The sequence below is a fragment of the Rhinoderma darwinii genome, chromosome 7 (assembly GCF_050947455.1).
Source record: "Rhinoderma darwinii isolate aRhiDar2 chromosome 7, aRhiDar2.hap1, whole genome shotgun sequence".
Classification (NCBI taxonomy): domain Eukaryota; kingdom Metazoa; phylum Chordata; class Amphibia; order Anura; family Rhinodermatidae; genus Rhinoderma; species Rhinoderma darwinii.
In genome coordinates this window covers 35,734,590-35,806,678 of record NC_134693.1, presented here as the reverse complement: position 1 = coordinate 35,806,678, position 72,089 = coordinate 35,734,590, and the positions used below count along the sequence as shown (strand labels likewise).

Here is a 72,089-nt window from a genome sequence, read left to right as displayed (position 1 = left end):
ACTACTGTCCCGTACTGAAAACATGATTACAGTACGGGACAGTTGTCCTGCAGAGAGGCAGGGACTCCTAGCATCGTACATACCTATGATGCTAGGAGCCCGGCTCCCTGCACTGTGTTCGGTCCGGTACTTGCGGCCGAAATACGTCCGTCAATTACGGACGTAATTAGTGTGTGTGCACATACCCTAAATAGTCACTGTCCAGGGTGCTGAAAGAGTTAACTGATCGGCAGTAACTGTTTCAGTACCCTGGACAGTGACTACCGATCACAGTACCTGTTTAAAAAAAAGACGTTCATACTTACCGGGAACTCCCTGCTTCCTCCAGTCCGGTCTCCTGGCCCTTGCCTTGGTGACGCGTCCCTCTCGACATCCGGCCCGACATTCCTTGATGACGATGCAGCCCATGTGAGCACTGCAGCCAATCACAGGCTGCCGCGGCCTCTGCAGCCAATCACAGGCTGCAGAGGCCTCTGCAGCCAATCACAGGCTGCCGCGTCAGAAAAGGTCGGACTGGAGGAAGAAGAGGGACTCGTCACCACGACAACGACCGGGTACGTATGAAATGTTTTTTATTTTTAATCAGCAGCCTCTTTTCTCTATCAGTGATTGATAGAGATAAGTGGCTGCCGATTTGTATAATGTTTTTGACCGGGTTCGGTCAAAACGGGTTCGGCCGAACCCGGTGAAGTTCGGATTCGCTGCGAACCGAACTTTTCCGGAAGTTCGGACCGAAACCGGGTTCGGTTGTCCCGGTTCGCTCATCTCTAGTTATGACGATTGATTCTAACACCGCTGAGGCATAAATGATTATGTTGTAATCAGTTGTTTTTAACGTTTGTGTCACTGTACATTGCCACTTACACTGTTATATATACACATTCGCACTTTCTGTATCATGTTTGTGTTTTATAATGATACCTTATAACATGCATTATATGAGTTTTTCAACACTGTATACTTGATTGTATTATAATGAGACTAATTATGTTAAGTAGTCTCAACCCTATATTAGTTTCCTGTAGTAGATGTGTCACTAGGCTTGATAAAGATCCTATTGTAGGATTGAAACGTTGCTGTTGTTCTTGGATTGAATAAACCACCACTTTTTTCACATTGGAGTGCTGCAAATCTTCTTTCTTTATATATCAATACACGTCCGAGGATCGGGACGTTTTGCTGGGCACCTGATCGATTGATTCCGTGTGAGTGCTGCTGCTTTCTTGTTTACTATATATATATATATAATATCTTATTATATTAAATTACAGGAGTACCGGATAACTGGCTCTTGGGAGCCACAATAATTGCTATGTGCCTTTCAGACGTCTCAAACATAGAAGCACATAGAGTGACACATTAGCGCAGTGCCCAAGTTATGGTTATAACGCAGTGATAAATGCTCCTCAAACACAATTTATTTATCCAACCAAGTGTATCCTGACTATAGTGGTTGGTGTGGAACCCATGACCTTTAATGCCAGGGGCCCAGATCACTTCAGTTCATCCCTATCCAAAACAAATCTTCATTATAACCTTGAAAGGGTTATCCACTTTGAGGCTGCTTTTATCCACAGAATAGATCATCAGTATACGGTCGGTGGGGGTCCAACACCTGGACGCTAGACTGATCAGCTGTATTAGCTGCTTCCATGTGCCGGAAGCTTTGCATGGTCAGTGCCGGAAGCACCACTGTATAGTAAGTAAATACGAGCAGAGCTGCAGTAACCCAGCACGGCCGCTATACAATGCTTCCGGCACTGACCACTGCATACCTTCCGTCGCACAGAGGCAGTCGGAACAGCTGACTGGTGCGGAGTCCGGGTATCAGACCCCCACTGATTGTATACTGATGACCTATCCTGTAGATACTAGAAAACCCCAAACTAGAAAACCCCTTTAAGATAATCCAGTGTTCTCAGCCCAGCTATTTAGGCAAATATTGCTTCTGATTGTTCCATAAAGAAGTGTTTCCAGTAGGCTATCCCCATAATTAAGCTATAAAGTATCTACACAGGTTATGTCACAGTCAGCTATTCCCTTTTGTAGATCCCATCAAGTAGTGTAAGCCAAATAGCAGTTCCAGCACAATAATGACATTATCACAGATTTGTCTATACCATTGCGTCTGCTACACAGAATGACTTATTGTACCACACATAGCAGTGTCCCCAGAACAGTTACTCCTACAACAATACCTATTCATATATGGCACGTTAACACTGAAGAAAACACATTAAGCAGAATTGATCATATATATATATACATATATATATATATATACACTACCATTCAAAAGTTTGGGGTCACCCAGACAATTTTGTGTTTTCCATGAAAACTCATACTTATATTTATCAAATGAGTTGCAAAATGACTAGAAAATATAGTCAAGACATTGACAAGGTTAGAAATAATGATTTTTATTTGAAATAATAATTTGCTCCTTCAAACTTTGCTTTCGTCAAAGAATGCTCCATTTGCAGCAATTACAGCATTGCAGACCTTTGGCATTCTAGCTGTTAATTTGCTGAGGTAATCGGGAGAAATTTCACCCCATGCTTCCAGAAGCCCCTCCCACAAGTTGGATTGGCTTGATGTGCACTTCTTGCGTACCATACGGTCAAGCTGCTCCCACAACAGCTCTATGGGGTTGAGATCTGGTGACTGCGCTGGCCACTCCATTACAGATAGAATACCAGCTGCCTGCTTCTTCCCTAAATAGTTCTTGCATAATTTGGAGGTGTGCTTTTTGGTCATTGTCCTGTTGTAGGATGAAATTGGCTCCAATCAAGCGCTGTCCACAGGGTATGGCATGGCGTTGCAAGATGGAGGGATAGCCTTCCTTATTCAAAATCCCTTTTACCTTGTACAAATCTCCGACTTTACCAGCACCAAAGCAACCCCAGACCATCACATTACCTCCACCATGCTTGACAGATGGCGTCAGGCACTCTTCCAGCATCTTTTCAGTTGTTCTGCATCTCATAAATGTTCTTCTGTGTGATCCAAACACTTCAAACTTCGATTCGTCTGTCCATAACACTTTTTTCCAATCTTCCTCTGTCCAATGTCTGTGTGCTTTTGCCCATATTAATCTTTCCCTTTTATTAGCCAGTCTCAGATATGGCTTTTTCTTTGCCACTCTGCCCTGAAGGCCAGCATCCCGGAGTCGCCTCTTCACTGTAGACGTTGACACTGGCGTTTTGCGGGTACTATTTAATGAAGCTGCCAGTTGAGGACCTGTGAGGCGTCTATTTCTCAAACTAGAGACTCTAATGTACTTGTCTTGTTGCTCAGTTGTGCAGCGGGGCCTCCCACTTCTCTTTCTACTCTGGTTAGAGCCTGTGTGTGCTGTCCTCTGAAGGGAGTAGTACACACCGTTGTAGGAAATCTTCAGTTTCTTGGCAATTTCTTGCATGGAATAGCCTTCATTTCTAAGAATAGACTGTCGAGTTTCACATGAAAGCTCTCTTTTTCTAGCCATTTTGAGAGTTTAATCGAACCCACAAATGTAATGCTCCAGATTCTCAACTAGCTCAAAGGAAGGTCAGTTTTATAGCTCCTCTAAACAGCAAAACTGTTTACAGCGGTGCTAACATAATTGCACAAGGGTTTTCAAGTGTTTTCTAATCATGCATTAGCCTTCTAACACAGTTAGCAAACACAATGTACCATTAGAACACTGGAGTGATGGTTGCTGGAAATGGGCCTCTATACACCTATGTAGATATTGCATTAAAAAAACAGACGTTTGCAGCTAGAATAGTCATTTAGCACATTAACAATGTATAGAGTGTATTTCTGATTAATTTAATGTTATTTTCATTGAAAAAAAACTGTGCTTTTCTTTCAAAAATAAGGAAATTTCTAAGTGACCCTAAACTTTCGAACGGTAGTGTATATATATATATATATATATATATATATATATATATATATATATATATATATAGCATATGGGACAGTGTTAGGAATTCAGGACTTTTTCATTGAATCCTGTGCCCTTGTTTAGCATGGGGTTAAATTGTCACAAAAGAGGCCTGCAAGCTACATGTGGCTCCTTAGCCACATTGTGGCCATCCTTATGTTCTGAAGTTAAAAAGTCTGAAATAGTATTTACATTTTTATAAGGGAGATCACAGAATATGAAGAATTGGGTAATGTAGTGTGATGCCGCACCTTATGGCCATAGGTTTCCATAATGTAAAAATATCACAGATTCCAGACTCTGGAGTATTCTCATTTACAATAAATGGAAACAGCTGAGTGTCCTGGTAACATGTACCAGACGACATAAATTGAGTATGAGACTGCATGCCTGGTTGACCATGGTTATACTAGTTGAAATCTGTCTCCTCCATCTGGCTTCATACTGCTGGGACTTCATAGAAAATCCTCAAGGTTGCTTTCATTTCCATTTTTAATGCATTAATTTCCACAACTACATTCACCAAGTCCTTTTTGAGACAAACTTATAATGAAATGATTCAATCAATATACCGGCTCATTATAACGGCTTGCACAAGATATCTGGAATGTAACAAAGTGAAGAATAACATCCAATTGCTAACATCAGCTTATATCAGAGAGCCTAAAGTCTAGGTCATTGATTTCAAGAGTGCTATTTATCTCATAAGATCCATTTTTGCTCATACTTTACTGTATATAGGCTGACGTTCTTAAAGAATGACTATTTTTATAATATCAACCCAAATAAACCCAAGTTGTGATCAATAAGGGTCCAGGTGCTGAGACCCGCTCTGACTACTAGGCCCCTACTGGCTGTCCTTTGCTTCACTTAGAGAGTCAAGTATCATTGTCTATGGCCTGTAATTAGCTCCCCAAGGAGCTGAATAATAGTAACAGGAGCTAAAACGACAGCGCAGCAGAGTGGCACATTCCTTTAATCCGAGGGATCGGTATGGGGATCTCAACATCCGCACCCCCATTGATCATAACTTCTGAAATGTCCACATACAATTTACTGGTATAGGGAAGCCCACTAGTGCTAAATAAGTATTATCTTGCATCTGAAATGTTTTTATATAAACTATGCTCAACTATTCCTTGATGTTCTATCATTTCCAGTGATTATATGAACTTTGGTTGTGGGGGGGGGGGGGGGGTTTAATGTTTGATAACATACAATTGTCCATGACAGGATGCATCCAGATTGCATGTAAGCGTCCAATCTATATGGATAAGGGTCCCTAATCAGTTACTGTATTACCCATTGATATTTTCATCACTTTAGGCTACAATTTCTTATTGATCTTACAGATCTTTATAATAACAATCCACATTTTCCATGTTTGTTTCTATATTATTTTCTTTATAGATGTGGTTCTAATATTGGACTTTTTCTTGGCTGGCAGCTCCCTGCAACTCACAGTCAAGTTTCCATAGAGGATACATTTTGAGGCAGATGTACTAATGTGTCTGTAGCTCGACTGTGTCGTAATTTGCGCCAAAATCGGGTGCATCTTGCTGCACTTTGGCGCATTTCTTGTTAAACCAGATGTTTGCGCCTCACTAGACACTTTTTAAAGTGTTCCATAAAAGGGGGTTACTTAATGAAAAATGGGGCGTGGTTCATTCTTTTGATTCTTGCCTGCATCATCTATGCTTTCTAAATGTATTTCCATCTATCTCCTTTTAGGTCCCTTGAATTACCAGCAAATATTGTTAGTTATTCTAGACATTTTCCACTTGGGTCTAACCATACATCAATTCTGTCTTTTCTTCACCTTTAAAAGTTGCTAAGGTGAAAATGTGTATGATATGCAAGACGTAGAATAGTCATTAGTTGATCTGTCTCATCATTATTAGTCATCTTAGCAACCAACTATGGAGGCCACATATAAACTTCTTTGCTGCTGAGATCTAAACAGTAGAGGATGTGTTCTCCTGAATGACCTGAGTGTCCTAGTACAATCCATATTAGTTTGCTGATCCCTATTATATTTATGTATTCACAATCTTTTTCCATCCTACCTACTACTAGCTTACCTTCTTTCACACCACACCATATACTCCATTCTCAAAGACCTAGCTCTTCCTCAATAGTATGTAGCGTGCCACTTGTCATTGTTCTCTATTACTTGATATCTCTGAAAACACTGGTCAATGAGGAGATACAAATCCAGGAAGCATAGCCATTAGCTTTTCTGACTGAAGCTATCCCCCTTCTCTTTGTCCAGGCACCATACAATGAGAAGAGGCGATCTGTTGGTACCGTATAGGAAATGAATAATAAGTGAATGACCACCAGTGGTGGCAGGACAACCTGTCTTGTTTCCCTAGTTAGCAGTTTTATACTGCCCCCACACACACTTTAAGTCCCTAAAGCTTTGTATGTAAAATTGTTTAGCTGATCCATATACAGCATATGCACAGTTGTGTCCGTCCTACAGCAATAATAGGCACTCAGACACAGCATTTACTTGCTGTAGAAAGAAATGTAAAGCCCCCATCATACCTTTAATGATGCCCTAGTTTATCTCTTACCCTTATCTCTTACCCTTCTTTCCAGCCCTGATAATGACATTATCAATTTTTTTTCTTAGCACCAACTTTATGTGCATTGCAGTGCATTGAATATAACCTTGTCAACAGTTCTACTTTAGAACAGTACAGTCATTGAAAAACAAACAAACAAAAGCATTAGCAAAATGATGTGATTAGTACCGGCAGTTCTCTCTCGTTTGACCTTTTTTAATAATAAGAGTAAGTACTAAAACTATCATGCTTTTTGGTTTTTTTGTGTAGACCGAGCCACTTGGTTTACAAGAGAAAGAGAACATATGATGTGAATGTATGAACTAGGATTTTATAATAAAAAATTAAGATTACTTAGAAACATTGCAACCAAGGAAATACAAGCAAAAAGACCAAAAAAAAGTTTCATCAAAATATTCTAAAAGGCATGTAAATATAAAAGTTGTTCCAGTGAATATTAAATGGTAAATTAGCTGTTGGCAGTAACAGCAAATTAACTAATAGCTACTGAATAATAACTGTCAATGCAAAACTCTGGTCAACCACTAGTCAAACCACAGAACAACGCTCCTTCCCCTAAGGCCTTATTCACACAAATGTGTCCGTTTTGCGCACGTAAAAAATGCAGCGTTTTCCTGAAGGAGGTGTTTTATTTTTATCTCATCATTTCTTTAGCAACTGGTGCGTGAAAAACACAGACAGCACACGGATGACGTCCGTGTGCTGTCTGTATTTTTCATGCACCCATTGACTTCAATGGGTGAGTGATGCACAAAATACACACAAGAATAGGACATGCAGTGAGTTTTATGCAGCGGACACACGCTGCGTGAAAAACACTGTCTGAATGGCCCCATCGAATTGCATTGGTCGTGTAACATCCGTTGTTTTAACGCGTGTAACACGGACGTGAAATACGCTCGTGTGAATAAGACCTAAGAACACTCTGTATACTTTCCTCCATGGTCTATGAATTGGTGTACCACATGGTGTAAATTAAAGGTAAATATTTTAATTTAAAGTGAAGGTATACCATTAAACATCTCCCGACGTGTCACTGGGACATGTCGGAAGAAGTCATTGGTAGGGGTCTGTGCCCTTTGACCTTCACCAATTGTTAGGATGAAGGAGTCACACCTCATTCTTCTTTATCTACTAACACAGAGATTGGAATTGCGTATGAAATCTAATGGCAATGATGGGGAGATTCCGACTATGGAAAAATTAAGATCTTAAAATCAGAGGTTGAAGGAGAAGCAGCATGCCCCTTCTTTCTAGTCACAGGCACAGACCTCATATGATTACCTGTTCCGACAGGTCTTAGTGACATGAACAGTGTTCTATTGCTGGCCTGACCCCTCCTGACTGGGCACCACCTGGCTGCCATAAATGTGTCCCATAGCTAGCTAAGGGTCTTTCTGCTCTGATTCTAGGAAGTTGCCCACCCTTTTTGCAAAAAAAAAGTTTTAGTTTAGAAATATTCATAGTTTACCATGTTTCTACTAATGTTTGAGATTTCTCTGCGGATTTGACAAATCGCCAAGAGCCTAAAATTATATTTCATGATGTAGTTCATGGATGATTATAAGATATTTTGGTGTAATCTTCTTATCTACTGTCATTTCTGACCTTTTTTCGGTTTCATTTTTGTCATTGCCAATGGAGCATTAGTTTCTTGGATTTTGTAATGCTTAGTATCTATTCTTCCCTCTATGTCTTATCTCAGACTTTAATAAAACTAAAACATGATAAATTCACACCCATGATTAACAGTTGACAAGATGTTATTTTGTACATCGAACATGAAAACTTAAATAGTAACTTTGCAAATAGTCTTGAAAAATTACTTACATTTTGTACCTACAGTTCCTGTTCAAACAAACCCTATATGGGTTAAAAACAAGCAGTTGGAAGGGTGTTCGACTGCAGGATCAGACTGTATAGGGTTTGTTTGTAGTCTGTAAACATGGAGATACATAGGTCTGCATAGGAGCTGCATACACGCAATGTAGTAGACTTTTTTTATCAAGACTATTTACAATGTTGCTTAATTTTTAAATTATTTTTTTTTAGATGCATTGGAGCAATCAGAAATAGTGTACATTGCTTACAAAGAATAGTAAGCGAGACTGTTTGTTATGGTAGTTTTGTTTCATCATGATAACGAATCTATGCACAAAGCAAGATCAATAAGAAAGATTTGCTTATAGTGAAATAACTTGAGTGACCTGCACACCAGCATCCATGAGAAGATTTAGCATTCCCACTGTTCTATAGCCGTTTCGCGTTCACGCACGATTCACGAGGCCTCATACACATTATATCCACACATTAAAAAGTTTCTCTACCTCAGTAAAATCTAGCATGGTCCTGGGCTGTTCTGTAGTGCAGTGATAAGCTCCTTCTCTCTGGGATCTCAGCAGGTCCTTCACAGAGCTGTCGGCAGTCCTTCTAGTAGTAGGAAGTAAAGAGAAAACATAATCACTGGCAACACAGGGCCCAGGACTGACACCACTGAGGAGGGCTGAGTGCAGCCACACTATGTGCCCTATAATTACAGCAGCCCTACTTGTGGAGTGTATGCCTCGACAGGTCAGAGCTGTTGTGGTGGCATTTGGGGGACCTATACAATATTAGGCAGGTGGTTTTAACCGATTCACTACCGCTGGCTGTATATAGACGTTCGGTGGTCGGTGTCCGCGCCATAGTGTATTTACGGCACTGGTTTTAACAGGCTGATCGGGCAGCTGAATGTTGGGTGCCCTGCAGTCAGTGACTGCCTGGGATCCTGAGGAGAAGATTGAAGCAGCTTTCGCTGCTTCTATCGTCTCAGATTTCTTCTACACATACCTCTATGACTATATTGGTCCCGGGGATCATGTGACTGGTCACATGATCGCCGGGATGACGTTAGTGGCAGGCTGCTGCTGAGTCTAACTAGACCTAGCACAGCCCTATTAGTGACAATAGACACTATAAGAGGGCTGATTTCCCCTGTAACTAGGACCGCTCTGCAGCCCCAGTTACAATGGAAAATCAAAGTGTAAAAGAAAAAATAAAGCCCCCCCCCCCCCAAAGGTCTGTTCTGACCTTTGAAAAACAGATTATAAAAATAAAAAAAATAAATGTAAAATAAAGTGCAAAAAAAATTATAATAAATACACATAAAATACCCACCCAAAAAGCATCCCCCCGCCAATCATTGTCGTAACGCTAGCCTTGACCCAATTACCCTAAAATAGACATGTAATATATCAAAATTGACAGTAGACAATGATGATTACAAATAAAAAGTCTATTTTAGGGTAAAACTATATTATTACCAGAAAAAAAATTAGCTGAAAAGTAAAAAAAAAAGCATATTTTTTTACTAAAATGTTCAAACTTTAAGCCTAGAAATGCTAAAATAGCTAAAAGGATGAATCTGATATAAAATGATTTGCCTACGAAAAAAACATTGCAAAAATCACGTCGCTAGCCCAACAAATAGAAAAGTTAGAGCCACTTAACTAACGCGTGCTAATAATGGCCAAACGGTGTCTGGTCCTGAAGGCTCAAAATAGCCCGGAACTGAACCGGTTAATGTTATTGCTGATCGGTGTAAAAATAAATACATATATACTGTGTGTATATATATATATATATAATTTCTTATTTAACATAAGTAATGTATTTCAGCACATAGTAAAAGCTTTTGTTTTTTTTTTCAAGGTATTCTAAAAGATTCTGCTGATTGTTTGAAATCTGAAAAGGCTTTAATAAAAAGAACAATAGCTCATGATGTTTTCAAGGATTTTGCTAGAACACCAAAGTTCATTCATTTACAGATAAAGAGCTCTACCGAGTATTGAAAACATAATTATTTGACAAATGAGTCTTATAAGCCATATGATATTGTCATACAAATGTACTTTTATTGTACAATACTGCAGATAATAAAACAAAGATGATATGCAATATTGCGTTATAGAAAATATATTACATTGATTATTATTACATTTAAAATTACATTTTTACATGGAATTTTATAGGGAATTGGGCATGTCTGAATTTTAAAGGGTTGTCTAGTTTAGCAACTTTTATATTAGGGATTCTGATGGGCATTGATGTTCAGTACCCCAGGTTCCTAGCCAGATTGCAGAGCTGTAACAAAGAGCGTCTATTGCTGTGGGGGACCCAGCATGTCCTGGCATTACAAAAACAGACGATTGATTTTAATAAGAACTGTGTTATGCTTCATCTCACATGCTCGGTCTACACTCCATTAATTTCTATGGAGTTACAAGAAAAAGCTGTCCTGGAGGTCCCATAGAAATGAATGGAGCAGTGTCTGAGCATGCGCACCAGCAGTCCATTCTCATGGAGCACTTCGGGGGACTTTCAGTTCCCTGTTCTCATCGCTGGGGGTCCCAGCGGTCGGAACCCCTCGGCGATCACATATGTATCCCCTATCCCCTATCCTGTGGATAGGGGATACATGTATTTGTGGGAAAACCCCTTTAAGCTTCAGTAACTGTAAGATAAGCTTTCTTAATGCAGTTAGAAGTTCAGTAAAGTGATCAATGAGTCTGCAGGATAGTGGCATAGGGTATAAAAGAGTATCGGGCAAACCAATTTGTGCCATGACACAGCGGCCAGTCGCTATCAGCACCACTAGCGCTCGTCTATGCAGTTTTCCAGCAAGGCTCAGTGCCTGATGAAGGTCGCTTAGACCGAAATGTCGCACTCTGCCACTGGCATTAAAAACAAAAACAAAATAAAAATACCTTTGTTTCAAAATTGGTGTGCCGGATACTCTTTTATACTCATATTTGGGTTGGGCCCCTATCCGTGCAAAACCCCATCCTTCCACGTATCTGGTGCTGTCTGAACCTATACACAAAGGGAACTTATAGGGAACATGCTAATTTGACGGACCTTTTACTTACTCTGATAGGGATATACTAATGGGAATAACTACACCCATTAAACAGCCTCCCAAAGTGACAAATAGGAAGCGGGTGTAGAAAAGAAAACATTTCCTAGTTCTGTGGAGTTACGAGTGTATCACATGATCCCACTTGGCCTGTCTACTCCGAAAAGGATAATGTGATGCAGCTGTGGAAACTATTTTTTAAGAATCACATGACCCATTCCTCAAAGTGGCTCCAACAGTGGAGAATATGAGCTTTATATTGCCTTGTAGGATTATTATAACATTGTACCCATTTGAGAGTAAAACATTTTTGAATAGAATGCTCTAAAATCATCTGTAAAGTGCCCGTGAAGGTGGAGCTACACTTTAATGTTGGAATTAAAAGACAATGGAATCAAATAGTTAAAAATGACCCAATATAGACCAACCATCTGAAAATAAAGATGTCTGCAGTAAGCGAGGACTTTCAGTTCTCCACCTGTCAATAATTAATAGATTATTTACACTTGCACATTCCTATTTCCTGGCTTTTAAGAATTCATTTACACTCTGATCCTCTGTTCAGCAGCAAATTTAACATCATGCTGACCTCCTATTCTTCCTGGCAATATACGCCTCCTTTACACAGGAGAAGCAGCATTTAATATGTTCACCTATTAAAGCAACAAGCGTCCGCTACAGGAAACATGACAAATGTCAATGTTTTCTCTAATAAAGTGGCAGAAAAACAGCTTGTAAGAGGCCAGAAATCAATTAGAGACAATTTCATAAAGCTTTGCATTGTGAGAAATAAAAATTAAAGGATATTTTAACTGCACGTCTTTATTACATGGCAATACAATATAAGCAATTATATACACACACACACACACACACACACACACACACACACACATATATATATATATATATATATATATATATATATATATATATATATATATATATGTATGTATACACATTTGCATAATTTCTATGGGACAGAAATGTTGGGCTTGCAGGGGATATGAAACTTTGGTTGAAATTGTGAGGTTCTCTGTGCTCATTTTAATTATTATAATAGTGTTTTTTTTATTTTGAGCCCCACTGTGGACAGCGAGTGATGACAACCTCTGCACAGCACTGCATAATGTGTTGGTGCTTTATAAATAATAAAGAATTTCATGGCTCAGAATTACGGGTGGATTGTATAGGGGGATGCTTTGCAATAAAATATTTGAGAGAGAGGGTCCCATATGATGTTTTTGCACAGGAGCCCTGTAGACTGTGGGCAACGCTGCCGTGGGATTGTATCCATTCCGTTGCTGGTTGTCCTCTTTGTTTGTTCCCTTTTATATCTTCTCAGCAGTCCACAGTTTTCTCCAAAGTCTTCACAAATACTTTGTCTACAAAATTCTAAGCAGACAATACTTTTCTTGTAGCACTATAAGCTTCACAAACATGAAGTGCCACAGAAAATCTTATGAATGTTTTTGCAAAACTGGGCGGGCATTTAGAGTCACATTGAGCGCAACTCATTTGCTCAGGATTTCTGAAACTTTTCTAACTAGGATTGTATTTGCTGATGAATATTTATATCCTCATGACTTGTGACAATGTTGTATTGTTTGCTTGTTTTTTATGCAAATGTTGTTTTATGAAAAATCTGAAATTAACCCGAACTTAAATAAACAACATTCGTTCCGCACTGGCAATGTTTTTCCCTACAACAGATTCATCAACAGGATGTGCTCCCTGTGGCACGCTGCACTGGGGGATGAGGGCTGCTGGCGCACCACATGTATGGCCAGTAATCATAAATCTCCCCCATAATGTTCAAATAAAAAATCTGTAACAATGTATATAGCACATAAAGGACTCCACTGAGCCGGCAATCAATTGCCAATTCTATGGATAGGGGCTCATGTGCCATATGTAACTCAGCTGAAGATGCCTTTGTGCATTAATGACATATGGCACGCCATGGTATTATTCGATCAAAGTACCAGAATCACCCCCACATCATTCCAGAGAGAGTCCGTCACATTGATTTGGTGAGTGCTAATCATTTGCTCCACATTGCTGACTGACACCCACCTAAGAATTATTTCACTGGCACAATGGGGGGACAACGTTTGCAGAAACGTCCGAAGAGAGTCAAAAGACGCAAAAGTTTTGCCATTTCCACCACTGTTCTAAAAAGTAGGCGGGATTTAGCAGTAGGGCGTGTCCGGACGCATTTACTGTAATTTATGCCAGAAACTGGTAAAATTTGACAGATGTATTAAAAGACGTATATCTGTTAAAAAAAAAATTGCATCTTACTCCAGCTTGTTTCCTTATAGATTGGTCTATGAAACACCAGTCTTATAAGGGTTTTCCACGACCAGACAACAGATGACCTCGGATAAGTCATCAGTATATGATCGGTGCGGGTCTGACACCCGGACCCCACACTGTTTAGTCGCTCCGACTGCACTGGGCACCGGATGTTTTGAACGGTATGCAGTAGTTGGAGCTAGAAGGTGATGGCTCCGTACACTGCATAGCAGCCATTCTGCAGACCTGCAGTTCTGCTCCTATTCACTTGAATAGGAGCAGAGCTGCAGTATTGCAGCTCGGCCGCTATTCCATGACTGGAGCCATCTCCTTCTGGCTCCAACTACTGCATACCGTTCAAAACATCCGGCGCCCAGTGGCAGCCGGGGCGGCTGACCGGTGCGGGGCGCGTGTTGTCGGACCTGCACCAATTATATACTGATGACCTATCCTGTGGATAGGTCATCCGTTGTCCGGTTGTGGAAAACAACTTTAAGACTGGTGTTTCAAAGACAAGTCTAAAAGGAAACAAGCTGGAGCAGGATGTGGGAAAAAGAAATTCACAAACAAAATGTGCTTCTGTTGGGAAATAACCACCCATACATATTAAAAGTTGTTTTTTTTTCTCTAAAAATAAGTAATTCCACACGTCCTGACCTTCAGAGAATATTTTGTATCAGCAGAAAAGTAATAAGCACTGCCTATTGTTCAAATGTCACTTTGGCAAATAACATAGAAACATTTTATTTCTTTCTAAAGAAATATTGTGTGGATGCTTCAAAGATGTTTTAGATATCATAGATATTATTACTCCTGTACAGAGCAAAGATAATACTCAATTCCGCTAAATAAATGAGATGATTGATAAACAGCTTCATACACCAAGCAGAAGGAAATTAATGTCTGGAACAAGGGCATTTTAGCCATATTCTTTATAGTATTCTATACCCTATGTTTTAGTAAACATTTTAACAAAATATATGTTTGAGAATGTCTTATTAAAGATGTTAGATAGATAGATAGACAGACAGACAGATAGATCGATAGCACACAAAAATGGCGACAGCACACTGCGAACACTAATGTCACCTAAACCGCTAAATATAAATAAAAATTACTGCTCAATCTACTTACAATAGGGAGGTTCTTAGTGCACGTTTTTTATCAAAAAGTGTTTGCCCACCTGCCACGACAAGGCGTCCTCCATAGGTTGGGACCTACTCTGCAATTTTAATTAGTTTTATGCTGGTTCCTACCATCCCCAGATATGTGTAGGCTTAGTCCCAGTTCTGGGTGTATGTGCAGAGTAGGTCCCCATCTTTTAGACTTGTCTTTGAAACACCAGTCTTAAAGTTGTTTTCCACAACCGGACAACGGATGACCTATCCACAGGATAGGTCATCAGTATATAATTGGTGCAGGTCCGACAACACGCGCCCCGCACCGGTCAGCCGCCCCGGCTGCCACTGGGCGCCGGATGTTTTGAACGGTATGCAGTAGTTGGAGCCAGAAGGAGATGGCTCCAGTCATGGAATAGCGGCCGAGCTGCAATACTGCAGCTCTGCTCCTATTCAAGTGAATAGGAGCAGAACTGCAGGTCTGCAGAATGGCTGCTATGCAGTGTACGGAGCCATCTCCTTCTAGCTCCAACTACTGCATACCGTTCAAAACATCCGGTGCCCAGTGCAGTTTTATTTATTTACAGTGAAGGAAATAAGTATTTGATCCCTTGCTGATTTTGTAAGTTTGACCACTGTCAAACACATGAACAGTCTAGAATTTTTAGGCTAGGTTAATTTTACCAGTGAGAGATAGATTATATAAAAAAAACAACAGAAAATCACATTGTCAAAATTATATATATTTATTTGCATTGTGCACAGAGAAATAAGTATTTGATCCCATACCAACCATTAAGAGTTCAGCCTCCTCCAGACCAGTTACACGCTCCAAATCAACTTGGTGCCTGCATTAAAGACAGCTGTCTTAAACGGTCACCAGTATAAAAGACTCCTGTCCACAGACTCAGTTAATCAGTCTGACTCTAACCTCTACAACATGGGCAAGACCAAAGAGCTTTCTAAGGATGTCAGGGACAAGATCATAGACCTGCACAAGGCTGGAATGGGCTACAAAACCATAAGTAAGACGCTGGGTGAGAAGGAGACAACTGTTGGTGCAATAGTAAGAAAATGGAAGACATACAAAATGACAGTCAATCAACATCGATCTGGGGCTCCATGCAAAATCTCACCTCGTGGGGTATCCTTGATCCTGAGGAAGGTCCGAAAACTACACGGGGGGAACTTGTTAATGATCTCAAGGCAGCTGGGACCACAGTCACCAAGAAAACCATTGGTAACACATTACTCCGTAATGGATTCAAATCCTGCAGTGCCCGCAAGGTCCCCCTGCTCAAGAAGGCACATGTACGGGCCCGTCTGAAGTTTGCAAATGAACATCTGGATGATTCTGAGAGTGATTGGGAGAAGGTGCTGTGGTCAGATGAGACTAAAATTGAGCTCTTTGGCATTAACTCAACTCGCCGTGTTTGGAGGAAGAGAAATGCTGCCTATGACCCAAAGAACACCGTTCCCACTGTCAAGCATGGAGGTGGAAACATTATGTTTTGGGGGTGTTTCTCTGTTAAGGGCACAATACTACTTCACCGCATCAATGGGAGAATGGATGGAGCCATGTACTGTCAAATCCTGAGTGACAACCTCCTTCCCTCCACTAGGACATTAAAAATGGCTCGTGGCTGGGTCTTCCAGCATGACAATGACCCGAAACATACAGCCAAGGCAACAAACGAGTGGCTCAAAAAGAAGCACATTAAGGTCATGGAGTGGCCTAGCCAGTCTCCAGACCTTAATCCCATCGAAAACATATGGAGGGAGCTGAAGATCCAAGTTGCCAAGTGACAGCCTCGAAATCTTAATGATTTACAGATGATCTGCAAAGAGGAGTGGGCCAAAATTCCATCTAACATGTGTGCAAACCTCATCATCAACTACAAAAAACGTCTGACTGCTGTGCTTGCCAACAAGGGTTTTGCCACCAAGTATTAAGTCTTGTTTGCCAAAGGGATCAAATACTTATTTCTCTGTGCACAATGCAAATACATATATATAATTTTGACAATGTGATTTTAATTTTTTTTTTTAAATATAATCTATCTCTCACTGGTAAAATTAACCTAGCCTAAAAATTCTAGACTGTTCATGTCTTTGACAGTGGGCAAACTTAAAAAATCAGCAAGGGATCAAATACTTATTTCCTTCACTGTATATTTAGCGGTTTAGGTGACATTAGTGTTTGGAGTGTGCTGTCGCCATTTTTTTGTGTGCTGTATATTTGCAGTCACAGGCGTTCTTGCACCTGCATACATGTTTTGTTTCATTTTGTTGGAATGTGCTGTTCAAACTTTTGCGTTGTTTGTGTGACCCATAGATAGATAGATATGAGATAGATATGAGATAGATAGATAGATAGATAGATAGATAGATAGATAGATAGATAGATAGATAGATAGATAGATAGATAGATAGATAGATAGATAGATATAGCGGCTTAGGAGGCATTAGTGTTCTGTCACCATTTTCTTGTGTGCTGTATAAATTTGCAGTCACAGGTGTTCTTGCACCTTTATACACGTTTTGTTTAATTTTGTTGGAATGTGCTGTTCAAACTTTTGGGTTGTTCATGTGATTCATAGATGTGGGTGTAACGTCCGCGGTCACTGACCACAAACTCCTCTCATCCTGTCAACGCCTTTCTCTCCAGAGATGCCAGCACACGCGCCAGTCCTGTCATGCAGTGACCACTAGGGTGCGCGCGTGAGCTCAGTCCAGCCTTAAAGAGCCAGAGCGCACACTCGGCAGTCTATTCTTGTTCTTAGAAATGAATGCTATTTCATGCGAGAAATTGCCAAGAAACTGAAGATTTCCTACAACGGTGTGTACTACTCCCTTCAGAGGACAGCACAAACAGGCTCTAACCAGAGTAGAAAGAGAAGTGGGAGGCCCCGCTGCACAACTGAGCAACAAGACAAGTACATTAGAGTCTCTAGTTCTAGAAATAGACGCCTCACAGGTCCTCAACTGGCAGCTTCATTAAATAGTACCCGCAAAACGCCAGTGTCAATGTCTACAGTGAAGAGGCGACTCCGGGATGCTGGCCTTCAGGGCAGAGTGGCAAAGAAAAAGCCATATCTGAGACTGGCTAATAAAAGGAAAAGATTAATATGGGCAAAAGCACACAGACATTGGACAGAGGAAGATTGGAAAAAAGAGTTTTAAGGACAGACGAATCGAAGTTTGAGGTGTTTGGATCACACAGAAGAACATTTGTGAAATGCAGAACAACTGAAAAGATGCAGGAAGAGTGCCTGACGCCATCTGTCAAGCATGGTGGAGGTAATGTGATGGTCTGGGGTTGCTTTGGTGCTGGTAAAGTGGGAGATTTGTACAAGGTAAAAGGGATTTTGAATAAGGAAGGCTATCACTCCATTTTGCAACGCCATGCCATACCCTGTGGGCAGCGCTTGATTGGAGCCAATTTCATCCTACAACAGGACAATGACCCAAAGCACACCTCCAAATTATGCAAGAACTATTTAGGGAAGAAGCAGGCAGCTGGTAATCTATCTGTAATGGAGTCGCCAGCACAGTCACCAGATCTCAACCCCATAGAGCTGTTGTTGGAGCAGCTTGACCGTATGGTACGCAAGAAGTGCCCATCAAGCCAATCCAACTTGTGGGAGGGGCTTCTGGAAGCATGGGATGAAATTTCTCCCGATTACCTCAGCAAATTAACAGCTAGAATGCCAAAGGTCTGCAATGCTGTAATTGCGGCAAATGGAGCATTCTTTGACAAAAGCAAAGTTTGAAGGAGAAAATTATTATTTCTAATAAAAATCATTATTTCTCACTTGTCAATGTCTTGACTATATTTTCTAGTCATTTTGCAACTCATTTGATAAATTAGTGTTCACAGTGTGCTGTCGCCATTTTCTTGTGTGATAGATGGATAGATAGATAGATAGATAGATAGATAGATACAGGGGCGGACATATCGCCGGTGCAGCCGGTTCGGCTGCACATGGCCCCGGAGGGTGTGGGGGCCCGCTCAGCAGTCCTAAATGCTGTGCGCAAACATTGGCACATGGCCCCCATCCTCTCTAGGCCCCCATGTCCGAGGCATAAAGAGGCCTGTGCCGGCTGGCATATAACATTTATGGTCCGGGCAGCAGGCCACGACAGCCACATTCAATTGTATCTGCATCCTCAGGACCCAGATACAATTGAATATTATAGGCTGCAGGTCTATACAAGGGGAACTAAGGTAAAATGAAAAGGTGAACACAGAAAAAGCGCTGCTAACATCCAAGGGAAGTCATAAAAGTAATGATATAAACTTTTTTATTGCGAAGACTACACGTTTTAACTGCCGAACAGGTGTCTTCCTCAGGTATCTGACCTGAGGAAGATGCCTTTTCGACGTTGAAATGCGTAGCCTGCGCAATAAAAAAAAGTTTATACCATTACTTTTATGACTTCCCTTGGATGTTAGCAGCGCTTTTTCTGGGTTCACCTTTTCATTTTACCTTCGTTTCCATTATAGCGGTTTCCTTGCTCAGGTGACTGGCTCCTGAGCCAAGCTGCAGCTTCATCAAATATATCAATTCCGCTTTTACCAGTGTTGTGCCTGCCTTAGCACAACTACAATAGGTGAGCAGTCATTAACTCATGTTGTTTGCTCTACCTTGATATTTTGTGACCCGCACTATGTGGCGCCGTGTTTTTTACCTTTCTTTCTAGACTATATACAAGGGGGGAGGGAGCTGTGTGCCACTATATACAAGGGGGAGAGGAAGCTGTGTGCCACTATATACAAGGGGAAGGGGAAGCTGTGTGTCACTATATACAAAGGGGGACTGTGTGGCACTATATAGAAGGGGGGCTGGGTGGCACTATATACAAGAAGGAGACTGCATGGCACTATCTACAAAGGGGGAGGGCTGTGTGGCGCTATCTACAGGGGATGCAGTGGCGCTATACACAAGGGGGCACAAAGGGGGTATTATTACTGTGGGGGCACAAAGGGGGGACGGTTACGGATGGGGCACTTTTATTATGTCGAGCACTGAGGGATCATTATTACCATCTCGGGCACTGTGGATTACGAGTTTGTTTAGAGAATGGGGTATAGGTGTGGAGGGTGCTGGAAAAGCGAGCAACCAACATGTCTGTGTGTCAAATTCTGCAGAGACGAGTCGTGGCTGGAATAAGTCGTCACAGTAGTTTGGGTCGGATAAGAGAAGAAAAGGGAAAGTGAACGACTCTGATGAGAGGAAACATCACCTGTGAGTCACTATATATAAATGTACTGTAATCACTTATATGGTCTGCAGTGCTCCTGTGTATAACTGGAATCTACCACTATATGGTCACTTCATGGTGGTAATATTGGTCTTTGTATAGTGCTTTTTTATTCCGTTCAGTCACTATGTGGTTATGGGGTTGTTGGTAGTATTCAGTAACAGTATGTGGTTATGGTGTAGTGGTATTATTCAGTAACACTGCAGGGGTATTATTCAGTCACTATGTGGCTATGGTGTGAAGGTATTATTAAGTAACAGTGTGGGGTATTATTCAGTCAGTATATGGTTATGGTGTCGCAGTATTATTCAGTAACAGTATGGGGGTATTATTCAGTCACTATGTGGTTATGGTGTGGAGGTATTATTCAGTAACAGTATGGGGGTATTATTCAGTCACTATGTGGTTATGGTGTGGCGGTATTATTCAGTAACAGTATACCAGTATTATTCAGTAACGTTATTTGCATTATTTATGTTTGTTACTTGTGTTTTAAACTAGTAATAAAGTGTGCAAAATAGATTTGTATAGTTTTATATGCGCCCGGGCGTGGTTAGGTTATGGGGGGCCCAGGCACATTCTTTGCACAGGGCCCTCTGCAGTCTGTGTCCGTAGATAGATAGATAGATAGATAGATAGATAGATAGATAGATAGATAGATAGATAGATAGATAGATAGATAGATAGATAGATAGATAGATAGATAGATAGATAGATAGATAGATAGATAGATAGATTATCTATCTCATGTCTGTCTATCTATCTAATATTTCAAAGAAGAAAAAGCAGCACGCAGGTGAGCTCCAGTGGGCACGCTGTCAATGAGATAGCTAATCCAGCATCAATATGGCCAAGGAGGACACAGTACCATGCAGACTCTTTAGCAGTGCAAAAAAGTTGCTGTAGATTTATTCAAACAGGTACATTAAAAAAAGTGCATACAGAGCTGCAACGTTTAGGTCGGCAAACTCACCTTTGTCAAGCATACAAGTGATTGTACATAGCGGCTTTATATACCCCACCCCCTACATCCAGCATTCACAACACATGTGCGGATGAGTCACCATTAGTATCATAGCAACCCCAGTAAACATCCCATCCACTGGTGTATGCTTCTCCCAAGCTCCACATTTATTCATTTATATCACATATATAATAGACAATAGTGAATATTGGGCGTCCACAAACCTCATCGGACAGGCGCAATGGTATTGTTTAGACATGAAATAGAAAATATATCATTTTTATGAATATCCTTAGCGGCCATGGATCGGTACACTCAGTGGTGCTCTGTATGCACTTTTTTGCTGTACCTGTTTGAATAAATCTACAGCAACTTTTTTTGCACTGCTAAAGAGTCTCCATGGTGCTGTGTCCTCCTTGACTCTATCTATCTATCTATCTATCTATCTATCTATCTATCTATCTATCTATCTATCTATCTATCTATCTATCTATCTATCTATCGTAATTGAAATGTAATTTTATGTTTATTACAGTTGGATGTATCTCACCATGCGTAACATCTGATAACCGGGTACGTTTTGAAATAAATCATTTCATCCTCATATGTTTTTATCAATTTGTGGCAAACCATGAAATTAGATATTTTCATCTTGACTAAGCATGAAATTTGTCAACAAGGTCTGAGATTTCTCACTAGGCATATACCGGAAAGGTTACTTTTTATGCATCATGTCTTTTAACACATTAAGCAATAACTATTGATGTATTATATTTTTATTGTAGAATTGGTACTTATAAAGAAGAAACCTCAATGTTGAGGAATATCAGCTGGCATAGAACCCTTCTTGTGTGATAGAGGTACATGATTTCCTTTGGAGAGTGAAGAGTTTATTAGATCATTTATTTTTTATGAAAAATCATTACAGATGTAAGATATTGAGCATGGAGATATATGGTTTTCTATGATTTGATCTGTCATCTGCCAATGTAACTGTGGGTAATATTTGGAATGTACCACAATATTTGGTTTTATTGTGCTACACAACATTATATTATTAACCCTCTTGTTGAACCACTCAAAAAATTTTTTTTCCCAAAGTAGAAAAACTTTATTTAAATATAGACTTACAGCACAACTATAAATACCTACTAATAACACACAAAAATAGGCCAAAAATATATATATACTATAATCACCCCAAAAACCCTCCCCACCCCTAACCGTAGACCCAACTGCAGGAGAGATGACACCACACACAAAAAAAAAAAAATATTTGTACTTATGAATCATTCATGACATAGGATTTTCCTCCCTCATTTAGGAAAATGAACCAAGGCTTCCACTTGACCATAAAATATCCACCCATTAGTGCAAAGTGTGATCTTTCATAAAGAAGAGTCCTGTACACCTGTCCCTTTCAATTAAGAAAATGTGGAGTTCTAAATGACATCCATTTTTTTTAAGAATCTCTAGTCGAACTAAACAGTAATTGAAGGATCAGCTAAACGTTTCTATATAGATTATCGATCTGAGCAGAATCTGCCCAAAAAAGTAAGACAGAGTCAGACTCAACACAGCGGAGCAATCCTTTTAACACGTCCCAGCACCTTGGCCCAATATCGATCTAATTTAGGACATCTCCAGAGGAGGTGTGCAAGATCTGCATCAGAAGTACCACACTTTACTCAGTGTTCACAACGTTTCACCCTCTCAATGAGGGCATTCTCAAGCAATGAGTGTCAGTATTCACTAAATATTTATACAACACAATGTGTAATTAATCAATACATCTTGTTAAAACAGAAACCAAATAAAGTGTATATAATCTTTGACATTACTAATTATATCACAATAGTACATCCAATTGTATATCAAAAGTAATGTCTTACAATAGTAATAAGATGCAATTCACATGTAGTAATAATAATAATAATAAAAATATAATATACACAGATATCAGCAATATCATGATTAAATACAATATGAAAAACAATAAAGAAAGAATAAAAGGCAACATACGTACGATACCCCATGTTATCTTCCGGCGTCCAATAAGACCTACAGCGCATGTCAGAATCCGTAATCCAATACAGACTGTGGATAGATAGATAGATAGATAGATAGATAGATAGATAGATAGATAGATAGATAGATAGATAGATAGATAGATAGATAGATAGATAGATAGATAGATAGATAGATAGATCACATGTCTGCCATCATGTGTCCTTGGAGCCAAACTAGACCAGCCCACATTGCGTATGCGCCCTAGCTCACAAACAGCCAAAAGTGCCATGTTAGAGAAGGGAATCATAGCATCACCAAGGGTACCATAACTGAAATAGGAGACTTTTAACTATCTGTATTATCTCCCTTTACTCCGTTCCTAGTCCGCTACCTCTGTTTCCTATACAGCCCGCTTACTTTGTATTGTTACAATGCACATAAACTCCAGTCCTTCGCACACCACAGCATACAACCCTCGCAGATACTTAAATATATAAAAATGATTTACTCATAGCATGGAAGTGACAAAGCAATAAACATTACATCAAGATACAATACATTACATAGAGAACGCAACCACACACAGCTGCTTCCTTTTCCTACCTTCCTTTGGCACTTTACACATGTGACTAGTAATGTGCATGTATGTATATAGAATATAAATCCAGGTCTCAACCCTATACGGTCTCCTGGTACTACAACTATAACCAAAGCCACATACAGCGCCTGACCATTAGTACATGTACATATAGAGACTCATGCATAAATAGCATATATATATATATATATATATATATATATATATATATATATATATATATACATATATATATATATATATATATATATATATATATATATATACATACATATATATATATATATTTATTTTTTATTTTTTTTCTACTCATCTATAATCCACATATGATTCCTAGAATATATCTATGTACACATATAGAGTCTGCTGTAATGTTATTATGCTTATACTTATATACATACACAGAAAGCACGCATATGCTATAACTTGGCTTGTTCCTGATGTTAAGTAATGATCGTCCAGGGCTGGCAAGAAAAGAGAGAGAACCAAGAGCCTCACATGGCCTAAATCTTCCTAGCTCTGAGTTGACTCCACCCATTCCATTGACTCTGTCTTAAGACCACCCATATACCTTCCAATGTGCATCTGTACCGTATAGGTAAATCTATTTCCAATATGCCCAGCTGTGCCTACATCCAGTTTACTATGGTTCCTTCCTCTACTGAGGTCCATTGAAATGTTAATTAGGCAGTAGATAAGAATCAATGACCAAATGGCTTATGAGCATACTGCCACCTCAATGGGTGAACACCACTGAATAATATCAGTATATACTATATCTATTTACCAGGTATATTTTATGTGGTCATTAGACAGTGTCTGGATGGGAACAATCTTCTCCTGTAACAATAACCTAACAGTCCTGTGGAGTGCATGTGCACTAGAAAATCTTGACTGCAACTGCGTCATTGTGGACAGGGGCAATCTACCCGTAGTCCTCTGTATTACCCAAGTGTCATGTGGATGGGATCTTAAACTCTATGCATATACAGATGTGTCCACCCTTACCTTAGCTGGAATTTGGTTAAGGGCCAATTTCAAAACCCTTAAACGACTGCAATTCACATCACACACAGACATATCATATACATCTCGTGGCAGAGTATTGTGAAATCATGTTTAGTTTTTTTCCAAAGCTGGTCATCTTGCCCCACACATCTCAGTATATGTTGAGATAAGAGGAAAGGTAAGGAAGGGCGTATCTTTAGCGAAAAAAAATCTGTGTGGATGTCAGGACATGCTATGGATTATGCCCATTATGTTGCAGAAACAATGCCGTTATTCACCATGAATTTGCAACAAGATCTGTGATGGAGAAACTCTGCCACGTCTGAACCGATCCTAATTGTCCATAGCACCAATATTTTTATGACTATAGTAGTCATAAAAACCATACTATACTTAACCTCTTAACGCCGAAGGACGGATATATCCGTCCTCTGCAGCTGCTAGTTCGCGCAGGAGGACGGATATATCCGTCCTGTGATGGCGCGGGTACTGAGACTGTACCCACGCGATCAGCGGCAGGAGCACGGCTGTTATGCACAGCCTGGCTCCTGCTGCAACTGCCGGAATCGAAGTGCGCTCCGATTCCGGCAGTTTAACCCATTAAATGCCGCTGTCAATAGTGACAGCGGCATCTAATGTGTTTGACAGAGGGAGGGAGCTCCCTCTGTCACCCCATCGGCGCCCCTGCAAACAAATCGCGGGTCGCCGTCGGGTTTCCATGGCAGCGGGGGGTCTAACAAAGACCCCAAGGTCTGCCTTCAGCATCTGCCTGTTAGGCGATGCCGGAGGCATGACCTAACAGATTGCCTGTCAGTTTTACACTGACAGGCAATAATGCTTTGGTATACTAAGTATACCAAAGCATTATATATGCGATCGGCACATCGTATAGTGAAGTCCCCTGGTAGGACTAAAAAAAAAAATGTCAATCAGTTAAATAGAGTTGGTGAAAAAAAAATAATAATAATTACAGTGAAAATCAAATAAAACTACTTTTTTGGCCTAAAAAGTGGTTTTATTTAGTAAAAGTGTCAAAACAAATCACACATACACATATATGGTATCCCCGCGATCGTAACGACTTGAACAATAAAATGAACACATTAATTAAACCGCCGGATGAACGGCATCCAAAAAAACCGCAAAAAACAACGGCAAAATTCTCTCTTTTCTACCATTCCCCCCATAAAAAATTAAATAAAAATTAATCTATAAGTCCTATGTACCCCAAAATAGTACTAATGAAAACTACACATTGGCCCGCAAAAATCAAGCCCACATACGACCACATCGACGGAAAAATAATGCGGCGATGCAAAATCAAGTAATTTTTTTCTAAAAGGCTTTTTATTGTGCAAACGTAGGAAAACATATAAAACCCTTACATATTTGGTATCCCCGTAATAGTGCAGACCCATGGAATAAAGTGAACATGTTATTTACGCTGCATAGTAAACGGCGTAAATTTGTAACGTGAAAATCAATGCTGGAATAGCTGCTTATTTTCAATTCTCTCCTAAAATAAAGTTAATAAAAGTTAATCGATATATTATAAGCATCTAAAAATGGTACAATTACAAAATACAACTCGTCCCGCAAAAAACAAGCCCTTATACGGCTATATAGACAAAAACAGTTACGACTCTTGGAATGCGACCATGAAAAAACAAAAAATAATCCTTGGTCATTAACGTGCAAAATGGCCCGGTCATTAAGGGGTTAAAGTCCTCCTATTTTTGAGTATACAAAATACACACAAATACCAGCCTCTGAGGGAGCACGCCACATCTCAGCTAACATTAATACTTTTTTTTCCTTGAAGAAAATGATTTATATATCCGTGGAAATGATCGTTGTCAAAATTTCATTGTTTTAAAGGACATATAAAATGAGACAAATAGATCATTAAAAAAAAAAGAGCACTTCTTGCTTGCTTGTTTTTTCTTCAAAACTAAATTTCATTACATGCTGTTTCATTACTTTTTCAAAAGCATTTTTACTTCACATTGTAATTTTACTCCCTGCTTTGGTCTTAATACCAAGATACATCAAAATAGTTTTATTTTACTCTTGAGCCTTCAAATAAAAGCAATGTATGATACAGATCCAACAGTAAATAATACCACATTATAATTTTATATTTACCTTGCATTTGTTCTTTTATTGTTTTCCTTCCTTTAGTCTACCATGAAAATAAGCAACTAGGGCACAATTGTGCTTAGAAATGAAAGATAATCTATAATAAGGCATGTCGATTTGAATTTGTAATGTATTTTATAAATAAAAATTCAGAAATCTCTGTATATTCGTTGCTGTGCTTTGTTGTAGTAATGATGGTCTCCTTGTGTGCATTGAAGAAGAGTCGGGAATATATTGTTGAGAGCTAGAAAGGCATCAATTGAGAAAACAAAGGAGTTGAGAGGCGACCCCTGGAGGTGTCCTTGTATTCTTCATTGTGGATTATATGGGATTCTTGTGTCTTTTCTTGGATTAGAAAAATGTTTTATGGATATTTTACTGGTAGAACTTTGAAAATTGGCAACATTTACATCACATTACATGATTTCAAGTTGTTTTAAATGTCTTTCTTTCCAATGTAAGTAAAATGGATGTTAAGGAAATTGGTTATCAAACAGATCGTTCACTCCTCAGTGTAATATTGTATACACAAGGACCCAGATACAGGTTCAGTTCCTGATCTAAAGTTTGTTTATTTTTTTAATTTTATACTTATGAATATTCGTAACCAATCACTCGACGCCCAGGTTTATTCCTTAAAGCGTCATAACCTACGTTATATCCAATAATATTTCACTAGTATAAGAGTAAGATACTTCTTTGTGAATGATTCCTAATATTAGCAATTCTCATAATGAGTAATAATATTCCTTAAGATGGCTTAAGAAAAGAAGCATGTTGAAGGAAAGATTACTCTCTTGTCTCAAGAATGATAATAAAAAAAAAAAATATGATATGTATAAAAAATAGATATGTATAAACCCAAAATAAAGACTACGAACTGAAAGTTTAGGTTGATATTTGTACGTTCCTTCATACTCAACTTAATTGGGTTATTTCACAAGACCAAAAAAGTCACCCCGCCAATCAGAGTGCTGGGGGTCCTGGGAACCGCAGAAATATTGTCTGTGCTCTTATTTAATGTCTCTCTGATCTGCTTAATATAGGGGGTTTAAATCAGGGGACCTTCCTCTATGATGTCCATATGCCCTGAAACAACACCTTTTAGTCAAATCATTTTATGGAGAAGGGGAATTAATTAGCACCCCTTAAAGTAGAACTATCATTATGACAGAGCTATTAAAATAAAATTGTCAGGATGAGAGTGAGGGGGAAAGGGGAGAATGGACGTTCTGTTGTAAACTCAAAAAATTTCCCCTCTCTCAGCCTTAAGTTTACCCTCTCTCAGCCTCTGACGGCAGTTAGTTGTCTACGCTAAATAGCTCTCCAAATTGTCAAACCACGTGACTGAAAAAAGAGCATGCTCTGTGGGTACACATAGCGTATAACATGATCCCTCTCAATCTATCAGCAGCTCTTAAAAAGATCCTGTAAAACAGTCTGTGACTCCTGTTTGTAAAGAATATATATACATATATATATATATATATATATATATATATATATATATATATATATATATATATATATATATATATATATATATATATATATAATTCTACACACACTACATGGACAAAAGTATTGAGACACCTACACATTACACCTACAGGAACTTTTATGACATCCCATTTTAAATCCATAAGCATTAATATAGAGCTACCCCCCCCCCCCCCCTTTGCAGCTATAACATCTTCAACTGTCCCAGGAAGGCTTTCTACAAGATTTTGAAGTATCTGTGGGAATTATTGGCCATGTATCTAGCAGATCATTTATGAGGTCAGAGACTGATGTTGGATGAGAGGGCTTGACTCACAATCTCCGTTCTAGTTCATTCCAAAAGTGTTAGATAGGGCTCAGGTCAGGACACTGTGTGGGCCAGTCAAATTCTTCCATACCAAACTCGCCCAACCATGTCTTTATGGACCTTGCTTTGTGCACTGGGGCACAGTCGTGCTGGAACAGAAAAAGGCCTTCCCCAAACTGTTCCAACAAAGTTGGAAGCTACAATTTTCCAAAATGTCTTGGTATGCTGAAGCATTAAGATTTCCCTTCACTGGAAATAAGGGGCCAAGGCCAACCCCTGAAAAACATCCCTATAGCATTATCCCTCCTCTTCATTTACATTTGGCACAATCTAGACAGGCAGGTAACGTTCCCCTGACATTCACTAAACCTAGACTCATCCATCAGACCGCCAGATACAGAATCGTGATTCGTCACTCCACAGAACACATTACCATTGCTCCAGAGTCCAGTGGCGCCTGCTTTACACCAGTCCATCCGACACTTGGCATTGTGCTTGGTGATGTAAGGCTTTCATGCAGCTGTTCGGCCATGGAAACCCATGTCATGAAGCTCCTGACACACATTTTTTTTGTGCGGGTGTTAATGACATAGGAGGTTTGACGCTCTTCAGTTATTGATTCAGCAGAACGTAGGCGACTTCACTATGTGCCTCAGTACTCGGTGACCCCAATCTGTAATTTTATGTGGTCTGCCACTTCGCTGAGTTGCTGTGGTTCCTTAACACCCCTACTTTACAATAATATCACTCACAGTTGATCGTGGAATATCTAGAAGGGATGAAATTTCACGAACTGCAATAGTGGCATCTTTTACAGTACCACACTGGAATTCAGTGAGCTCTTTAGAACAACCCACTATTTCACAAATGTTTGTAAAGGCGACTGCATGGCTAGGTGCTGGATTTTTTCCATTTGTGGCAATCGAAATGACTGAAACTCCTGACTTCAATGATTGAGAGAGGTGTCCCAATACATTTGTTCATATAGTGAACGCATATAGTGTATGTATAATAAATCATCCTGTATGGTTAAATAAACAGGGCCCCCCATTGTTTTCTGACTGTAGATTGGACAGGTTAATGTACATGAAAACTATAGTATTAATACCTGGTTAATCCCTATGATTAAAGGGGTTGTACAGTATTAGAAAAACATTGCTGCTTTATTCCAAAAACAGTGCCACACCTGTCCACAGGTTATATAAGGCATTGCAGCAAAGCCCCTTGCACTTCAATTAAGCTAATCTGCAATACCAGACACATCCCATGGACAGGTGTGGCGCTGTTTCTGGAAGAAAGCAGCCATTCTTCTGTAAACCTGTACAACCCCATGAGGAAGAGCGTAATTAAATATTATAGCTTTATGAAAATGTGCCGTCTAACATGCACTATGATTATTTATGGTGTTCATACAGTATACGGGATCAGGGGAGGTATAGTTTCATATTCTACCTCAGGCAACAGAATGGTTTAGCTTGCCAAAAAATATTAGGTAGCTAACTTGCAAGGCATTTTATTATTCCTGCCAGGGATATTAGACAATGTGATATGAACATGTTATGTGCATAATTGTTAATTTAAGTCACTTTTATCTATTATAGCTTGGGGCAATGCAATCTTTATGCGCAGCCTGGTCCTTGCTTTGTATGACCACAATGAGAGTCTGTGTAACATGCTTTTATTTTTATTAATGCAGTGAAATAATCTGACCCAATTCAGACAATGGAGAATATATATATCTTAAATGAGAACTATTTCCCAGACCGCTGAAGGCCAATCGGCAGTTATCACTGCAACTAAATCACTTGCACGTTTTACCCTTAGAGGCGATGTTCTGTCTCTTGAGGATCTGACTGCCACTGTTATCACTAATGATGCCCCGATCGGGCTTCTCTATCGTTTCTTACATTTTTAGTTTTGTTTTAAATCCCTTTCTCTAAGTCAACCTCTACCACCCACTCCTCTCGTCTCAGTACAGATTAAAATCAACACTGCGCTGCCGGGGAATACAACATTTTCCTGCTGTTCTGTTTTGTTACTTTTAATAATTAAAAACAGTAAGTATGAGTTAACAAACTAGAGGAAAACAGGCACATTATTTGAATGGGAGCCCATGGGTAGGAGGCATTGAATGGGCAATCACACTATGTAGAGTGTGATTAAACATTTAGGAGTTGTAGCTGAAAGAATGCAGTCGAATTATTGTTGACAATTTGCAATATGAAAACTGTCAGCAAGTATACATACAATGGACTAATATGTGCAGTTTTACTGATTGTATTTACTCATCAATTATCACAGAGTGGAGCATTTCCTAATGAGATGATTTCCAAAGACACGTTTGTAAGCTAAATGTAGTGTAGTTTGTCATTTCATTACCTTGGTAATGAAAGAACAATGATACTCATTCAATTTATGGCATGAAATGTGCTTTCCATGTTGTGGAATATTTGCTTAATGAATAGTTCACAAAGACACAATAATAAATGAAAGGTCACACGACATGATGCCATGTTCCACTTGACTTTAAATTATACAAATGATTTATTATTCTATACAAAGTATAAGAAATTTGAATGGAGGGCAGTGTTTAACCAGAAAATAACATAAATCTCCAGCCAAAAAGTGAAAACTCAAATGATCAGTTTGGCTGTGCACTGGACTTCCCAATATCCTCACCAAGTCTTCCTTACCTAGGATCCCCTGGCTTTGAGATGGTGCATGGGCTGTGGGGAGGGTTGTTCCAGTCCGTGAATGACATCTAGCCAAACTAAACTTTGTTAGCAGGCATTCCTAAGCTGGATGCCATAACCACACCTGTAGCCTCGCCCCAGGCATAATGAAATATCTCTCCAATCTAAACCGAACTCAGAACGTTTGGCTATGGCAACCTGCCTGGACACAAAGATACATTCACAAACAGACTCATATACACCCACACATGAACATATATACACAGTTAAGATAATGTAGTAGTGTTACCTGCCATCTTATGTAACACCATAGATAACACAGTGATAACTCTGAGTACAGATGATGTAGTAGAAGTTACCTGCATTCCTATGTAACACCACAGATAACACAGATACAGTGACTACAGTCAGGGCCGATTCTAGCTTTACTGCTAGAGGTGAAAATTGAAATGGCACCCCCAGATTTTGATTGACATCCCCCTGGCTGTTCTACATCTTTACCAGCCTCCTCCAACTCTTGCGGATGCGCTGTTGCCTTGTACTCCCCTGGCATTCGCGGTGCACCTCGCTGGTGTAGTACAAGGCAATGGTGCATCTGAGAAAGTTGGAGTAGGCTGCTAGTGATGTATAACAGCCTGGGGGATGTGAATCAAGCATGGAAAGGTGGGTTTGGAGGCAGGACTATGTTACACATTAGGATAGCGGCACCACCCCATGACCATTTAATGAGTAATTAGCATATAGTGTGCGAAACCCATCATCTCGCTGCAGATCATACAGTGACTACAGTACTGATTAGAGGCAGAATAAACATTTATACTAAGTGACTCACAGGTGACGTCTTCGCAGATTCTGTTCTCTTTTCTTCTCCATCTGGTCCAAACCTCTATGATTACTTCTCCCAGCCACAGCCCATTTCTGCAATTTTCTGCTCAGATGTCTTCAGCTTCTCACTTTTCAAACATTTCTACACCTATAAAGGAAGATAAAATTCTCATGGTGCCACACACTATGCCCCTAAATATAATAGCACCATACACTGCACCTCTAATTATAATAGCGCAATACACTGTGTCCCTGATTATAATGGCACCATACAGTGCCCTCACACACACAGTGCCCTCCATAGATAGTGCCCCCCATAGAGCCCCCTGTAGATAGTGTACCTTACAGAGCCGCGGGCCCCTATTACTATAGTAACTGACAGTACTTACCCGCCTGGTCCCGGAGTGCAGCATTGGTCCTGACGTCACAGCGCTGTGCGCAGCGCATGATGTCACAACGCTATGCCCCGCTCACAACATCTGGACCCTAGATAGAGTCAGGACTTCTGCTGCAGCTTCAGAGGTGGGTAAGTTTAATATCCCTGTCTGCTGAAGCTGATAGGTCGGGGTCCGACTCCCGGGACCCCGCCAATCAGCTGTTTTGAAGGGGCCGCAGCGCTCCTACGAGAGCTGCTTTCCCTTCATTCCGGTTACTTGCTCACACTGTGAATTCGTGTTGGTGACTCACAGTGTGAGCAAGTAAGGGAAATGAAGGGCAAGCAGCGCTCGTACGAGCGCTGCGGCCCCTTCAAAACAGCTGATTGGTGGGGGTCCCAGGAGTCAGACCCGACCCATCAGCTATTGATAGGCGATCAATGTTTAGGGACTGGACAACCCCTTTAAGCCTATGATTTAGCAGGCTTAGGGGGCCCATGAGACAGGATCACAGATTGTGTGATGCTGCCTGCTGGGCCCTGTATCTAAGACAATCACATGGTAGACTTAGATACAGGGCCCATGTGTGATCCTGTCTGATGGGTCCTGTTTATAAGCCTACCACACGGTAGGCTTAGATACAAGCCTCCAGCAGACAGTATCACACATAGGCCCTGTATCTAAGCCTGCCACATGTGTTACTGATCAGTTTTTTCGTGTTTTTTTTTTTTTACAGGTTCAGTCGTTGGACTACGTCGGATTCGATTACTAATTCGATGACAGCTTTTTTTATTATAAATAAAATGGTTAATGAGGGTTGTGTGGGTTTATTTTATTTCAATAAAATATTTTTTCTATGTCTTTGTGTTTTTTTTCAACTTTGTTACTACCGCCTTAGTAATAGCTGTTGGCTGATTGACAGCATCCATTACTAAGGCGGAGCTTAGTGTTAGCCAGTGCAGAGGCTATCACAACCCCCATTACTACCCTGGTACCCACAGCCACCAGGGGTGCCGGGAATAGCCGGGTACGATCCAGTACTTGGCCATATGTAGTGATGGTCGGATACTGGGGCGGCCGCGGGCTGGTACTATCAGGCTGGGAAAGGCCAGAAACAACGCAGCCCCCCCCCCCCCCCCCCGGTAATGCTAGCCTGCTGCTGCTTTATTGTATCTGGCTGGTCATGAAAAACCCATGTCATTTAAAAAAAATTATAATAACAATTTTCATAACCAGCCAGATACAACGCAGCAGCAGCCTAGCATTACCAGGGTGGGAAGGGGCACTGTCTTTTGCCTTCCCCACCCTAATACTGCCAGCCACCTATTACTAAGGTGGTAATAATAAAGTTTCAAAAACATACAAGGACATAGAAAAAATAATTTATTGAAATAATAAAAACCCACACAACCCTCATTAACCATTTTATTGAGAATAAAAAAACGCTGTAATTGAAGTAGTCCTCGAATCCGACATAGTCCAACGACCGAACCTGTAAAATAACACAAACACACAAAAATAATTAGTAACACATAAAGAAGCAAAACAATTATTATACCTACCTTTCCTGGGTCCAGCGCTGGAGCCGCAATGTCAGTGAGCTGGGCCCTATATCTAATCCAATCATGTGTGATACTGTCTGCTGAACCACTGTATCTAATCCTATCCTTAGTTTATAGGTCGTAGTGCTATAGATATGCTGTCTCCTATACACACATATATACACACACACGCACACACACACAGATATACACATACACATTTTATTGGGGGGGGACATACGTATTGGGACTATTTCCCCTGACATTTTAAAGGGAATGTGTCGCTTTTATTTTAGTTAAACAGTTAGTGTATACATGATTAGACATTGTTATATTTTTTAAACAATTTTCACAAGTCAGGTAATATTATATGCCGCAAATTTGGTGTAAACACACACGCTCTAGTGAGCTCACAGAATCCCCCCTCCCTTATCCTGGCTAGTGCCAGGAGAAAGGAGGGGGTGGAATGTTCAAGCCTCCTACACTGTGTGCCGCAATTTTTTGAGCGAATACACAGTGTAGTAGGCTTACATACAGTGGTAATCACACACTAAAACACGAACATACACAGACATAACTTACCTGCTCCTGCCGCCACCGCTCCCTCCGGTCCGTCCGCTCCGTCTGCTCCCTCCGCTCCTAGTGCTTGCTTCAGAACACATGTCCGTAAGCCGCGACCGGAAGTAGTCATCTTACTGTCCGGCCGCGGCTTCCGGTCCACAAGAAAATGGCGCCGGATGTCGCTCGGCCGAAGACCTTCCATTTGGACTGTGTGGGAGCGGCGCATTCTCTATGGGGCTGTATGTGCCGTATTCCATGTCTGTATGTGTCGTTAATCGACACATACAGAGATGAAAAAAAAAATGGCAGCGCCCATAGAGAAGAAAAAGTTTGGAAAAAAAAAAAGTAAAACACAAACACACAAATAAAACATTTTTAAAAAAAATAAAACACTACAAGCAAATTGATCGAAAAATATTTTTTCCCGCGACACCCGTCCTTTAAGACCTTAGTGACACCCCTGGCCGCTAGTGCTGCATTATTGGGTCACTTAGGAGACCCAGCGATGTAACTGAAAGCTGCGGGCTGTCGGCCATGAGAAGTTTGTGGGGAGTGGCCCAATAAGAACTTTTGCAGCGGGGCCATTGAGCCTTTAGCTACGCCCCTGGTAAAACATATTTGTATGTTAAAATGGGCTTCATATGAGATTATGCTTAGTGTATGTCTACGAAAAATTTGATTATGAGCCCCATTGGGCACAGGCATAATGAGAGTAATAACAATCTATGTGAAGCGCTGCAGAATATATTGGCGCTATATAAGCAACAGAAAAAAAAAAAAAGGTCTGGCAGGTCTTGATACTGTCCCCCAAACTAACATGATGGGGATTTTTATACATGCTCTGAATGCGTTTTTTTATACACATATTAGGGCGAATTTATTTAGAGTGGCGTCACCATCTAAAGAAGGTTGGCGCCTAATTTTTTCTCTGGTTGTCCATGCACCAGAAAATCAAATCTACTCTAGCTAGGAGCTGGCATAAATTTGTGCTATAACTTACTCCAGCTTTCTGTCAGAAATTATAGCAAATTTATCGGGCCCTGGTCTTACTGCCAGCTCCGTCTACTTTTTTGAGTGGTGGAGGCTGCGTAAAAATAAAAAAGCTGCAAAATATTACGTTTTTTCAGTTTTCTACACCATAGAACTGGCGTAAAGGGCTTAATAAATTCCCCCATTAGTTTGGCAAGGTTTACACTTGGGCATTAAAAGCTGTAGCAAAGTTTCAGAAGCAGAATTAAACAAACCTTCTTTTAATACTTTTTTAAATTGAAAATTTTTCAGAAGAAAGCCAAATTTAATCCATTGATGCTTCTATCTCGATGGCAACCCATATCCCAGCATTTTATTACATTCCCCTTGGATGCTTAGAGGATAAACATAGTCATTATCCAAATGCTTTTCATACCTTTGCTTTTATCTTGTTACCAAAATACAATAATTAACAAGAGCGTCTATTTACAATATCAACAGGTTCCGCACATCTCAACCCCTCTTACTACATTACAACAAATACGTTTGGTTAGTTTATTCTCCCTGATGGTTGCTATGTAATCGGCATTTATTATAAAGCCATAAATCACATCTGAGTCAATAATCTGACAATATTTCAAAAAATCCCCATGGCCGCAGCTTGTTATTTTGCAGTAGGAAACAGTTGCACTAAATCTGAGATAATTAAAAATAAATATAATGACAAATATAAGTCCAGCTGCAACATAGAAATACATTGATATTTACATTCTCCAGCTGTACTTTTGCAATCTGTTTCAATTTTAGTTGAGCCGCCTGATTGAAATGACATCTATTCTCTGCACACAAAAGATATCTTGCCTGGCTCACTTGGCTTATTAAGATGTGGTCAAGTAGAAATGCCATTAATTTAAGAAACTCGGGTTATTGTTCCTCTCTTGTGGTTCCTTCTGCCCAGGAAAGTTGGAAATTCAGACAGAAAAAGGAAGTGATATTTTTCTCCCTTTGGTCTACTTACCCGGTGTTGTGCTATACACTGTAGGATAATCTGTAAAATAGTCATTTTTGAGAACATAACAGCAGTGAGCGGAGATCAAATGATTGAGAACAAGGCCTGCATGGTTGTGACTAATAGCCTGAGCACTGACTGATGACTGCCAGTACCTGGAGCGCGACTGATAAATGTAACCCACTAAAACATCTAATTGGTGGAACAGTACTGTTGAAAATATTGTTACCCAGCAAATGCACTTCCATAAAGCGTGTTGGCTAGTACACAACATAATTCAGAACGTTCAAGTTATAGGGAAATCCATTATATTGGAAAATATCATTTGTGTGGTTAAAGAGACCATCCGCCTTCAGCTGACTGTAGAGTTCAGACTTGTAGATGACCTTGATCAATCCGAACATGATGGTTTCTCACTAAGGAAAAAAATAAGTGTGAATAATATGGACGTACAGTAGCTGGAATATTGCTGAAATCCCTGTCATACGATAGTTGTGTGTGAGAAAGGCTGTAGATTATTTAAAGCTGGATAAGACATCTGGTATCAATGTTTTCTATTTAAAGAATCATGATTTTCTTGTTTGTCATTTGCAAATCTAATTAACTGTTCTACAAGGATTTTCTCTTGTACATTGAGTGAATTTATGTTGTTGCTGTGTTCACAAATACAGTATACCAGACTCCAAGGTATAAAATCGAGGTATTTGGAAGATAGATTTGTAATCAGATTGGAGTAGATAAGGTTAAAGGGGGTATCTAAGGTTAGAAAATAGGAAAATGGAGCAGGCTTTAGGCAACTCCACCTGCCAGCATCTAGCAGTAACAGGCTCAGATAATCTAAGACTAAAATAATATCAGCGCCTATGTCCATGTATAGAATTCTTATTTGAATGTTGACCCGTCTGATCACCACTTGGAATCAGGAGCAATAGAGGTAAAAAAAAGATCTAACGTTTACCCACATCCCTTCTCTTTCTCCAATCCCTTAGTTGAACTTGATGAACATACTGTACACTATAGTAACTATATAGCTATAGCCGGGGGCGTAACTAGGAAACATTGGGCCACATAGCAAACTTTTGACTGAGCCCCGCTCCCCTGGGTGCCACACACAGCCTGCCCTTGTAGATAGTGCCCCCCTGTAGGTATTGCCATACAGCCCCCTCCTGTAGACAGTGCTAGACAGCCCCCCTCCTGTAGACGGTACTATACAGCCTCCCCATAAAGTGCTATATAGCCCTCCCTGTAGACAGTGATATTCTTTCAAGCATCACAAAGAGGGAGAATCGATGCGGCATGCAGCGTCAATTTTTATTTTTTTAAGCCACGCCTCTAATACCACCAAATCCCTGCTCAGCCCACACAGTATCATGCTCCCATAGTGCCCCCAGATAGTATAATGGCCCCATAACTGCCACCAGACAGTATAATGCCCCCATACAGTATAATGCCCAAACAGATGCCCCATACAGTATAATGCACACACAGATGCCCCATACAGTATAATGCGCACACAGATTCCCCCATGCATTATAATACGCGCACATATGCCCCCATGCAGTACAATGCCCAAACAAATTACCCATACATCATAAGACCCCATAGCTGCCCCATGATGCATAACACCCCCATAGCTGCCCCACAAAGTATAATGCCTCCCATAGCTGCCCCCACATAGTAAAATGCCTCCCATAGCTGTCCCCACACAGTATAATGCCCCTCATACAGTATAATGCCCCTCATAAAGTAAAATGTTCCTATAGCTGCCATCATATCAGCCCCCCTTCCCTACCCAGTATAATGCCCCATATGTGCCTAATAGAAAAATAATAACATAATCACTTACCTATCCCCATTCCCACGACGGATGGGGGATCCTTCTCCGCCGGTCTGTGCTGTGAGTGAATCAGCGCAGACAGGCGCGTTGATGTCACTACATTGTGCCTGCCTGCGCCAAGCTGCTCACGGCAAATTGAATGCTGGAGCAAGGAGCCGTCAGCTCCTTGCTTCAGCATTCAGGAAGCGGGACCAGCACGGTCAGCGCTGCATGGCTACGGGAGCCCTGTGGGCCCCCCAGGCTTAGGGGCCCAGTCGCAATTGCGACCCCTAGAGCTACGCCACTGGCTATGGTGACACAGTACTGTTCAGGTTGCTGGAAAGTGTAGTCAAGCGAAGCACCACAGAGAAGCCAGGACACCTGCAAAACACGTGTCGGCATGTTTAATTTCACATGACTTCAGCCAACTTTTCACCCAAATGACAAAGCTAGTACTCTTTGGAGTTAGCAATGCCACCTCTTACCTAGACTATGTGATTAGAGAGCATAGGTGTAAATAATCTAGCTCTTAGTCTCCCTATTAACAGCAGAAGGGATAAGCACTATACTGTTACGGGGGGTCATCAATAAAACATGGCAAATCTACTCTCCTAAACTGCAGAGCCAGAAGGATCACGGTGGGGGAGTGTTACATTGGATACAGCACCGATTTTTAAATCTAGTGTCCATCATATCTGCCTGACTCATCTGTGACAGAAGCGATAAGTAACGCACATTCTCTCAGTGCTCAAAGATCAATTCTCCTATACACTTGACATTAAAGAGGACCAGTCCAAAGATCTAATGTACAAATATTACCTTTACCCCTGTTTCCAGTGCCATTTTTCTTTTCGTTCTCTTTTCCCGAGTGTTGATGTTCTGTCCATTAGGTGCCCGATACGGTAATTCACTGTAGTCAACCAACAGGCCGCGAACTACAGTGAATCTCCTCGGGTGGAGCCATCTTCCCTACCTTCACTGAATTACCATATCCGACGCCTAGAGTACGGAGCATAATTACTCAGGAATGAGAGGGAGCAGTACAAAAAGAAAAACAGCAATGGAAACAGGGAGGGAGCCGGGTGAAGGTAATATATGTACATTAGATGTTTGGACCTGGTGACAGGTCCTCTTTCATGCATTCCAGGATATGAGGGTTCTTTGGACTTTCTCTATAATTGCAATAGCAGCAAAAGATCCATAATAGTTAATCCTATCGACAAGCTGACAGAATTACTACATGCTTATTTTATATTAGTACTATTATCACTAGTGAAACTTACAATACAATTAAATCACCACATCACTCTTTGAACATCCCCCTCACTAAAATTTTTGTTCACTTTTACATTGTATTATGGGGGTGGGCACCTAGATGTGATGATTCAAAAATGTGTAATCATCAGGTCATCACTTTATTGTAATGCCAAAAAAAGATCATGGATAGAGATGAGCGAATTTTCCAAAATTCTTTTCGGGGCCAAGTCCATATGTCCAATTTGATTCCATTCCAATAAATTTGACGCAAATTGCAAGTGCGCCGATTGCTCTGTCTTACTTTCTGATGTCTTCTAGGACTTTTTCCAAGTTGGAAACAGTCCAAGAAGACATCAGAGAGCCAAACAGGGCAATCTGGTGACTTGCATTTCTACCCCTAAAATAAAGAAAATGCCATACTCCCCTCCCCTGGTCTGGTGTAGCGACGTGTCCCTGCCAGCCTCATAAGATGACTTAATTTTGTTCCATGTGACCACTGCTGCAACTCGTCCCTGCCAGCCTCCTGAGATGACTACAGTGCTATGAGAAATTTGATGATAGTCTTATGCATATTGTACTTCCCAGTCACTGTGGAACATTTCAACCATTTTGTCTATATCATATTTTCAAATGTGTTTCTTCCCATAGATCATAAACAATTATGTAAAGCTGTTTGCAGAAAAGGGCACCACAATATTTTAACTTGATTTAAAATCAATGGACTTCCAACCAATCAATTTTTTTTATGGGTCACTTTGTGGTCCTCCATCTTGCCTTCAGTTGACTATGGTTACAAAAATAGTATATTTTTCCAGAAATAGCGCCACTCTTGATCATGAGCTATGTCTGGTATTACAGTTCATCTCCATTCACTTGAAGGAGGACAATTTGCAAAATCACATGTATAGAAGTGGCGCTATTTCTGACAAAAAAAATAATAATAAAAAAATATTTTTTTCTAATCTCAGACAACCACTTTAATCCCTTCCCATAAAATGTACATCATTGATATCTTAAGGTAAGAAAAAATGTTTGACCATCAACACCCCACGGTTAAGGATGAAAAACCAAAATGCAAAAAACAACGGCAGAATTGCTTTTATTTTCTATTCCCCCTTAAATATTTTATTTTATAAAAGTTAATCTATAATCTATTAGTACCACAAAATGCTTCTATTAAAAAAATATGACTCATCCTGCAAAAAAACAAAACCAAAAAAAAACAAGCCTACATATATGGTCACATGGACGGAAAAACCACAAAAAGGGGGTTCTTGCAGTGCGGCAACATAGAAATATATATATTTTTCACTGAAGGTGTCATTATTGTGCAAAAAGTAGTAAAACATCAAAAACTATACATATGTGTTATCGCCATTGTACAAACCTATAAAATAAATGTAACATTAATGCTGCATGGTGAACGGCGTAAACTTAAAATGCAAAAAAACTATGGCTGGTTTTTTTTTCTACCCCCCCAAAAAAATTTTACGAAAACCTACTCAAAAACTTATATGTATGCCTCAATTAATAAAAATGCAACACATTCTGCAAAAAAAAAAAAAACAAGTCCCCATGCCACAACATAGATAGATTTAAAAATCCAAAAGCAATAGCTCTAAATATGTGGTCATTTGAAAAAAAAAAAACAAACGCGTCCTAAAGGCCAAAATAAGCTGCTTCATTAGAGGGTTAAAACAGACAATGGCTATAAAGAATTTACAAACCTACCCCAATTGTCGAGTCCGTGGAGTCTATCACGCTGGGCACACAGTTATTTGGTTAAATAAAATAGTTATAATGTAACATTTCGATTTCTCCTTTCTCATTTTTCTGTACAATCTCCCGGCAGTAGAGAACCAAAATAGCACTAGTTACAAAGACAGGTCAGAAATAGTAAAAAAAAGGCAGTGAGAGATAAAATATGGCCATCACATATCAATAAATAGATGAAGAGCGGCAGACATTTTTTGAAAAGGAAGATTTTATTAAGTCGGACCCTACACTTACTGTCGACAAGTCATCAAATATATGTTTTTTCTTTTTTTTCTTTACAGGAGATTATTGTATTTCCAAACCAGCGAGAAAACAAATGAGAAAATATGTTTACCAAGGAAAGTATCAGATCAAATAACTTGCATTTATGTTTGGCACTATAGCAAGGAAGAGGATTTTATTTGATCATAAGAAATTGCACATTGCATCTACAAATACAATACAGATTCATTTTCCCATGTCATTGTCTTGGTAGCAATTTGATGTTGAAAAGGTTTCTTGTGCCAGGTCCGTTAGTAGCATCTGCCTCACCTGCCTCTCAGAGACTGCTGTGTAATCTCTATCAATGTCACCTTATCCCTCTTTCACAAAAAAGGTTTCCTAACAAAGGTTTTCACTTCTGATCTGAAATAATCCTCTGACAGATAATCTTTTTTTTCTGCAATTTTTCAGCTGTCATGTACATTTGATTTATCCTTGAATCCAGCTATTACGCCTGTACTTTAAATCATAACCTACAGAATGGATCTGTGAGAGGCATCAGAGTACTTGCCATGGAGCTGCGCCAGTAATTGCTTTCATTAAGCACAGAACAACATTCAGGGAGCCGGCAGTCAGACATATTCACTCCGACCGCTCAGCTAGTGCAACCACAAAATGATAGCATCACGATGAATATGTAGAATTTCCCAGGTGCAAGTATTATAAGGAGAACCGTGATCGTTCCACTTGCTATTGCACATGGATAACGTAAACGAACCCCACACAGTGAGATGTCTCCCCAGCACCTATGAATGATGGGTCTTGAGACCTTCGCTGAGACCAAGCGCAACAAAGGTCCAATTATTCCCCGTCTAGAGAAAAGGGAATAATCTTACAATCAGAACATCTACTAAAAATGTTAGCGCTCCAAGCATGATCAGCTTTTAAGGAATTGCTTGCTTTGGGTCCAAATGTCAATTATTGCCAGCTTTATAGGTAGCTGTTCCTAATTCTATGAGTATAATAAAAGGGGCTGTCTCACCATATGAGCCCCTTTCATATGGGAGCTGCTGTACTGGTCATCAGAATTTGGACAAGGGTTGTCCTGATGTAACAACCCCTTGTAGGGGGATGTATGAGATCAGAAAAAGGGTCGGCTTTTATTTCCCGGAAAAAATTCCACTCTTGTCCATAGGCTGGGCTCGGGGCTCTTATCAAAGAACCTGTAGAGAGTTCCCCATACAATGCCCCCTGTATATAGTCACAACCCCCCTGTATGGTTCCACACTCGGTTTGCCTGCCATACATCCCCTTGTAGACAGCGCCATGCAGTCCCCTGTAGGTAGTCCCACATACCCACCTTGTCTCAGCAGACTGTATCACACATGATAGGCTTAGATCCATGGCCCCAGCAGACAGTATCACACATGATAGGCTTAGATACATGGCACAGCAGACAGTATCACACATGATAGGCTTAGATACATGGCCCAGCAGTCAGTATCATACATGATAGGCTTAGATACATGGCCAAGCAGACAGTATCACACATGATAGGCTTAGATACATGGCCTCAGCAGACAGTATCACACATGATAGGATTAGATACATGGTCCCAGCAGACAGTATCACACATGATAGGCTTAGATACATGGCCCAGCAGACAGTATCACACATGATAGGCTTAGATACATGGCCCTAGCAGTCAGTATCTCACGTGATAGACTGAGAGACAGTGTCCCAGCAGTCAGTATCACACATGATAGGCTTAGATACTTGGCCAAGCAGATACAGGACCCCAGCAGACCGTAACGTTACACTTACCTCCTCTTCGGCTCCGGGTGCAGCGGATTTCCCAACACCATCTAGCATCGTGATGTCATGACGTGAGAAGACGGCAGTACTTCCGATGTGCTCGGGAAGGAAGATGGGTAAGTATGTGTAGTTTCTATAGTAACAGGGGCCCGTGTATTTTATTACATAGGCCCCAGTTACTACAGTAACTTTTATAGATGCGGGCGGTAGTTGCCCGGTCGCAATTGCGACCCGAATGTGGCAGTCACCGGGGATCCGGGGCACCGGGCCAAAGATCCGATGCTAGCCATGCCCCTGGCTCATAGACAAGAGTGGCGCTGTTTCTGGGGGAAAGAGAAGACCTATTTTCTTAGGGGCTATTCACAGGACCGTGTTCAGTCCATGAGATATGGCATATGGACATTATGTCGGCCGCATTTCTCGGACTGAAAACAGTTCACGGAACCGGACTCCTAGCATCATAGTCATCCATGTCTCTGTGAGTTACTGCCTCCAGGTGGGACTACCCTCCCGTACTGAAAGCATGATTACACTACGGGAGGTACAGTATTCCTGCAGGTAGGCAGTGACTCACAGCGTCATAGATGACTATGATGCTAGGAGTCTGGTTCCGTGAACGGTTTTCGGTCCGGGAAATTCAGCTGACATGTGGTCAATATCGCACATACCGAGCACGGTCGTGTGAATCCATATCATATTCTCATACCGCCTCTTTTAAGACAACATGCAAGATCTGTAACTGGAGGTTTTAGTACTAAATTTCCTAGTGTTGTGCATTTTTCCTTCTTTTGCTTAAGAGAACTTGTCACCAGGCTATGCTTCAAAAAATAAGGGCAACTATATGATGCTCTGATAATGCTAAACTAGTTTTCTACTTGTCTGCGTCCTGGTGGGAACTGGTGTCTACCAACCCATTGAGTAAGTATGACCTTTTCTGTGTTTTTTTGAGTATATCTATGTCCCCATTTTTTCTGTGTTATACTAGTGAGGGTCTCTCAAATTGCTGGGGTCACAGTGAAGTGGTAATGAGCAATGCTCCTGAGTGATCCCTCAGGTCTTGAGTGACATAATGTTAAATAAGGATGAGCATCAAGCTTGTGCAGTGTCATGTCATCGGAACACTCTCTCTTCGGTTATCTTCTAGAGGGATCACTAAGGAGAAGATTGTAATCACATATGGTAGGATGCACATTATTCTGAGACGGCCATTCAGTTCATGCAAATTCCCCCAATAAGTTAACATTGTTAATAAAAATAGTTCAACATTACAACTTTTGGGCCATTTCCCCTGCTTTTGCCACTTTTTAGAAAAGTGGGCAGAGCTTATTAAAAGGAGTGTGGTCAACCATGGCCCAACGAATTTATGATAATTAATGCCAGAAACTGGCTTGCGTAGATTTCATTAAGTGGCGCAGAGACAGCCGACGATGCAACAAATTTATTAAGAGGAGCGTGCCTCTTAATAAATATGTTGCATCTTTGTAAAGGATCTGCCAGGCACAGCTTCGGGGTTAACGCCCATAGGTAATCAGTCGGCACCTAAGTCTATGTCTCTGAGACTGACTCCAGCTTCCACCACTCAGGCTGGCAGGCTTAGGAGTGGGAGAGCCTATCGCAGCCTGGCCAGATGGAGCTAGCTCCCGCCCTCTGTCTATTTATACCTGCCTTTCCGGTTCCTCCTTGCTTGTGATTCTTTTCGTGTGGTTTCCTGGCCCAGCTACAGCTCCTGACTATTTGATCCTGCTCCATACTGACCCTGGCTTTCTGACTACTCTCCTGCTCTGCGTTTGGTACCTCGTACACTCCTGGTTTGACTCGGCTCGTTCACCTCTCTTGTTGCTCAAGGTGTTGCCGTGGGCAACTGCCCCATTTCCCTTAGCTTTGTGTACCCTTGTCTGTTTGTCTTGTGCACTTACTGAGCGTAGGGACCGCCGCCCAGTTGTACCCCGTCGCCTAGGGCGGGTCGTTGCAAGTAGGCAGGGACAGAGTGGCGGGTAGATTAGGGCTCACTTGTTCGTTTCCCTACCCCTATCATTACATAATCACAAGCCCATTACCTAGTCTACCCTGGTCCCTGTCTCTACTATGGACCCCCTTGAGACCCTGGCCCAGCAAATGCAGGGTCTCTCCCTACAGGTCCAGGCCCTGGCTCAGAGGGTCAACCAGCCTGACGCTACCATGGTCTCACCTCTGAGAGCCAGCGGGTGGGTATAATTATGTCCCGGCTCCAGGAAGGGCCCCAAGAGTGGGCCTTCTCCTTGGCTCCTGACGCCCCTGAACTTTCCTCCGTTGATCGTTTCTTTTCTGCTCTCGGACTCATTTATGACGAGACTGACAGGACTGCCTTTGCCGAGAGTCAGCTGGTGACCTTACGTCAGGGTAAGAGACCTGTTGAGGAGTATTGTTCTGACTTTAGGAAGTGGTGCGTAGCTTCTTGGTGGAATGACCCTGCCTTAAGGTGCCAGTTTAGGTTGGGTCTGTCGAACGCCCTGAAAGACCTGCTAGTTAGCTATCCCTCTTCTGACTCCCTAGACCAGGTTATGGCTTTAGCGGTACGACTTGACCGACGTCTCAGGGAACGACAACTTGAAAGTTTTTGTGTTTTCCCCTCTGACTCCATGATGCCTCCCGAGGTCCCGTTGCTTCGCTCTTCCACGGAAGGCTCGGAGGTACCTATGCAACTCGGGGCCTCCGTGTCCCCCCGACAACGTAGAGAGTTCCGCAGGAAGAATGGTCTCTGCTTCTATTGTGGGGATGACAAGCATCAAGTGAACTCCTGTCCTAGGCGTAAGAATAAGCAGCCGGAAAACTTCCGCGCCTAAGTGATCATCGGGGAGGTCACTTGGGCGCACAGGTATTTCCCGTAAATATGAAACGTAATAAAATCTTGCTTCCCTTTCAGGTCTCTTTTGGTGGTAGGTCTGCTACTGGCAGTGCCTTCGTGGATTCAGGGTCTTCTGCTAATATCATGTCTGTGGAATTTGCTATGTCTCTAGCTATGCCTTTGATTGATTTGCCTAAACCTGTCCCGGTAGTGGGTAACGACTCCACTCCTCTTGCTAATTTTTATTTTACACAGCATACCCCTGTTTTTGAACTCCTTGTTGGCTCCATGCATTTGGAGCAGTGCTCTGTACTGTTGATGCAGGGGTTATTGTCCGATTTGGTTTTAGGCCTTCCCTGGTTGCAGTTGCATAATCCCACGTTTGACTGGAATACTGGGAAACTTACCAAATGGGGTAATGAATGCTTGACGTCATGTTTTGCTGTTAATTCCATTTCTCCCCCTGAGGAGGTGAACACGCTACCTGAGTTTGTGCAGGACTTCGCTGATGTTTTCTCTAAGGAGGCCTGCAAAGTGTTACCTCCTCATAGAGAATACGATTGCGCTATCGAATTGGTACCAGGAGCTAAGCTCCCTAAGGGAAGGATATTTAATCTTTCTTGTCCCGAACGTGAAGCCATGAGAGAGTATATCCAGGAATGCCTGGCCAAGGGTTACATTCGCCCCTCTACTTCTCCGGTAGGTGCTGGTTTCTTCTTCATAGGGGAGAAGGATGGTGGTCTTAGGCCGTGCATTGACTACCGTAACTTGAATAAGGTCACTGTAAGGAACCAGTATCCCCTTCCTTTGATTCCTGATCTCTTTAATCAGGTTCAGGGGGCCCAATGGTTCACTAAGTTTGATCTACGGGGGGCGTATAACCTTATCCGCATCAAAGAGGGGGATGAGTGGAAGACTGCGTTTAACACGCCCGAAGGTCATTTCGAATACCTCGTCATGCCCTTTGGGTTGTGTAATGTTCCTGCGGTCTTCCGGAATTTCATAAATGAAATTTTAAGGGATTACCTGGGGGTATTTCTTGTAGTGTACCTTGATGACATACTGGTGTTTTCCAAGGACTGGTCCTCCCACATTGAGCATGTCAGGAAGGTGCTCCAGGTCCTTCGGGAAAACAAACTGTTTGCGAAAACCGAAAAATGTGTGTTTGGGGTACAGGAGATACCATTTTTGGGTCAAATCCTCACTCCTCATGAATTCCGCATGGACCCCGCCAAGGTCCAGGCTGTGGCGGAATGGGTCCAACCTGCCTCCTTGAAGGTGTTACAGTGTTTCTTGGGGTTCGCTAATTATTACAGGAGATTTATTGCTAACTTCTCGGTCATCGCTAAGCCTCTTACGGACCTCACTCGCAAAGGTGCTGATCTCCTCCACTGGCCTCCTGAGGCTGTCCAGGCTTTTGAGGTCCTTAAGAAGTGCTTTATCTCGGCCCCGGTGCTGGTTCAGCCCAACCAAATGGAGCCATTTATCGTGGAAGTTGACGCATCCGAGGTGGGAGTGGGGGCTGTCTTGTCCCAGGGTACCAGGTCCCTCACCCATCTCCGCCCCTGTGCCTACTTCTCCAGGAATTTTTCGCCCACTGAGAGTAACTATGATATTGGCAACCACGAACTCTTAGCCATTAAATTGGCATTTGAAGAGTGGCGCCACTTCCTGGAGGGGGCTAGGCACCAGGTAACGGTCCTTACCGACCACAAGAATCTGGTTTTCATAGAATCTGCCCGGAGGCTTAACCCGAGACAAGCTCGATGGGCGCTATTTTTTACCAGATTCAACTTTTTGGTTACCTATAGGGCTGGGTCTAAAAATATTAAGGCCGATGCACTGTCGCGTAGCTTCATGGCCAGCCCCCCTTCGGAGGAAGATCCTGCTTGTATTTTGCCTCCTGGTATAATTATTTCTTCTATTGATTCTGATTTAGTCTCAGAAATTGCGGCTGATCAAGGTTCAGCTCCCGGGAACCTTCCTGAGGACAAGCTGTTTGTTCCCCTGCAATTCCGGCTAAGGGTACTTAGGGAAAATCATGACTCCGCACTATCTGGTCATCCAGGTGTCCTGGGTACCAAACACCTCATTGCCAGAAATTATTGGTGGCCTAGGTTGCATAAAGACGTTAAGGCCTACGTCGCCGCTTGTGAGGTTTGTGCTAGGTCCAAGACTCCCAGGTCCCGACCAGCGGGCTTACTACGTTCTTTGCCCATTCCCCAGAGACCTTGGACCCATATCTCCATGGATTTTATCACCAATTTGCCTCCATCTCAAGGCAAGTCGGTGGTGTGGGTTGTAGTAGACCGCTTCAGTAAGATGTGCCACTTTGTGCCCCTCAAGAAACTACCCAATGCCAAGACGTTAGCTACCTTGTTTGTCAAACACATCCTGCGTCTCCATGGGGTCCCTGTCAATATTGTTTCGGACAGAGGGGTACAATTTGTTTCATTGTTTTGGAGAGCCTTCTGTAAAAAGTTGGAGATTGATCTGTCCTTCTCCTCTGCCTTCCATCCTGAAACTAATGGCCAAACTGAGAGGACTAATCAATCTCTAGAACAATATTTAAGGTGTTTTATCTCTGACTGTCAATATGATTGGGTCTCATTCATTCCCCTCGCCGAATTTTCCCTTAATAACCGGGTCAGTAACTCGTCACGGGTCTCCCCCTTTTTCTGTAATTTTGGGTTTAATCCACGGTTCTCCTCCGTTTCACCTGGTAGTTCCAACAATCCCGAGGTAGAGGTCGTTCATCGGGAACTGTGCACAGTCTGCGCCCATGTTCAGAAGAACCTAGAGGCGTCCCAGAGCGTACAAAAAACTCAGGCTGATAGAAGACGTTCTGCTAACCCCTTGTTTATGGTCGGGGATCTGGTGTGGTTATCGTCTAGGAACTTGCGCCTTAAGGTCCCGTCCATTAAATTTGCTCCCCGGTTTATTGGGCCGTATAAGGTCATTGAAGTCCTCAATCCTGTCTCCTTCCGACTGGAGTTGCCCCCATCTTTTCGAATACACGACGTGTTTCATGCCTCCCTCCTTAAACGCTGCTCCCCGTCCTTGGCTCCCTCGAGGAGACCTCCTGTTCCCGTTCTCACCGCTGAGGGGGTGGAATTCGAGGTGGCCAAGATTGTGGACAGCAAGATAGTCCAAGGCTCCCTCCAGTATCTGGTCCATTGGAGAGCATACGGGCCTGAGGAGGGGACTTGGGTACCCGCCCGGGATGTTCACGCTGGGGTATTGGTCAGGAAGTTCCACCTTAGTTTCCCCAATAAACCAGGTCCACTTAGAAAGGGTCCGGTGGCCCCTCATAAAAGGGGGGTACTGTAAAGGATCTGCCAGGCACAGCTTCGGGGTTAACGCCCATAGGTAATCAGTCGGCACCTGAGTCAATGTCTCTGAGACTGACTCCAGCTTCCACCACTCAGGCTGGCAGGCTTAGGAGTGGGAGAGCCTATCGCAGCCTGGCCAGACGGAGCTAGCTCCCACCCTCTGTCTATTTATACCTGCCTTTCCTGTTCCTCCTTGCTTGTGATTCTTCTCGTGTGGTTTCCTGGCCCAGCTACAGCTCCTGACTATTTGATCCTGCTCCATACTGACCCTGGCTTTCTGACTACTCTCCTGCTCTGCGTTTGGTACCTCGTACACTCCTGGTTTGACTCGGCTCGTTCACCTCTCTTGTTGCTCACGGTGTTGCCGTGGGCAACTGCCCCATTTCCCTTAGCTTTGTGTACTCTTGTCTGTTTGTCTCGTGCACTTACTGAGCGTAGGGACCGCCGCCCAGTTGTACCCCGTCACCTAGGGCGGGTCGTTGCAAGTAGGCAGGGACAGAGTGGCGGGTAGATTAGGGCTCACTTGTCCGTTTCCCTACCCCTATCATTACAATCTTGCTCCAGCTTAATTTTTATTAAAACTGGCGCCATCTTACTGCATCTCCCTTCTAGTCCTTTTGCAGCCTGAAGCAAAAAGTTAAATAGTTCTCTCCCTCTTTACATATTGGAGATGGGAAAAGTGCAGTAATTGAGTATATTTCTACCAAGCTGCTGCCCCCCTCTGGTCAGGTATGTGTGCAGCTTCAGGTAAAGTTCCCACATCATTTAAAGGGCAGCCCATGTACTAGACATTACTTATGGAGAACTTTACAAATAAACAATAGGTCAGTGTTGCAAAATCTATGATACACTTCCGTAGACAGTATATTGGAGCCCAACCATATAAACAGTGTTAAATTTATTCACTGATATTTGCTTTAGGAAAATGCAATGGGAAAATGAAAGATGTTTGTATTTTTTAACCTTGGTGCATGCCGACTATGACAGATAAATCAACGTGCGGAAACCAATTAGGAAGTTTCAGTGACTGGATGGGTGGTTTCCATTGCTTAGCAGAACACAAGCTATTGTTTGTTAATACAGTGACTGTGACAGGAGTCTTTGTGAACAGAGGCTGAAAAATGTTCCTGGCAGAATTATGTATTTGCAAAGGAGCAAATGTTTCTTTCCTTCCTTGCAAAGTCGTTCATTTTACTCACTGGCATGCATTACCAATTCAGCTTTTTAGGCCTTCCTGCCTAGGGATGTAGCTAGGGGGGGCAACTGGGGCATGTGCCCCAGGTGATGAGTGCCGGGGGGGCGTCAACAAGCTACTTTGCCTCAGCCAGAATCAAGTTTGTGCTCCTATTGTGCTTTAGACCCAACACAAAAGAAATACGTTATAAAACATACAGGTTTCTCGTCCTTGGAGTTGATGTTGAACAGGACTCCCTGTCTGGACGCTGGTATCTTCTTACGTGCAGATACCTGCAGAGGGTGGAAGAATTACTTACACATTGCTAAACTTCACTATGCAGCACACTTCTACATTATACTATATTTGTGGTATGCACAGGTATGGAGATACAAAGGTTTATGTCAGGTCATCTTGCTCCTCTCGTCCCCCTTCTTACCGCTGCCATCTTCTTGCTTCCAGTTGGGGGGCTTCGGGATTTCAGCTATTAGTGAGGTCGGATGTCAGGGATATATAAAGGAGACCTGATTCTTTACATTTAATTCGTCCTCGGCTCCTGTAAGTGGGTTCCTGCCCACTCTGCCCGCTGGCTTTGCCCAGATGCCCAGATTCGGTAATTGATTTCCCATGCTCAATCAGACCTGTTTTTGTACTTCTCGCCTATTGACTTCAACCTAGTTTACGGGTTATTCTTTTGATATTTCTCTGTTTGTCTCCTCTGATCATCTCTTGGGTACTATATGAGGGCTGCGACATAGGAAAACCCTGCAGCTAATCCCATACCTCTATGAGAAGAGTCAAGATTGTATACTAGGGCTCCCCCAGGCTATTTAACCCAGGTTACCCTCTGCCAACCCAATAACGGCACTCTGCCGGTCTGCCTCTGTTTTAAGCTATGCCAGTTCTGCTGGTTTGCCTTCAGTTGTACTACAAGTTTCAGCTACTACTCCGCACTTCATACCTAGCCCTGCCGCCTCTTCATACTAAGGTGGTTTACCAGCAGTCAGACCTACATTGACCAGTAGGTTATGGCATATCACTTACTTTAGTAGGAAAACCCCTTTAAATATGTTTTAATGTCCAGGATTAAACACATGCAATGTGCCCTTAAAGACACATGCCATTAAAATGCCTTAAAGAGGCTCTGTCACCAGATTTTGCAACCCCTATCTGCTATTGCAGCAGATAGACGCTGCAATGTAGATTACAGTAACGTTTTTATTTTTAAAAAACGAGCATTTTTGGCCAAGTTATGACCATTTTTGTAGTTATGCAAATGAGGCTTGCAAAAGTCCAAGTGGGTGTGTTTAAAAGTAAAAGTCCAAGTGGGCGTGTATTATGTGCGTACATCGGGGCGTTTTTAATACTTTTACTAGCTGGGCGCTCTGAAGAGAAGTAACATCCTCTTCTCTTCAGAACGCCCAGCTTCTGACAGTGCAGATCTGTGACGTCACTCACAGGTCCTGCATCGTGACGGCCACATCGGCACCAGAGGCTACAGTTGATTCTGCAGCAGCATCAGCGTTTGCAGGTAAGGATCTTACCTGCAAACGCTGATGCTGCTGCAGAATCAACTGTAGCCTCTGGTGCCGATGTGGCCGACACGATGCAGGACCTGTGAGTGACGTCACAGATCTGCACTGTCAGAAGCTGGGCGTTCTGTAGAGAAGTGGATGTTACTTCTCTTCAGAGCGCCCAGCTAGTAAAAGTATTAAAAACGCCCCGATGTACGCAGATAATATACGCCCAGTTGTACTTTTACTTTTAAACACACCCACTTGGACTTTTGCAAGCCTCATTTGCATAACTACAAAAATGGTCATAACTTGGCCAAAAATGCTCGTTTTTTAAAAATAAAAACGTTACTGTAATCTACATTGCAGCGCCTATCTGCTGCAATAGCAGATAGGGGTTGCAAAATCTGGTGACAGAGCCTCTTTAAGGGAATTTTCCACCTTTGGAAGATAAAACACTTGAAGAATGAACATATGCTTGTTAGCAGCTGTCTTCAAGGGTTGGCAATGCTCTCTGTTACTGGACTAATTCGTGAATCCATCAAACCATGTTTTTTAACTCGAAAGATAAAAGTGGATTTTGTATCGAGATAAAACACTGTATACACACGCTATAAGAATTAAGTGACTCCTAAAAAATGTTGCAAGTGGCCAAACACCTTTTATTCTATGACAGGATGCGATATTTTAAATAACGTTTTTCCTATATTTTCCACAGATGTCTTTACAGTAACGTCATTGAAGTTATGAAACATCCCAGCTGCTAAACTGTTTTAGAAAAATCTCACAGATATAATGCTATGTTTACAGCCGTATAGAAAACATATTTATAAAATGAAATATGCAACAAATTTGCCTCAAAGAAAAATAAATGTGTGAGTTGCTAAAGATTTACATCTCTTATCCCATCATCTTCATGACCAGAACCTAATGATTTGTAAGGCAAAGACAGGCATCATTATGGGCTGAATAATGTAGACGAGGGATGGTCTTTTGTTTTACTATTTTTTTAAACTATTTTTTTATTATTTAGCTTTAGATTTGAAATAAATCATTCTCAGGCTAGGTTCACACTGCATTTGAGCGCTATCTTCGTCTGGACTGTTTTATATGTTAAACCGATTATATCCCCAAGACATAAGGAACTATACACCGTGAATATAATAGTCTGCCATTGATTCCAAATGTATACGGGATGGTTGTATTGAAAAGCATAGTCGACTATGGCATACGACTTACACTGGCCAAACCTATGTCATAAGGACTGGCATACATTTAGCTTCTGAGCGCCTATGCGTATGTTAGATGTATACATTGGGAGAATTTACTGGCTTATATGCTGAACGTAGTGTCCAAATATGATGTGAATCTAGCCTTAAGCACTCCGGTAATCTTATCAAACGATTGCATTTTTTCCATGATCAAGCAGTACTTACTATTACCACTATTTCTTGAATTTCACAATCGGCAGTCATCTTTGGACCTATTTCTCCTCTATCTCTGACTTGCTCCCTCTTGCGTCCTCCCGCCGAATCATGTCGCCCTGCCAATTCTACAATGGAGTGTGGCATTCAGGCAGCGTGCAGTGGATGACACAGATATGTAGGCTGCCGGAAGAGGGTAATGCAGGCAGGTGGTGACCCTTGGCTGATAATAAAAAGAACAGGGGGTTACAATAGCGTCACGTTACCCAACTGAAAGTAGGGAACGCACAGTTTTTGAGGACAAAAGGAAGATTAAATAAAGGTTATACCTACAGTTCTATTTACATGGTAATAACTGCTGTCCATTGATATAATTCATTTTTTACCAGAGCTCTTCTTTAACTATGACGTCTCAACTGCCAACAAGTCATGTCACTATGACGATGCAGCAATGTTTTTAATAATGGGGTTACAGGGAATTGAATACTTATGAAGTACTATGCACACCAATAGGAGTAATTTCAAAGAATATTATTTTATTTTTTTGCCAGTATCAGTGCAACGTTTCGGTCATATCCTTGACCTTCCTCAGGCACTGTAGTATACTGATTACTGCCAAATGGCGCTAGGTGTTGCGGCTGACCGCTGAAGTGGAACTGAATACTGTTTCGCTTACATGTTTCCGGCTGTCTATCTATTTTTCCATATAGAAATCAAGAATGCCTTCTTCATTAGGTATAATATACAACATTGATGTACAATGATCAGGGTGATGAGAATTCATAGTAAGTGGCCAAGTCTGGACATAACTTTCAGTATATGCAGACCTGCTGACTTGTTAAATGCTTTGTGTATTTTTTTGTTGATTTCTGCGTTGAACTGTGTTGCTCCATAGTGTATTCTTTTCTTTCTTACTTTTGTTTCTAATAAATGGTGGACCTGACTGAAGACATGTACAGCAGTTACAAGCACTGGGGATGTGCTGTATACTTGTCATTATTGGGAGGAACAAAAGTTGAACTCTATGACGTGACATGCAATTACTGAATATGCATCTATAAAATATATATATATATATATATATATATATATATATATATATATATACACACATATATATATATATATATATACACACATATATATATATATATATATATATATATATATATAATACAATTTTGATCAAATTGTGTGAGCCCACCTGCCATGAAAAGGCAACCTCTGAGGTGGGAACCTACGCTGCACATGTACCCAGAACTGAGACTAAACCTACATATATCTCGGGATGGTAGGAGCCAGCATTAAACTAATTAGAATAAGCCAGGGCAAAAAGGGAGGAGTGCAAGATCAAAAAATGTCACTGTCTCCACATATATGCAATACATAAAAAACACAAAAGTTTGAAGAGCACATTCCAGCAAAATGAAACAAAAGTGTATGCAGAACGCCATGGACAGTACCGTATTTTCCGGATTATAAGGCGCACCGGATTATAAGGCGCACTTTCTATGAGCGCCTTATAAGCAATCTTGTTTCATATATAAGGCGCACTGGATTATAAGGCGCAGCACATTACCGTTAAATAAACCATTGCTCAGACTGCAAGTCAAAATTTATTACACTTTTTAACAATAACTTGCAACTGGTTCAGCTGTAATTGCAAATCAAAACGTTTACCGTACTTTTTCAGTTCATTCCTCCACCAGAAATCCATCAAATCCGTCATCTTCAGTGTCGGAGTTGAACAGTTGGGCGATTTCGGCATCAAGCATGGGGACCTCCTCTTCATTATCCGAGTCGGTCTCGTTGCTGCTGCTAGGCTCTTCAGTGGTGATTCCAGCCTTCCTGAAAGCTCGGATGACACTGGAGACTGATACATTCTTCCAGGCATCCACGATCCACTGGCACATAGTGGCATAACTCGCACGGCGTTGCCTCCCTGTGTTGGTGAATGTGTGGTCACCTTCTGTCATCCAATGCTCCCATGCAGCTCGCAATTTAACTTTAAATGACCTGTTGATGCTGATATCTAGCGGCTGGAGCTCTTTGGTTAATCCACCAGGGATGACAGCAAGCTCCGAATTAGTTTTCTTCACTTGGGCTTTGACAGTATCGGTCACGTGGGCGCGCATCGAGTCACAGACCAATAGGGATGGGGATTTGTGAAAAAAGCCACCCGGTCTCTTGACGTAGACCTCCCTCAGCCACTCACTCATCTTCTCCTCATCCATCCAGCCCTTTGGGTTAGCCTTAATGATGACACCAGCAGGAAAATTTTCTTTAGGCAAAGTCTTCCTCTTGAAAATTACCATGGGTGGTAGTTTCTGGCCATTAGCCTGACAAGCGAGAACTACAGTGAAAGATGACTTCTCATTTCCTGTGGTACGTATAGATATCGTACTGGTCCCTGTTTTCTCAACAGTACGGTTTACGGGGATATCGAAAGTGAGGGGAACCTCATCCATGTTAATAATGTGTTCTGGCTGGATATTCTTTTCATTTATCTTGGTTATGCAGTAGGTGCGGAAAATGGCCAGCTTCTCTTCATAATCCTTTGGTAATTGCTGGCACACAGTAGTTCTGGTGCGAATGGAGAGATGACGCCTTTTCATGAAACGAAAGCACCATGAAGGACCTCCTCGAAAGTCCTTGATCTCCATGTCACGTGCTAAAGCAGTGGCTTTGAGTCGAATAGAGACAGTGGAGACGCTTCTACCTGCGTTTCTCTGTTCCATAACCCACTGTTCTATTTTGTCCTCCAACTGTGGCCACCTTGCTTTGTTTCCTCGGAAACTCAGTTTGGTCTTCTTTACTTGGCGGAGGGCATCTTCTTGTTTTCTCCACTTACGCACCATGGATTCATTAATGTTGAATTCTCTTGCAGCTGCCCTATTTCCATGCTCTACTGCATAACTTATAGCTTTAAGCTTGAAACCTGCATCATAAGCATGTCTCTTAACAGGAGGCATTTTTTGGGGTAGTGGGTATAGTTAACGCTAAAGCACAGATATATTGCAAGGATCCTGCGCACAGAGCTGTAAGTATCACTCAGTGTGGCTCCTGACTACGGTGGCCGTAATGCTCAATCCATTTATGGATACTGTAAAAACCCAAGTGAAGAATAAATTCATAGGCGCACGGGGGGGAGGAGCATGGTGTGTGCTGTGGTATGCCGCCGCCGACCCCTGCCGCCCACGATAGAGGTAAAGGATCCTGTATGAACCCCTCTCTTTACTGTCGGGTTCATATATAAGGCGCACCGGATTATAAGGCGCACTTTCTATTTCTGAGAAATTCTCAGCATTTTATGTGCGCCTTATAGTCCGGAAAATACGGTACATAAGAAAATGACGACAGCACACTGCGAACACTAATGCCACCTAAAACACGAAAAATAAAGAAATATGCATTATTGCTAAATCTACTTACATGGTCAATATTACAGCTTCCACGTGTAAGTGGAACAGCGACTTGGCAAATCACAGTCATCAGCCTCTATGTAAAGATACAGAATCAGGATTTTAAGAAAACCTGCTGCATATAAGAAGCTTCTTATACCCCCTAATGCTGCTTATAGTCATTCCCCCATGATGAAGCCTTGTGACGAAACGCGTTGGGTGTGTAGGTGGGCTTCTGGCAGATTTCTACTGGTTACCTCATTGTTCCTCTGCATTTTATCTTGAATGTTTCTCTTTTACTTTTTGCCATTGTGCTTTTACACTGTACCCTTACCTTGCTAGATGCACTTGTTTTGTCCTCATACATGTGTTTTTTTGAGTAGACTATTTATGATGTATCAATCCATGGTATAGGTGTTATTGCCAGTAGCCCACTCAGAATCCGCTTGTTTGTGTGGACTCTTTTTGACACCCCTTCTTTTTATGCTTTTGTTGTAACTTTTAACGTGGCTCAATAAAATCATGTTTTTTATATGCTCAAATTTTCTTGGTCGTTTTAGGGTATGTGCACACGTAGTGACCAAAAACGTCTGAAAATACAGAGCTGTTTTCAAGGGAAAACAGCCCCTGCTTTTCAGACGTTTTTTGAGCAACTCGCATTTTTCGCTGCATTTTTCGCTGCGTTTTCGCGGCGTTTTTTACGTCCGTTTTTGGAGCTGTTTTCATTGGAGTCTATGAGAAAACAGCTCCAAAAACGTCCAAAGAAGTGTCCTGCACTTCTTTTGACGAGGCTGTATTTTTACGCGTCGTCGTTCGACAGCTGTCAAACGACGACACGTAAATGACAGGTCGTCTGCACAGTACGTCGGCAAACCCATTCAAATGAATGGGCAGATGTTTGCCGACGTATTGTAGCCCTATTTTCAGGCGTAAATCGAGCCATTATACGCCTCGTTTACGTCTGAAAATAGGTCGTGTGAACCCAGCCTAACACTGTCAATTCGCAGTGTGTATTATAGATTTTCTTGACAACCCTTTATACAGGATTAATACATAGGTTTATTAACTCTTTAGTGTTTAGCTTTGGTTTGGAGCTATTTTCATTAATATATTTGGGAACTGCATAAATAGCAGTTCCAAAATATTCTCTTATCGTGATTATTCGTTGTATAAAACCCAGACTGTTTGTGCATTGTACTGACATAATAAGACAGTAAATGGTACCAGTATTCTGCTGACAGGTCTGCAGGCAAATCTGAAAATCCCATCATTCCTTCCAGTTACTCTCTGGTTACGAATACTACTAAATGGAGTGATCACCAAGGGTGTACCTACCATATAGGCATCCCATGTGGCTATGGGGCCCCAGGAAAGAAGGGGCACTTTCCAGCTTGGTCTTTTCCCTATTTTAATGACTGGTGAGAAGTGGACAATTTACTCAAGTCATGAAAATGGGGTATCAGGACCTCCTATCGTGGGTGGTTTAGATTGTGTTGTTGACAAGCAGCTCCTAAAATGGACCTAATTTGTATCTCTGCTATGTGCCCCCCCCCCCCCCCATTCTCCATGTTTGCCGCCGGAGACGAGAATAATGATACATATATTATAATTGCTAAATAATCATGCACGTCCCTATTATATTATTATAAAGTAGCTCCGAACTGAGGATAAATTCAACTCTACATTGGTGTGTCAGTTTTATACATTTCTGTTATTGCTTGAAGAATGAATAAATGAAAACTACATGTCATAAACATCAGTACTATGGCCAGGAGTCATACATTTATTACTGCCACCATATGTAAGTAGGGTGACCGTGAACTTAGGTTTCCATCATGGGCCTTTTTACCTGTATTCTGCTGGTCATTTGCTTTAGTGAAGCTACTGGATTTAATGTGTCATCCTCATACTTTAGGTTATTTTATGGCATTTTATCTTTTGACTATGGTGTAATATGTAATTGATGTCGCAAGTATTGATGGCTCTTTTCAAGCTACTAAATGTGATGCATGTTTAGCGCATAAATTATTTCTGCGTGCATCGTGTATTCTGCAATGCAGATACAGAACAATTATGCTTCCAGCAAAAGGAGGTTTACCTTGAACTGCTGAAAATAGAAGAAAGACAAAAAACAAATGCTAAAACAGACACATCCAATAAAGCAAATAGAAATAAAACACACCAGGCGACAAGCTTTCAAGTTAACCCTTCTCTGCCACCTAGTGACATTGTAAGAAAAAGGGAACGTGTCTATCTCTTAAGATTTCCCTGCTTTCTAGAAGTGTTTTCTTCCATTACATTTATACAGTACGGCATTTTTATAATATGTAACATTTCATAATGTATTCCGTTGGCAAACAGGGTAGATTATGTTTATTATATAATTGGTCTGAAGTGAGTTTTAAAGAACACCTCTGTTCGTGGGGGGTACTTATTATTTATTTTATGTTGCTTATATAATCCCCCCGCAATGTGTGTGTATATAGGAGAGGCTGACAATCACTGTGTATGGGTGGGGGAGACCCCCTCTAGACTCGCTAGAAAGTCCAGGAGCCAGGATTTGAATAAGTATCTCAAAGTTCTGATTGTAGTAAATTACACAATGATGTTCTCAGCAGCCCCTTACCTGTCACTTGATGCTATATCTGAGCTCTGATGGGTAGGCTGGCATTTTGTTGGAGCTTTAGGGGCTTTTTCCTTGCCACACCAATGGCATTGTCATCGTTCATCTGTTTTCCCCATTACAATACCATTACAGATAAGTGAAAGGGGGGAATATGCAGCAATACGGGAGCAGGGAAAGATATATTACTATAAGGTGGTATAATGTGAGCACAATATGATCATTTTATGTGGCCACCTTATGCAGTATGTACTGTATTATTTGAGCACTACTGTATATGGCGCTATTATTTAAAGAGGCTCTGTCACCAGATTATAAGTACCCTATCTCCTACATAATCTGATCGGCGCTGTAATGTAGATAACAGTGGTTTTTATTTTGAAAAATGATAATTTTTTAGCAATTTATGAGCAATTTAATATTTATGCTAATTAGTTTCTTAATTGACAACTGGGCATGTTTTTACTTTTTACCAACTGGGCGTTGTACAGAGGAGTGTATGAGGCTGACCAATCAGTGACCAATCAGCGTCATACACTTCTCATTGTTCCAGCCCATTGTTACAGTGTGATTGTGCAGTGAAAGAAGCTGGGCTGGAACAATGAGAAGTGTAGGTCACTGACCAATCAGTGACCAATCAGCGTCATTCAGTTCTCATTGTTCCAGCCCAGCTTCCTTCACTGCACAATCGCACGATAACAATGGGCTGGAAGAATGAGAAGTGTATGACGCTGATTGGTCACTGATTGGTCAGCGTCATACACTTCTCTTCACAACGCCCAGTTGGTAAAAATAAAAACACGCCCAGTTGGCCATTAAGAAACTAATTAGTATAAATCTAAAATTGCTCATAACTTGCTCAAAAATGATTGTTTTTCAAAATAAAAACCACTGTTGTTATCTACATTACAGCGCCGATCAGATTATGTAGAAGATAGGGCACTTATAATCTGGTGACAGAGCCTCTTTAAGAATTTTATAGTAGTATTATTTGTTAACTATAAGGAAGCATTGTATAACGTTATTAGTTATGTGTTGTATTGCTGTATAATTTGTGTACTGTACAGTGATCAGAACCAAAAACGGATCTCAGGTTAACAAAAAACAAACAATAAAAAAACATGGAAATGAAATCCGAACAAAAGTCAAAATATGGGGTTTTGCAGATATGTCTAGTAAGGCTCTGTTCACATCAGCATTGGCGTTCTCCATTCAGAGCCTCTGTTGTAGATTCTGTCATATTTGATGAAAAAAAAATAACACTGCATGCAGTGCAATTTTTCCCATGAAAACAACAGACACGGTACCGGAACCCGACGGACCCTATTACGAATCAATGGGTACTGTTGGGCACTGGTGGTATCTGCCTTTACAAAAGGATCCAGCATATGAACGGAAGCTTCAATGCAAATGTGAACTTTGCTAAAAATATTAGTGTTTTTTGGTTTTTTTAATAGTGTGGTTTGGAAGTGGAGAATGAGAGGGCCAGTGGTTTCTTTTTGTCTATAATAAAGTTATTTAATATATCTATTATCAAATCTATGCACTGTTTTTTCACTATATTTTAGGTAAACTGCATCTACAGTACAACAACTATAAAAGGCATCCCTGTATAAATACTGTATTGGGGTGTTAAATGTCCCTAAAAACTATTTTTATTTTTTAATTTGGCAGGGTGCAGAATTTTAAAAAAAACTCCTAGCCTGGGCAAATGACCTGTCCAACTAAAAACTCCACCTCCCTCCTATATACTTGCATGTGATGGAAACTGATAAACCAATGGTCTTCAGAAAAACCTCCGTTCATATTTCACAGTGGACCGACATGGTAGTTAAGAAGCCACAATATGTGGTTTACTACTATACAATCTGATCCTAGTGGTGGTATATAAATTATGCACATTAAAATGGAATTGAAATAGTTAATTTAAAAACTTAGCTACCAAGAGAACCTTTAGTACGAAATTATCAACTTTTGTTCATGGTTTTATTCCACTTTGATAGAAAGACGGCACAATGTCATATAAAGCATTGCTACAATGCACAAACGAAAACCGAAAACTCAAGGTCAGTCCATTTGTGTTTAAAGCTTTTTTTCAAAAGAACAGTTGAAAAATCACACAAAGATATTCTTATAGAACAAGTCAAGTACTGTATATTAATTTACTATACATTATAATTTACATCCACATTTAATATACATACTCAACCAATCAGCATATACTTTCAAGTGCACAACACTGAAATGAAATAATACATGAAAACAACCAGAATTTATTATGTAGAAACACAATCAGAGGAGATATAAGCCAAAAAAGGCAATAAATGCAAATGTCTGTAAGACTTGTTGGGTCTTTCTTTAACCCAGTATAACTAAGTTCCCTTCACTGTAGTATTATAAAAGGGAATGACAACTACTGCGATCACATAAATGGAACGAAGCACCAGGCAATATTTTTAGAGTCCCTGGACCTTTCGGGGGACCGTAATGGTAAATGGACTGTGCGGCGGTTTAAATTTTTACTACATGGCTTGAACTGCCTTATGGCTCAGTCCGTTCAATTTGAATCCTATTTTTTGGTAAAGGCAGGGGCGTAGCTATACGGGGTGCAGAGGTAGCAGTCGCACCTGGGTCAAAAAGCCCCTCAGCCGCATAAGAAGACACCAGTATTATTAATGATATATGGTAGATGGGGGCCCTGTTATAGATTTTTCATTGGGGTCCAGGAGCTTCAAGTTATGCCTCTGGGTGAAGGTACAAATTAAGTATGATGTCATTTAACCCCTTCAATCAATATGTTATAGTAGAAAATAAGTAATTCTCTCCATTTCCTGTGCATATGAGTGGTTATCAGTCTTCACCTACAGAATATCCTCTTTGGTAGATGTATACATAATAGCAGAGCTAGAGTTGTCACAGCAGCAACAGTAAATTAACTAATATTTAATGTGCTTCTCTTTATTCCACTAAATCTCTCAAATAACACAGTATTGTATGGGCTTCGATTTTCTAATATACTCCCACTTAGAATTGGGTCACTGAGCGCTGATCTTGGGGAGTAATATTGCATTAAGGATGAGTTATATTCATTTACACATGTCTTCTCCATAAACCTACATTACAGAATTATTGTAATCTGACTAGATTCTATGGGTCTAATTTCTGCTTTTCATACGCCTAAAAAAAACAATAATAAAAAATACACTATAGGTGATTCAATTCCCAGGAACGTGACCACTTAAAATGAACCTAAACCTCTTAACACCATGCTGTTTTTAGGTCATACATATTGTGCTGATTAATTTTTTTAATATACCTGTATAGTGTTTGGATACAGAGCTTCAAAGCTCCTGCATATTAAAAGAGTTCAGTGATAGAATTCTGGCTGCCATAAACCACCACTAGGGGGAGCTTAGAAGCTTACTGCATACTATCTTATTATTGAGTTCAATATATACACACAGTATCCAGTAAACTCTTTAGCTCCCTCTAGTGGTGGCTCAAGGCAGCCATAATATTATAATTTAACTATATATCTATGCAGGGGATTTGGAGCTTTGTATCAGAATATACAGATATATTAAGAAACAATCAGCACACACATTGAAACAGTTTTAGATTAAAATCCCTAAAAAAATAATTATAAAATGTATGTCAGATGATAGCTTTCAAGATGATGGAGGCATACCTAGGTGATATACCTAAAATACTTATAGGCGTAAAAAAAATAATTTGGTTCTGAATTTTGACCCTGTGGATGTCACTTGAACATACAACAAATGTCAGACTAATATAAGTAGTTATGAAATATCCAGGATATAAACTTTAGCAATTTTTTTTCTAATGCTATTAAATTATAAAATATGAAATCACTGTGATCGGTGTACTTTACAGTGTTACTAGATGTAATTACAGGATCATAAAAGTCAAATCTGGATGCCAAATGTGGGTACTCATTTCACTGGATAGATAGCAGGAAATGAGGAGACAAATTGGATCAGTGATTGTTACAGAGATTCAGACGTGCAGAACATCTATTACTTCTATATTGATAAGTACCTGAAATATATTATCTAATTAAATCATTGAGCCAGAACCCACCTAGATCATCCAGGCGAATATAAGAAGAATTTGCTCTTTTCTATTTCTGTAAGTCATTGCCATAACTCCTGTGCCAACAATGTCGACTAAGAATATAGACACTTACAACCAGCATCAGTATATATATATATATATATATATATATATATATATATTTTATGTATGTGTATATAGATAGATAGATAGATAGATAGATAGATAGATAGATAGATAGATAGATAGATAGATAGATAGATAGATAGATAGATAGATAGATAGATAGATAGATAGATAGATAGATAGATAAATGTATATATATATATATATATATATATATATATATATATATATATATATATATATAGATATATATATATATATATAGATAGATATATATATATCTTCATAATTTTTCGGTATCAAGTGAAAAATTATTCCATAATAAGTAGGCATCTAAAACAAGTAATTATATTGTCATGAAGATAGGACTTTTATCTGTTTCTATAGCAACGCTGCGTTCACATTCTGAGAATTTCTTGTCACTGTGCTGGACATCTTACAAGCTAGTCATCAATAGCGATGTCAGTAGCTATTGTATATCAGCATTTGTAGCTAAATCAGATGCTGCCTCGTGTAAATCCCTCACTCTGAGGAATGGCAACCATTTAGGGCTAACCAAGGACATGGTCCCTTGTTCGTGATGCCATTACATTGGCAACAACAGTTATTTCTTTTTTTCTAAAACCCATGATGAAAGCATAATATCACCTACGTACCAATGCCAGGTTATATAAAGAGCAGATCGATTGCTAAGAGGGTACTGGAACAGGGAGATGGTCACAGGGGAACACCATGGCATAGGGAAGCTTGTTGTCTCAAGCAAGAACACTGACTCCCTCCTCCTGTAAAAGTCTTGGTCTAGAGATTTATTAAAGAAAAAAGGCTGTTCAGCCCTACGTGGCCCTATGTGGAAAAGTATTTGCCCCCTTAGCTAATAAATTAACCAGTTAACTAAATTCAAGTGACAATTGGGTTGCATCCATGGAAGAGTTGCAAGGCACAAACCACCGCTGACTTAAAAAAAACCCACAAAGTATCATCTCGCATTTACCAAAAAACATCTAGATGACCCTTAAGACTTTTAGCATAATATTCTATTGTCTGAGTCAAAGGTGGAACTTTTTGAAAGGGTCTTGTTACATCAAACATAAAGCTAACACTGCATTCCACCATAAGAACATCATACCAACAGCCAAACATGGTGGTGGTGGTGGTGGTGGTGGTGGTGGTAGTAGTGTGATGGTCTGGGGCTGCTTTGTTTCTGCAGGACATGGATGACTTTTCATAACTAATGGAACCATGAAATCAACTTTCTATCAGAAAATCCCGAAGGAGAATGTCCGCCCGTCAGTTTGTGACCTAAAGCTCAAGCGCAGTTGGGTTATGCAGCAGGACAATGATCCGAAGCACACAAGCAAGTCCACCTCTGAATGCCTCGAAAGAAACAAAATTAAGGATGTGAGTCCTGACTTGAATCCCATTGAGATGCTGGTGCAATCACTTTTTCACATGGGTGATGAAGGTTTTAAATAAATTTTTATCCACAATAAATTGAATGATCATTTAAAAGCTGCATTTTGTGAATACTCGTGTTGTCTTTATCTTATATTAAAATTAGTTCGATAATCTGAAACATTTAAATGTGAAAAATTAGCAAAAACAGAAAAAAATCGGGTGAGGGGTACATACTTTTTACAGCACTTTAAAGTGAAGTGTTTTTACCATGATAGATTCTCACTAAAGAACAAATCCAGTCATAATGGTCCTACAGTATATGTCATAGATACGTGTGAGAAAATATATTGGCGAAGTTTGTAAAATTGGACAATCACTGATTTTGAGAACAATGGGACTAAAGAGTTGAAAACCTTTTGTCACTGTTCAGAAATGTATGTTTCTGAAAATCTAACACTATAATTTACCCACAAGTTTTTCTGAAAATCTAACACTATATATTTTACGCACAAGTTGTGTCTGATGTTGCGGCTCTGTACTAAACCCAGCCCAGAGAAAATGGAAAGACGTACAACAATCAGAAGAACTGTGACAGTCTTGCAATTGTACTTGACTATTTCCGCACATGGAGAATGTTAAGCCCTGTTCATATCTACGCTGTGGGTTTCCATTGTTCACAAAACAAGGGAAAACCAGAAGTGACAGATCTGTTGCCACACGGAAATACCCGGCGTCCGACGGAACCCATGGACTTTAACCCCTTCCCGACATTTGATGTATCCATACGCCAAAGTCGGGTAGGGGAAGTATGGAGCGGGCTCACAGAGTGAACCCGCTCCATACAATGCCGGTGTCGGCTGTTTGTTACAGCCAACACTTCAGAGTAACGATCGGCATCGCGCTCGAGCGCGATCCCGCTCGTCTAACTCGTTAAATGCTGCGGTCAATACCGACTGCAGCATTTAAATCATTAGAAAGAGGGGGGCGACCCCCTCTAACAGCTCATCGCGCCCCCTGCAACACAATTGCGGGGGGGCGATGGTTGCTATGGCTGCCTGGGGGCTTAATGAAGGCCCCCAGGTCCTCCATCTTTGTGTACCTATTAAGCCATGCCTCCAGCAGGGCTTAATAGATGCCTGTCAGAATCACGATATACTGCAATACATTAGTATTGCAGTATATCGTGCAAGCGATCTAACGATCGCTGGTTGAATTCCCCTAGGGGGACTAATAAAAAATAGTTAAATAAAGTTGTTTTTTTGGGTAAAAAAAATACAAAAATATTAAAAGTTAAAAAAAAAACCTTTTCCCATTTTCCCCCTAGAGCATAGTAAAAAAATAAATAAACATAATTGGTATTGCCGCGTCCGTAAAAGTCTAAACTATTACAATATCATTATTTAACCCGCACGGTGAACGCCGTAAAAAAAATATTTTAAACACCAGAATCTCTATTTTTTGGTCACCTCATCTCCCACAAAAAATTTAAAAAAAACTGATCAAACCATCGCATGCACACCAAAATGGTATTATTAAAAACTACAGCTTATCTTGCAAAAAATAAGCCCTCATACCACTTAATCTACGGAAAAATAAAAAAGTTATGGCTCTCAGAATTTGGCGACACAAAATAAATTTTCTTTTTTACACTTAGGTTTTTACTTGTAAAAGTAGTAAAATATAGAAAAAACTATATATATTTGGTATCACCGTAATCGTATTGACCCACAGAATAAAGTTAACATGTTGTTTTAATTGCAAAGTGAATTCCGTAAAAACGGCGTGCAAAAAAACATGGAGGAATCGCTGTTTTTTTTTCATTTTCTACCCCACAAATAATTTTTTTCCTGTTTCCTCGTACAATATATGGCAAAATAAATGGTGCTACGAAAAACTACAACTCGTCCCGCAAAAATCAAGCCCTCATAGTACTATATCGACGGAAAAATAAAGACGTTATGGCTTTTGGAAGGTGGGGAGGAAAAAACGAAAATTAAATTCTGAAAAAGGGCTGCGGTGGGAAAGGGTTAATGGGTTCTGTCGGCTTTCTACTGGAGTGTCCATGGAATTAGCTGCGCTATTATTACGGTAACCCCTGCCGTATCTGTGATATAGGCCCCTGACAGAGCCTCCAACGCAGATGTGAACAGGGACTTACCTGTGGTTTTACATCACCATGCGACCAAAAGTTGTTGTGGAGTTCTAACCTTAGGGCCTGTTCACACGGAGTATTTTTACGAGCTTTATGGAGCGGAAACCGCTCCGCAAAACTTGTCAAAAACCGGCTGAAAATGCCTCCCATTGATTTCAATGGGAGAAGGGGGCGGTTTTCTCCTGCGATATCAATGGGAGGCAGAGAGAGCGTATTTCGCTGAGATTTTTGCGCGTAGCACTCAAAAAACGCAGCAAAAATCGCAGCAAACGACGTGCAGGAAGGACAAGATCTGACTCAAAATCCCATTCCATTCAAACTTTTTTAATGCTGCGCAACCATTTTTCTACAAATGGTAGGTGTAAACTATGTATAGTTAAAAATGTTGGAAATAATCCACCACCATTCTTCATAATTTAGAAGCCTTTCAATGATTGGGGAAACTGTCACTTGTTATATTTAAAGCGGTTGTATGAGATGAAATATACACAGTTGTTTTCTTATAGGAACAGCGCCACTCTTGTGCATTGGCTATGATTGGTAATGCACCCCAGACTCCCTGAAATAGAGCTGAACTGCAATACCAGACACTGTCCACTAAGGCTACATTCAGACGAGCGTGTCCCATTTGCACGCGTAAAAAACATAGCGTTTATCTCACATGTCTTGTCCGTGTGCTGCGTATTGGCATCAGTGTGCTTTGCGTGTGGCATGAGTTTATCAGGTCTGTGCAAGCACTTAATTTTTTTTTACATTTATTTCTCTGCTGTTCTATGTATTTGATGTGTGAAACACGGACAGCAGACGGATGTCGTCCATGTGCTGTCCGAGGTTTTTTACGCACCCATAGAGTTCAATGGGCGACTAGGTGCGTGAAAACGGACACTCGCTGCGTGAAAACTCACACATGTCTGAATAACCCCATTGAAATCAATGGGGCCGTGTGCTGTGCATTGTTTCAACCCACAGCACACGGACTAGTATTATGCTTGTCTGAATAAGCCCTAACAAGAGTAACATTATTTATTGAAAGAAAAACAACAATCAAATCTTTCTAATCTCATACAACCACTTTAAGGTCATTGAGATGTTTACAATGTATCTCGTCTGAATTATACTGGAAATTTTTTCTTTTGGGAATGTAAATAGATAATAAAAAAAATTATTTCCACCTTCAGACAGAGCCTTTTGAACGAGAACCTAAAGTTGAATATACATTTCTAAGGTTTGGTTAAAGCCAACCTTTTAGGGAGAGTTTACATAATAAGGTTGAAAAATGATACAAGTCTATCTAGTTCAATCTATTCTACAGCAATGTTGGAGGAAGGCAAAAACTGTACATAATATTCCATATGCGGGCTTACAAGTGATTAGTAAAACAATAGAACTCTGTTCTATCATGTTTCTCTTTCTACCTTTTTATGCATGCCATAATCTTATTTGCCTTTGCAGCAGCTGCCTGACACTGGTTTCTACAGTTAAATTTACTGCTTCTTTAAACTAAATGATAGCTATTGGATGTAAAATGTATAACGGTGTGAGGCAGTTCAAGATTATTCATTATTATATATGAGCGAAAAAAACAAAAACACAATATAATTCAACGACCAAATTTTCGAATAAAGATATGTATTTCTTTTGATTGATATATATATATATACTTGCATTCACAGATTTATCCTGTATGGTTTACTTTATTTGAAACTGTCTTTCCTGTCTGCCATTTAAATAAAAGTCCCAGATGGAAACATCTGCCAAGTTCAGAAAAGAAAACCTGATCAGTCTCCTTTATTATTTTATTACTGTAGAACAGGAGACTTTTGATTTGACAGTCAGACATTCATGGCCTTTTCTAAAAGTGATTATTTAATGGCAGCCAAAAGCTCACTCTCTCCTTTCAACTGGGCATTGATTAATGGAGTCCAGCAGTGACTACAACCACCGCACATTCTGAGATCCACACAAGACAGCTAAAGTATAGCATAGGACAAAAATACAAGCGTGAAAGAAGAGTGTGGAAATGGTTTTATATCATTCGTTCAACCTTGGTGCTATTGTCAAAATGAAAAATAATTCATCAAGTTGAAAAGACAGCAGTTTCCAGGCTGCACGATTAAATATTTCCCCGCTTGCAGCACTGTTCTATATATGAGGTCAAAAAAGAGGTATGAGACATTATAAAAAACCTCCCCACACTAAGCTGACAACATTTTTTCGTGATAAGTGATGAGATTTAACAGGTAAGTGTCTAGATCTAGACACCTGTGCCCTAGATGTCAGGCCTGTTGGCCAGAACCTAAGTAAAGGTTGCAAACTCAGGTATGGCTTCTTCCCCTAGAAGACTGATCTGACAGTGGTGGGCATGCATGATGACAACTTATGACTATATGAAAAAACAGAGCAGCTGTCATCTGACAGATGCCCCATTCTTCAAATCATACTATTCTATGAGCTGCTGCAAACATAGTGCAGGAAGAAGAAGCTGAATGTAATGAGTCAATCACGTGTATATATAGCAATTGTCTCTCTATGACAAAGAAGAGGAATAGATCGGCTATAGGATTGGTGCACAGTAAATATTGTATTGTTTGAATCTAAAGGCAGGAAAGTAACATATGTTGTGGTGTTGTGTAATGGTCATTGGGGATGTGATGCTGTGCCTGTGGGGGACGTGGCCCCGAGTCAAGGTGGCTTAGCTTGGCAGAATGGGTGCTGTTAGGATCCTGGGTTGCTCCCCGTTCAGGTGCATTTCTTCAACGGCATTGGTTGCCATGCAATACTGCACCTTATAGAGTGGGGACTGAAGTAAAATCTCCAACGCCAGATCTGCGGCGATAACCTTATTATCGTGCTGGCGTTATTATAAAAAGAGGCAACCTTTTAAGTCAGACATTTGTAAATAATGGGAAATCAGAGTAAGTAAATATGAACAGTTGTGCTATATGTCTGGTGTCAATGTAGACACATTAGGCTATACTTATCTGCAGCCATGTTATATTCCAATTGAAATATATTAACTATTATATCAAATAACTATGAGTCGTATAGAAAGATCATAATTGTAGTCTCAAATTACAAGTAGTTTGCTGAAGCAGGGCACGTAATTGTGCAATCATTGTATCTTACTAAGGCCTGATTCACACGAACGTTGTTTACGCCCGTGTGCTGTCTGTTAAAAAAAACGAACAGGGCACAGACCCATGCAATTCAATGGGGCTATTCAGACATGCATTGTTTTGCACGCAGCGTGTGTCCGTTGCGTGAAACTCACTGCATGTCCTATTCTGGTCCGTTTTGCGGACCACATCGCCCATTGATGTCTATTGATGCGTGAAAATCACAGGCAGCACACAGACGTCATTCGTGTGCTGTCCGTGATTCACACACCAGTTGCTAAAGAAATGCTGAACAAAAAAAAATTTGCACCAACACTGCATGAAAAACTGATGGCACACGGAACTGTAACGCATGAAAAACGGTTTGTGTTTTGCGGACACAAAACGGACACGTTCGTGTGAATCAAGCCTAACTGTAAGTATCGTACATTATATGTGTCAATGAGTATGCTAGTCTACTGGGTAGAGAAAATAAATAATCAAACCAAACAGCCCCGATATCAAGTCCAAGGTGGGTGCACGTCTCCTGAGAATCCTGATTATGGGTTCACCCATAAAAACATCACTCACAATGTTTCATCACTCACAATGGGGCTGTTTTCAAGCTTGAAACTAGGGCTGAAACGTCGCTGCATGGTTCAATACAAAAAACACCTTTTTTCATATTTTTCCCTTGGAGTGCTGTCTCAAATTTCTACTGTGTTGATACTAGTCTGCAGGGTTATATCATATACTAGTATGCAAGGTCATATGTAAATGTATTCCCCCTTTTTAAGCAAAACCCCTCCCTCCCTTCTACACCTTCCCTCATTTTTTTCATGACTACAAATTATTACTGAAGCTTCTTTATCGTTGGTGGTAATTTCTAGTACTAAGAGTGATAATACAACTTCAGATACACAAAGAGATAATCTGATTATTTGGAATATACTCTATTAATTATTGTTGCTTGAGAGCATGCTGGGACTTCCTGCTAGGAGAGAGGGAAATAGAGCAGCTTAATGTTCAGCTATTTACATTGCTACTGCAGACCTAGTAAATTAAAACAAAGAGATAAAGATTTTGCATAGCAGTTACAATATACAATACACCGATCAGGCTTAACATTAAAACCCCCTACCTAATATTCTGTAGGTCCTCCTCCTGCCGCCAAGACAGCTCTGACCCATCGAGGCATGGACCCCACAAGACCTCTGAAGGTGTCTGGTACCAAGACGTTAGCAGCAGGTCCTTTAAGTTGCAAGGTGGGTACTCCATGGATTTGAATTGTTTTTTCAGCACATCCCACAGATGCTCGATCAAATTGGGATTTTGGGGATTTGGAGACAAAGTCAACACCTCTTTCTCATGCTCCTCAAACCATTCCTGAACAATTGTTACAGTGGGGCACAGCGCATTATCCTGTTAAATGAGACCACTGTCATTAGGAAATATTATTGCCATGAAGAGGTGTACTTAGTCTGCAATAATGTTTAGG

The 72,089-nt window shown here is 40.8% G+C and overlaps 1 long non-coding RNA gene across 1 annotated transcript; it reads right to left on the bottom strand.

Annotated features, from left to right (window-relative positions):
- Positions 1 to 35,946: 35,946 nt before the first annotated feature.
- Positions 35,947 to 53,942, bottom strand: LOC142657134 (uncharacterized). The gene is made up of 4 exons (XR_012849818.1): positions 53,738 to 53,942; positions 51,006 to 51,080; positions 41,397 to 41,535; positions 35,947 to 37,008 (listed from the first exon to the last, which is right to left on the bottom strand). It is a non-coding gene; the product is annotated as an uncharacterized LOC142657134 (long non-coding RNA).
- Between the last annotated feature and the right edge of the window lie 18,147 nt (positions 53,943 to 72,089).